Source organism: Anopheles nili, chromosome 3 (genome assembly GCF_943737925.1).
Source record: "Anopheles nili chromosome 3, idAnoNiliSN_F5_01, whole genome shotgun sequence".
Taxonomy (NCBI): domain Eukaryota; kingdom Metazoa; phylum Arthropoda; class Insecta; order Diptera; family Culicidae; genus Anopheles; species Anopheles nili.
Window position 1 is genome coordinate 15,968,102 of NC_071292.1, and position 72,089 is coordinate 16,040,190.

At 50.3% G+C, this 72,089-nt stretch overlaps 1 protein-coding gene across 1 annotated transcript; it reads right to left on the reverse strand.

The window, feature by feature from the left end:
* Positions 1–1,782: 1,782 nt before the first annotated feature.
* LOC128725786 (netrin receptor unc-5-like) lies at positions 1,783–49,173 on the reverse strand. The gene is made up of 11 exons (XM_053819556.1): positions 48,514–49,173; positions 48,059–48,275; positions 41,632–41,828; positions 40,525–40,603; positions 38,247–38,417; positions 38,017–38,058; positions 37,250–37,504; positions 17,517–17,642; positions 8,696–9,026; positions 3,576–3,682; positions 1,783–3,182 (listed from the first exon to the last, which is right to left on the reverse strand). The coding sequence occupies exons 1-11, from the start codon at positions 49,171–49,173 to the stop codon at positions 1,783–1,785; spliced, it is 3,585 nt and encodes a 1,194-aa protein (XP_053675531.1).
* Positions 49,174–72,089: the final 22,916 nt, after the last annotated feature.

Genomic DNA, 72,089 nt, shown 5'->3' on the forward strand with positions numbered 1-72,089 from the left:
GAACAATCGTAGAAACTAGGGAAAAAGGCAATTTCATTAAGTTCGGTCGTCGTTTCGATCGTCATACCCCGATCCACTACAAATTAGACAACTAATAATTGTTCCGGCGCATCCGTTAACGCTTCGTCCATCTTCAGGACGCCAGGGGAAAACAAACACACACACGCACGCGTGCAGGAAACGTAAAAGGTGGGAGCATATTTTGAATATTTTATCACGTTCCCGCGTTACGATAGACTTCTAATCCTAGCACGACGGCGATGGGAACACTTTCACGCATATGATGCGCTTCTTTTTGCGAACAATTCAATCCTTCCGTGCGGATGGGACGATGCAGATGGAAAGGACACCATTTTGGTCGTTCGCAGTGCTGTGCTCGTTTCGGTGTCACTCCGTGACACGCTTTTCCTGCACCTACACACTCACGCATACGCATATATCCACATTCAAGGTACTGAAACTCAAACGGAAGGAAAAGGAGACGTTAATGCGCTAATGTCTCCTGACAGCCCACCAGACAGGATTAAATTACACCTTACACACACGCGCGTGATGATACGCCACCGTATCGCTGAGGCGCTCACTCACGCGAGTCGGGATCGATCATCGATTTGGTATTCGTTTAGGACGCACCTGCACGGCGTCACCTGGAAAAGCGTCGATTTCGGGCGACGCTTCGTTTTTCTCGCCATCGCACGGTTTAAACTAAGCGTAATTTTCCTACCTCGCTACACAAATTCGATCAGTCTTACGTATTAATTCTATTGGTTTGTTTCGCTCCCGTTCGCTTCGCACTGTCTCGTTTCTCGTTTCCAGCATGCAAAAGGACACGCGGCCGGAAGAATGAGTGGCGTTTAGGGCGAGGGTGCGGTTTTCCACGCCGAGAGAAAGTGGTCTTCCACCGAGAGATGGATGAGATGTCTTCGTAGAAGAAGGAGCAAGAAGTGGGTTCGAAAACATCGAGTTAATATTGTGTTGCGTGATATGGTGGCGTGGTTGCGTTGCGTTTGGTTGATTGGCCACGTGGCGTACGCGGCGGTTACAGTGCTTGGGGTTTTGGGAGGTTTTGCGACTACTTCTCGAGACTGATTGTGTGGTGTGTATGTGCAATAAAACGTCTTACACAGCACAGGAGTAAGGTAGGTTAGTGTGAGAAACACGACCGACAGGAGCCTCGCGTCTGTAGCTCGTCTACGTCCACGTATCCCGGTCTGCTTCCGGTTCCGAAACACCATCAACCCCGGAACGAACGCTCGCTGACCTTTTGCTGACCGTTCGTGGCCTTTGAACCGGCATCTTCACCGTGCTGCACCGGAATGCATGCTGGCACATCGCAATGCAACTGCAATCAGTGATCAGGCTCGCATCCGAGCCGTGTCAGCGTCAGTAAATGACATCCAACAGACCCATCCAATCGTCGAGCGCTCTGGTGATGGTGGTCGTACGATGGAAGGGTAAGATTGCCTGATTGCCTGAAACCCGGAGACCATTGGAACGACGAAGAAGCGCATCGAAGTGTGACCAGTTCCAGAGCGAAGGAACCTCGCCTGTCAGTCATGCGCAAAAAAAACAGCACAACAAAAAAAAAGCGTCCCGGTGGCTGACGGCGCGGTGTGTCCGTTTGAGAGATAATGAATTATAAATATTTATAAAGAGTGACTTGACCTATATCGCAGCCATCGCTTGGTACTCGGTTACGACCGCGGGCGGTGACTTCCCCCAGGGTACGCGTGTAACCATCCGTCGCCCTAATGAGCCCTGAAAAGGGTAGCCACGCGCAACCTACAACCACGGGGCCGGTGGTTGAATCTGTTCGAGAATCGCGACCGCATCCGGACGCTCCATCGTTCGGCAGATTTCGATCAGCTGCTGTACGGCGTTCAGCTCCCGGTTGCGGCATTCCCACAGGTCCAGGATCTGATCAGTGGGTGATGGTCGTGTCGCGAAGTACGTCAGGTAGCGATCGACGTTCAGATGTGCCGCCAACATGCGCCAGTCGTTGCGCTTCTGTGTGGGTGGATCGAGACACCGGCACAACTTCCGCTTTACGTCCTTCGACAGCCGGAAGTGATCGGTCGATACGACGCTGGTACGATCACCCGATCCAGAACCCACACTGCACACGGTCATGGTTTCGAACGAGCTGGATGAATGCTGACATTGGCCATCTTTCGGTAAAGGCGTGAATTCCGTGATGCTAAGCGTGGCTGGTTCTCCACCACACCCGAACCCATCCAGTGGGCCGAGGTCCTGTGAAGCTTGCACCTCAATTTTAAAGTCACACTTATCGTGCTCCGTTCGGCAAAGCCGGAAACTGCAGTGTAGTGGCGTATTGCTACCATGCCACATGTGCGCGAATGGGATCGTCTGCCGTTCGCTGCCACTTTTCGTACGCCAACCACCGACACATCGCATATCGATGCTAAGACCATGTCCAACGTCGGCGAAGTTTAGTACTGAGCTGCGCCCTAACAGGACACCACCGATCTCCTGCTCACAGTGCCGACAGCGCTCCTCCGCACCAGGGTTATCCTCGACGACGTAAATCCGCAGGTTAACGTCGGAAAACTCGGGCACTGTTGAAGGTCCACAGATGAACAGGCGCAGCTTTTTACAGGCCACACGTTCCTGCAGATCGTTGGCGGACTCACCCACCAGCACGTACTTGCCAAAGGTTTCGGTCAGGACATACGCGTACCGCCGATCGATCTGCACCAATGCCGGCGTGTTGATCGTCTCCTCACCGATCGTCACGACCTTACTCCAGGAGGTAAAGTTATCGGGTGCACTGTATAGGGAAAACACCCAGTTCGAGAGGTTCTCGGCGCAATGGGGCAACTTCATGACGAACGGTTTGTGTACCTTCGTGTCGACGGGACCACAGAACACGACCGGGCTCAGATACGTCGACCGGGGTCCTGTCGGTAACGGTACGTGATGTTTGTCGTCACGCACGATCGACAGGACGACGTTGTGGCGCTGATGCTTCGGGATGGCTCCTTCCGGGATGAGTAGTGCCGTCGAGTAGGTGTTGAGCCGGAGTAGCGCACCTGCAGGAGTTAGTGTCACCTGCGTGACTTCGGAGCTGCGGAAAGCGCCTGAATCCTCGACAAGTGTCGTCGGTCGGATGGCCGGTGAGCTGTTCGGGAGCATCGGTGCCTGATCGTACGTGGAGTCACCCGCTATCGAGTGGAGTGGAGAAAAAAAAAGGACGAAAAGGAAGCAAAACATTAGTATCACCTGTAACTGTCACTGTCATACCTGACAGTTCGCACACGTGAACACCGCCTACTATGTACTGCTAGTACAATCAGTGAGACGGTGAAAAAAACAAATTCAACCACTCTCCTGCTGTGCACCGAGACCTCCTCACCCAGGTCCACACACGTCAATCAAAGCGGACGTCAAATTGAAACACAACCATTTTGCGTTGGCAAATTGATCACGATTAATCGGTTTGGCTGGGGTGGCGAGACCTCAGGGCAGCTGTGGCAGGGTGGTGGGTTCGATTCCTCCCCCATCCCAAGAGGGCTCTAACCCTTTGGCATTGGTGGCGCCAATCCGCGGCTACTCACATGTGTTGGTCGATGTTTCGAGCGATTCCACGCTGCACACGCGCTTCGAGTACGTGGACGAGGAGTATGATTCATTGATGCTGACTTTGTCCAGCGGGTAGATGTAGCTGCGAACAGGAAACGGGCAAAAGAGATGCGAACATGAATGAAATGGCGGGCACGTGGTCACGACGGTGTGGCACGGGGCGCATGAAAAAACCCCATTTATGGTTTGACAGGTTTCGGGGTGGTGAGTACGCGCACGATCTGGCCGTCCGGGAGCAAAACTTGCACATCGGGAACGTGCCTGCGGTCGACCTTTTTTGTGTGTGTGTATCGAGCTCTAGTGTCCGCGACTCCGATCCAGACTCCGACCGATGGGTCAATTTCGGGCAGGCAGTGCGCTTTGGAGCCCATAAATTACGCTCCACCACGCGGACTCTCGAGCGCGCGCGCGCGCGCCAAAAGGGACAGAAAAAAAGACGAGTGTCGCGGTCAAATCGGCGCTGGACGCCTATTTTAGGGCTGGCTGTTTTTTTTTTACGGTTCCCTTCCTCGTGAGTACGAACCACAGGGCCACAGACCACCGTTCGCGGGTCAGGAGACCGAGATGTCGGACACGGCGGTAAACAAACGAGTTAATGGTAATGAGGTGTCAGTATAGTTGAATTATGTGACATAGATTAGTTCTCGTGAGCCCCCAGCGCCCGGTTGGCCAGTCAAATGATACGCTAACCTCACGGTGTCCGTTGGCGCAATCACATGCTCGAGTTTCGGAGGGTGGTTTCGGGTTTTAGGGGACAAAATCACGGGCACGTGTGCGCGGAGAGTCACCAATCGTTCGTTCAGCGGTCAGTTTGGCGCGTGGGAGGTGTCGGTAAAAAGTGAATTTGCATAAATCCGACGCGTGACCATCTAACGAACTAACTGGCTTCCCCCGTTTCCCCGAGAGAGTGAGAACGAGAGAAGGATCGGATGGGATCCGGTTTCGGAGGTTCCGAAATCGAAATCTGAACCTCGTCCAGCCGTCACTTTTCTGAGCTATGGGTGATTTAGTGTGGGGTTGATTTTGTTTCATCGGATTTCCAGCCAAAGATCGATGGGAACACTTCACACAGCCACACAACGGGCAAAACAAAAAAGGCAAGAAAGATGTTTTCCTACGCCACTCCGTCCGTGGAGACGTCCGTGTGATAATCAATAATTTTAATCGCCACTTTAAAGCGTGTTTCGCGTGCTAACGAGCCTCCGAAGCGAAAACCGCACGCAACATCGATCACCTGTGCCGAAGGATGTGAAATTAAGACACCCAAAAAACATCCGAGACTAGCGCTTTCCGGGAGGCTACCTGCCAAAAAAAAACATACACAGAAGAGTTGACGGGGACATTTCAGTCACGTTTTGCTTTAACGACCGGAGCTAGCTATATGGCAGTTACGCCATCGCGAGAGCGCCTCCAAAATCGGGTGGATGGCGCGAAATTCACCGACATTAATCACCGTAGCGGATCGTATTCGGAACCGCCGGAATGTGGCTTTTCTTGGGCGTACGAATTTGCACGTCCCCAACCGTACGAGGAGCAATATTGTTTGATTAAGACCTGAGCTCCTCCATGGCGAGCTGGTCCAGCTGGTCCACTAGCTGGCACACTTGACACCTCGTTGATGGCGCATTAGTCCCCATATGGGGGGGGGCTGAACGATCGCGGGTTGGGCGTTGAATTCGGGTCACGCTGCCTACACACGGACGGTTGGTTCGCAGGTTCAAAAAATGACCATTTCAGTGGACCCTCTCGTTTCGGTGGAATTAATTAGCTTTCGCGGGGACGATCACCGGACTCGCGACTTCCGCCAGTAATCAAATCGACGTGTCCACGTCCACGGACGAGCCCGGGCGAGGGCGTGATTAAAATGAATGAACCATAAAAAGTGCCGACCGCATCTTCACGGCTGGCTTTGGGAGGGGTGTTTCCGTTTCCATTCAGCTGCCCCGTTTCCATTCCCGAGCACACCGATGACGGATGGCCGTGATTACTCTATTAGGCGGGTCCGGTCTCGAGGTCCGATCGAGCAGGTTGGCGCGCTACGTAATTACGCGCGACGTGCGCACTTTATCACCTTCCGGCAGATCTTCAGGACCTCGGTGGCTTGTTGATGTCCAGCTGGTCACCAGGATGGCGAACCGTGGAACTAGCACGCATGAAAGCAACGCAAGTGCATCGATCTTACGCCGGTTGCGTCGGAGCGTATCTATCTCGCGGGTTTACCCGTGGGTGGGATGTGCCTTTTTTTGTGTGTGTGTGTGTGTCTTACGGCCCACCCCGGGAGGATCATAAGGCGTAATTGAGAGTGATAGACAACGCGCAGGAGTACGCAGGCACGCAAACACGACGCGGGGGGGACGTTCGCGCGTGATCGCACGCGTGGTAATTGGCCGCGGTTATTTACAGACGCATCCGTCATCGGGCGGCTTTTATGGCGGCTGTTTAGGTTCTGTAAATTTCTGCGAACGCGCCTCGCCCCGCCCGAGTTCGTTAGTGCTGATAATAAGCCGGGGGAAGGCGAGCGGGAGTGTTCTTGGGGGGGATGAACGGGACGGGGGGGATGCACTTTCAAACGCCATCGACGGTGTTGGCGATGATGGAGCGTAATTTAATTTATTACATGTTTAGAGCACGTCTTTTGTGGTGGAGAATCAGCCGGTGCGCCGGTCAGCAGTCCGTTGGTAATTGAGACGTCGTTTACTGACCGCCTTCCAGTTCTTTTTATGATGTGCACTGGAAAAGGACACAAGGGTCAATACCGGTCTGACCGGATGTGGTTCATTCAATGGCCATTCCAAGATACTCGCTCACTGGGGCTGTGAGTGATTAATCTATTAGAGACGGTGTTATTGTCTTTAAACGTCAAAGTAAGAAAAAGCCAAAAAAAAAAGGGTAAAACCTCCGGCAAGGTGTCAAATGTCAAACGTCTAACGTCTTAAAGTGTGTTTCGCTTTAACTGGAACACGTCCACGACGCGGCTGGGTGAAATTACAACGTTACTCACGCCCGACGCTTCCACAAACCGGCCAATTGCAGAAAAAGGCAATTACATTTCCTTGCGTCTGGAACCTCTTGGAACTCTTTCCCCAGCCAACCACGTGACCACCCACCACCGAAAGGGTCGATCCGGTCGATAGACCAGACCAATTCCACAGCCTACGTCGACTCGCGGGCCGGTACGATCGAGGCAGGCGAGGTGATTTTAATTTAAATTCAAATCGACTCCAAACTCCAAACCGAATGCTTACGACTCATTTATTTCTGTCACAGGGAGGGCTGGCGTTCCGGTGACGGGTGGGTGCGTTAAAGGGTGGGGGGGTGGGCGAAGAAAAGGATAGAAATCAAACACGTCTCGGTTTGGAAAGGCCGCCGGTCACGGAATTTCCCAGCCAGTGGCCCGTTACGCCCGGTGCATCGGAGCATTCGTTTCGCGCCAACGCCCGGGCCGGTGTATATCTAATTAAAGTATCTATTTGTTCGCGCTAACATGCGATCCTTCGGTCGGCGGGATTAAGGCCAACACAGGGTGACTCGCGGGCAAGGGAGTCAGCAAGGAGGTGGGTAGAAAAAGGTACAAGCTTGACCGTTACTAAAACACGGCTAATTTGTTTTTATTTCTCGCCGCTTTATTTTGCGCCACCCGTGTCCTGGTTCTGGCCGGGACCGCCATGGGTCAGGTTTGTGCAGCTGCGTTGTTCAATCCCTCGTGGCCGAGGCCCGACTTCGGGACAGATTAATGCACTGCATCCGCATGACAAATGTCGCAATTACGCCCGTAAATTATTATTAATTGAATCAGTTCACCGAGCGCGCAAGATTAGCGAACGGTGGGCGGTTGGGTGAATTTCTCACGGTTACAACCGTCCCGGGTGTCCCAAAAGGATCGGCCGACATGAGAAGTAGCTCAAAAACAACGAGACAGAACGCAGCAGAACTGTTCCCTAGGTCAGACCGTGTCCCCAATAAAGCGAAGGGAAACCGGGAGCACGTTCGCTACCGTTTATTGTAACTCCTGTCGCGGGGGACTCAGCCGGGCGCATTATTGCCAGTGTCTTGAGCCGATGAATTACGACAGCGCAGGCAATTGAATGCCGTTTATCAAACCGCTAAATGGCGCCAATGTTGACCGACAGGAATTGTGCAACGGGTCGGCTCGAAGGCAGCCAATTGAATAATAATCTCCAACCGGCCGGAATGACGGGCCGGTTTGATGCAAAGCGAGGTTTCGCGAACCTTTGGCGATCCCTTTTAAGCGCGACCGTGGAAGGGTAATTAGAGAACCGTGGGCCGTGGGTTGGGAGCGTTGGCGCCTTCCTGGTTTGGATCTTCCGGCACACGGGATGGGAACTGTCGCCAGTGGCCAGTCATAATTCACATCCACCCTTCAGGCTGAAGGCGTTTTGGTGGGCCATTTTCAAGGCCTTCGCGTGAGTCGGTTTGCGTCAGAATGGGGGATGCACTTGAGTTGGCACTCGTCCGTTTGGCCCGGTTTGGTTTAATGTCATACTTTTGTCGATGTTTTCACCGACGGGTACATCATGACGAATGGCCTCGTCCTTTGGAGCTGGCAATAAATCAAACCGCGACGCGTAATGGCTGCCAACCGGCACGCCGAAAGGCGCCCATAAATTGATCCAAATTCCTTCCGGGGCCGGACATTTCTCGGTCGGCAGATTTTGGTTGCTAGGGTGGATCCTTACTGTGGGGCGTGAACGAGATTTTGCCCAGCTTCTTTCAATGCTCTATTTATTTTTTGTTGCATCCCCTTTCCGTTGATGCTCGCCCGTGGGTGGGAAATGAACGAAAAAGACCATACCCGGGTAATTAGTACGTATTTGTCGTGTCGGAAGCGAAAAACGGAATCTCACGCAACGTAATTGATGTGCAAGGGTCGGAAGTGGTTGGAGTTTCGCAAAAATTGAAACCCACCCTCACCCGGCCGATGGGCGGCCGTTTATCGTTGATGGTGGAAATTAATCACACGTCCTTTTTGGCGAACTTCGTTCAGAGTTCGTTCGATTTTTTGGCCCCTTACCGCCCGCAAGATCGATCGAAGCCACAAGCGCAGAAAGCCTGCAGGGTGTGAGCGCTTACTTACTTATTGCATAAATGGGGCACGTCGTAATGGTGCTCGGAATTGGACCGTGGCAAAGGCAGTGACGATTTGAGGCCCCCAATCGGAAGGGTTGGCGCTTGCTGCGATTGGTTTGGTGGGTGATGTGGCCCAACCGTCGGCCCTAGCAGGCTGCTGCCGTGCTGATGATGCAGCGAAGACTGATGATGATGATGGAGCTGGCCACCCGCCAGATGGGGCTGGTGGGGCGCTGTCAGCGGGTACTCGTAATTGATGGCTCCCGTGTTCTGCGTCAGGTCCGGCTGGAAATGGGTCAGCTTCTTGCTCTCGTTGGCGAAATACTCGGTTGGCATTTCTGTGGATGAGAAAAGTGGAGAAATGAGCTCTCGTTAAAGCAAATGTGCGACTATTGGGTTTTATTTTACAGCCATTTGACCGGAAGTTGAAAGCTCCAGATGTGACGCATCCTGCGTTTAAGGGCGTTAAGTAATCGAAGGCTCATTTATAGGACGAAGAAGCCACGGCAGCCCGACTCGATTGATGCTAATGAAAGCGAAAATTTTCCACCATTTTCCAGCGCAGTAAAACATCGCGGTTAAAGATGGATCAAAATCCGCCTTCTTGCTGAAAACTGCCGCTGAGAAAGTTTTCGATGAGTTCCGAAAGTGTGGGCGATCGTTGGTAGCGGCCAGTCAACATTAAAGCGCAAATGAATCGATCGTTCGCCTCGTGAGCCATCTGCCGCTGATGGGGTTTGAACGGGTGCGAACAGGTTAATTGCCCGGGCGAAAGATGAAAGCAAACTCAAATTACCCCAAATGAAGGCAATTTGAGGCGATTATTTCAAGCTTTTCGTGATGGTTTTGGTAGCTGTTTGCAAGCCTATCGAGCTGTTTTTCGGGTTTACATCGGTTTGTGATTGTGGTTGGTTAGAAATGACGGAAGTATCGCGAAAACTGCATTAGTCCCGCTAATGGTTGATTACTAAATCAACTTGCTAACATTTGTTTGTTTGACTAACAAACATGTGTGATTATAGCTCAGAGAAATGCATAAGGACAGTGTAGAGTTGATAAAATCGCCGATTGGAGGAAATTTCCATTTAAAAACCCGCAGAGCGAATGTTTGTCCGGCTCAGTTCACACCAACGAATGTGATGCTAATCTTAATGACATCACAAATCATGATTCGGCCACTAATCAGCGAGCAGAATATGTGACCATTAGTGAAATTTGCGGGTCTGATTCGTAACATTGATTAAGTGGTTTATATCGAAGATAATGAGTTGTTCATGTTTTATTTTCGCTGAAAAAGTGTTTCAATGTTGAATAAATAAATCCCAACGAAACTCATTTAAAATGCAGTGTTAATTGATTAATAATTTTCTTTATCGAGATTGGAACAATAAAGGAAGGCAGATGAAGAGGTTTTAAGGAGATGAAAAAGAGACCGATAGAGTGGCGATAATTTTTCATCCCGTTTGGATTAAATCTTCGATTCCAAGCAACTATTTCAAGCCTTTCTAACGAAATGGAAGATATTATGCATCAAGTTAACGCTTAATTTGCATACTACACGTGCTCTTATTCATATTTCACCCTTATCAGATAGTCATATTTCAAATACGAAGAACTCCAAAGCACATGTGGTCGGTTCATATACAACTCGAAGCTCATCCATCATGCCTTTGCGATTGTCAAAGCGAACATGTTGAAGCATGAAAATTTACAATATTTGCACAGCCAATACCTCGGTCAAAGGTTTGTTCATTCTTACCACAACGTTTCACCGACTCTGTGATGGAATTTATGGCCAAAATACGGAGATAGTAATTCATCACTCTTATCACTCGACTCAATAAAACGTCATCAAACACGCCGGCACCTGGAACGGATTCATGCCCAACTTTAAGCAGGTCAGTTGGTCCCTTTGAAGGGCGCTACTCCACGTGCTTCTTTTCCCACTTGCAAACCACTATGCAAAACGAGATAATTAGCAGATCTCATTGGCACCAAGCACTCATTCGCTTCAGGCGGCTTGATTTGTGCGCCATCGTTCCCCAAGTGCGGTCGCTGCCGACGATGGGAAAGTTGTTGGCAAACTCTTAATTAAAGCGATACGTACCGGTGCTCGGGAAATGTTTCATTTCTGCGCGGCACCAGATGATGGCAAGTGGTTCATTAACCGCCGCAGGAAGATACTAAAGATGATATCAACCGCTTCATGCACCGACACTGGAGCTCGGTATCGTAGATCGCTTGTTTCCAGCGACTGTCAGGAGGCGGAACAAGCGGATTGCAAATGTCGTTTGCTCGTTGCTTGGGTTTGATATTTCGCTTTAGTGCTGCAGATTGTGCATCGAAATCATTTCCTCTCCACGACTCTATTGCAATCCGGAAGCCTCGTCAGGAAGTAATTGTTTTTGTGACGACATTTAATTTAACTTTTATCCGTGGGAAAAAGGCTTCTGGGAGCAAGAAACATTCCCTCATAGCAAGAGAACTCTTCGTGGATGATCGTGGATAAACCGCATCCCAAACATGATGAATATTGTACTCCAATCATTGCACTTTGTGTGTGACATTCCGTAAACCCACTAGAAAGAGCCCGGGTTTGTGAAAGTGGATCAGATTTAAGTCTTCAACAACCGATCATCCAGCGCTCCAAAAGGAACGTGGTTAAAGTTATCAAAGCGCTCTGTTTGTCTTAGCCCAAGCGTGTCTGCTCCTGTTTTCCTTTGTGGCCAAACTTTCCACTTAGCATCGGCAACAGCTCAGCACAATGACAGTTTGCTCGAGCGCGGTTTAAAGAGCACACGAACGGAGGCATCGCAGCGTAGAATTTAATTTTGGCTTCCATGGCGTCAAAACATTCCATCATCGCGCAAGACGACGCCGTCTCCAGTTGGCGGGATCAGTTTCGGTAAAGGAGTTGCCGATTCAACCACCGAAAGCAATCTCCCGGCGATTCCCGGGTGCGGAAACGTGCCATGGTCGATGCCGTAAGTAAACAGTATTCTCTCCCTGGAGCTGGAATCTATTTCACATCCACAGCCAACAACCATACTGGGGAGCCAGAATCGTGTTATTTTCGTTTATAAAACATGTTTGCTCTACACTTATCAGTTCAGCTTGCCATCGTGCGGATGAAATGGTGGAGTTTAAGAGGCCGGCGGCGATGTGACGAGAAAGTGTGAGGGCATTTTTTGTGCAACTAGTAGAAACCGTGCTCCATTCAGATCATTTTCAATTTAAGCCCCACAAGACATGCGACAGCTTGGGTGTTCTGATTTGTGTACATTTCTAATCGAAATGGATTAATACGCATGGCTTTAGTACCAAAAACGACCTCATCGGCAGCTGCATTTCGAGCGTTTTGAACTTATTTGAGCCCTACTCCTTCTTTGAAGTTTCACAATTTCTAAGGGGGATACTTGTTTGGAACACCTTCGAATCGATGAGCCTCACGAATCCAGCAGAACATACGAGTTTGGTGCGAAAAGTGTCTCGCACGTCACCCGCAGACACTCATTTGCGTTTTCGCCATTTTGTATGGAGCGTTTCGAAGCCATCATAAATCATCTGCAGCTCGGTTTTTCAAGTACTCAGTGCCAGACGTCTGAGCGGTTTGAGGAAGACGAAGTTCTCTTTCGAAGGAAGGGATGGAAGAACACGATCACGAATAGTCGTAGTTTGTGATCTGGTGGTTTGTCAGAATTAAACCATCATTAATCATTCGACTGTGAGGCAGTTCGGTCGGAGGTCGTCAAAGGCATTAAAATGACTGCCAATTTACAGCGAAAATACGCAACGAAAGCGGCATATCGACCACATCTCGATGGAAAATCATAACACAGGGTTTAAATAAATGTAGTTTCCAATGTCCTAGTAACTTATCGGAACCGACATAAAATACACTCCACGTGATACTGGACGGTGAGGTCGACCCTCAAATAAAAAGATACGCTCTTGATAATCCTTTCAATTAATATGCAATTTGTATTCAGGGTCTTCCGAATGGTAATCCCCTGCGAGAGATTGCCTAATCGGATTCTCACCCTCGGTCACGGCCAATCGTTAATTTCCCCAGCGAGATGACGAGTATTTTTGTGGGAGATTTCCAACGAACCGCAATCGGAGAGGACGTACGGTCCGGAACGATGGGTGGGAATGCCCCTGATTCTTTTTGGGACGATTCTTCGTTGATTGAAACCCTCGTTCGATAGACATGTTACGTGAAATTTCAATTACTCGGTCAAGGAGTACAAGCGGCTTAAAAATGTCCTTGCTAAGGGCGAGCATTCATATGACTAATAGACTTTACTAGTTGCAATAGCTCAGAAATATATGCACATTTTGCTACAGGAAAACGAAGAGTACAAGCAGCAGGAGTCTGATTTATGTCATCAGGAGTCTCGCTCAACATTTGCTGCATCAGTCAACTAAAACCATACGAGCTAAATGGCCGTCCAGCAACCAGCGGTTGTTCTGCTTTCCATAATAGCGCCGTTGGATGTCTCGGTCTCAAATGCAGAATAACTCGCGACGGTACAATGCGATTGCCCTTTACGAAACCTCCCTCTGGTTGCATCAAACGTAATCGCGATGGTCAGCGTGGCTTCTCGCTTGTGTTCTCGTCTGTCGCTGATTTACGGACGTTACTCTCGACCGGCATGTCGAACAGTAGGGAGCAGCACTTAGACCCTTTAGAGCCGTTCTATTTCGCGCTATTTACCCCGAACGCGATGCATTCTGTCCCTGGCACCAAGCAGAGGTCGTACGATGGAAGGGTCAAGGGCAAGGACAAGTGGCATTGCGGGATCTCGAACCGGAAACCTTCCTACATTCGGATCGTACTGGACGTGAGTTACGGAGGTGAATTTATTTTGCTACATGCGTCCACCTTCGAACAACTCGTGGAACAACTCACATGCATGCTGTGAAACCCCATCAAAGTAGAGACATTCGAGACGGGTAAATAATTATGAACATGCGCCGAGTCCACCGTCAAACGCTTCAGCAACCCGTTCGGTGGCTCTCTGAGCAACCTGTTCATGGCGTGGGATTATTATTAGATTGACTGTTAGTTAACACATGTGTCAGGATTTGGGAGAGTTTGACAACTTTCAAACCATCATCAATCACAAAACCTCACTGGTTCCGAACCGTAGTCGTAGGTGTTAAAGTTTTCGACCCGAGGCAAGCATCGATGCCGGATGTCGTCGTGTTCGAACAAAACGCCCAACTGGCCTTGTTATCCAACAAGCGATGAGAACAGGCATGCACAAGAGTTGCATATGTCGAGAGAAAAACAGAAAGAGCTGCCCGAACTGAAGAAATGACATTTTGTTCTTTTGCGGCTCACGATCAGGAGAAGTGTGGCCGAGGTTAATTTCTTAATTTTATGCTCACTTTTCACCGATCGGTAGACGATCTCTCGAACGAAGAAAACGACGTCTGACAGGCGTGAAATGACTAATGAGCTCCTGGGGGAAAAAGTGGTCACGATTTCATGCCCCACGGGACACACCATTTGCGGAAGTGGTCCCGAAGTTTGACCCTCAACACCTGGCAGAAGCGTTCAAAGAAGCTTGCCAATTCGATCGACGAGTGACGATGCCAATAAAACCTTGAAAACCGAACCGAACAGACCAATTCGAGATATGCAAAAGACGTCATAAATTGTACGTTACTTCCAAATTCGAAAACAAAAGCGTAAACTTGGCTAATGGATCCACGAGTGATTTCGTAGCGAGCTCTGGAATGTTAGTTGAATTATCATAACTTACGTCAGATTTATAAAGCTCTACTTTTGCTGCCTTTTCTTATCAGTATGGCGTCTCAGAAGCCAAATGGGAATCCATCGTTACGTTGTTAGCCCGTTTGGTTTATGTGTTTTGAGAGCAGACAAACAAGATCGAATGAGCTGCGTGGCAGTTTTCTTTCCAAAATCGACACGCTCATAAGGAGTGGAGGTTCAAAAGTGAACGTTAAAACGGCACTTTCTACGTCACGTGATGCTCGTCCTGGAAGCGTGAGCGGCTATGGAATTAAATTACGTCGATCGGTCGGGAGATGGAGACTGAGGTTCGATTTATGGTAATTTGTTCCGACGCCAGCTGGATCCGTCGGCGGGTTCTCCGAGCATGAGTCCTTCGAGCAGCAAGGCTGACGAAAGCGTGACGTATTCCGTTCAGATCGTAGTTCTTATTTGACTCGATTCTTATCCAATGCGTATCTCAGCGAACGCTGAACGATTGATACTTTATGAACAGCCGACCCTTGAACGTGCGTTGTAATGAAATGCAAACATGTAAATTCAGTTAGTACGAAATGGGCGCCACTTGGGCGACTTATTAACTTCTAGACGCTGATCCAGTGCGGAATACTAAGCGCGTTTAATTGATGTATGTGTCGGCTTCGAATTCATTTGTGAACTAGTCGCAGATATAAATGGGTTGAGTAACTCGCCGTCGATATGAAATATTCATATCCGTGCAATCTATTAAAGTTGCACACTGGAACTCGGTATTGGCGATTTGCAAACTGTCTGGCGCTGTTGGCCTTGCAAACAGGGGATTAAAAACAACTCCATTCCACCGGCCAAGATCATGATCGACGTTAGTGGTACTTTACAAAATCATTAATAACTGTTATTAAAACGAGGCATATTGCTTCAATCAGCTTCTAAGCAGCCGGATCCGTCATCGGCAGAAGCTATCCTTCCCTTGGGAATCAATTGAAAAGTTGCATATTGAACAGGTTTATCGCTCGTGGGCTTGTTCAGCTGTTTGAAAAAATGACAAGTTTAAGCTCACCCAGTGTGTCGGCGGAGCAGAGCAATGAGCGATTTGCGTGCGACACGGAATGATGTCGGTTTATTAGACTCACGAGCTTATTAAGTTGTGCGAACCGGTGTGATGTACACACTACTGGCGCCAAACAATCACGGCATTTATTTTAATAAAAAAACCCGGAAAAACACCACGAAAACTCACCCCCGACAGGTCGTGTTGAGAAATTCGAACTGGACGAGGTGTGAAAACCCATGCTGCTACATTATGTTGGCTCGCATGCTCATGCCAGCGTGATCGCTCGGGAGCAATGGAGTGGGTCGTAACGCTTCGAGGGAAAAGCGTTGTTAAGCGAATAGCTTCGGTGTCAAAGGGTCACAACGGAACGGTTCGGTTCCCTTCGAATGCCGCTCGATTGATCGGTGCAAATACTCTGGGCCGTGGGGAGTGATTTCCCTGGACTAAGACCTGGTACCTGCCCGTTGGAAGCCCCCGAGAGAACGGTGTTGTGCTGTTGGGCAATCGTTCAGAAAAATCACTCGCTGGACCCCGAGAGGTCTCGCCTTCAACGTGCTGTCGAGCACACGAACGGTCGCATAGTTTGTGCAGGGAAACCCCAGTCCATGCGATGGCTAAAAAAAGAACCATTTAGCGTTCTTTGGCCGCGACTTGGGCACTGCTAGGGCACGGGCGCTGAAGGAATTATGTTTACAAACGAGTTTATGAGCGTTAGCTTTTCACGTCTGTTGGTGGAAAATGGGGCCCAGTCGAAGGAGTGGCCACGAGGAGAGCGCATGATGGAGTGCCCAGAGCCGCATTCGAACCGGGACAGATTCGTATTCAACTTGCACATCGGATATTTTGACTGCAAACGTGCGCCTATGGGCTCTATCGGATGCCACGTGGAAAGGTCATCGACGGAGACGGAGTCGTCTTCTGAAGGGTCAAACACTGGCAGGGAATGCGACCAGAGAACGCTCCCCACACGGCGTTGCGGTGTGATTTGTCGAGACCGTGGGGATGAAATTTATTGGATGACAAACCTCCCCACAGCAAAGAATGTCTTATATTCTGGCTTCTAATCCTCTTTTGCTAACATCGTCGCGACGTCGCTGGCTGGGAGGAACGTGGGATTTATTTGTACGGTATGTTGAAGGTGGCAATGAATTTATGAACATCAACAAGCATAAAGTCGGTGGAATTGGACCAACGGTACAGGTGCATCGAGCGGAAACCCAACCAGCTTGGGACAAAAGTGCAATAAAGTGTGCTGTGGGAAACAAACGAGGCGCTTCCGATGGTGCAAGAAGTGATTTAATTGTATGAAAAGGGCCTTATTCCAGGAGGAAACACAAGGTATGGCCTCCAGATTTTCCCGGGCTTGCGTTTCGCAGGTCGCAATTCACGCACAAACCTTCGCGTAACGTAAACAAACCGTTTAGGCCGTTTTTTCTCCATCAGCAAGTGCACGTGTGTGTAATGATGCGATTTGGGTGAGTATTTTACCCAGCCGGCGATTTGCTGACGGATGGAAATCCTTCGGCTTTGATGAGTGGTTTTATGGGTCTCTGGCTCGAATGAGAACATGTATCGGGTTTTCCACACAAACGCAAGCCAGTCAAATCAACTCCCATTAATTGAACTTCTCCATCATCCTGCAATCGGAGAGGAAGTTAATATTTTGCAGACCTTTCACTCGCCATTCCCATCAATTGCTGAGCTGGCGGTTGAGCAATGTTCAGCCTTTAGTGCATGTACTCAGCAGCAACAGCAGCAGCAGTTGGTTTGGATCTGCTTTTTGCCAACGTCACCGGGCTGGGTGTTTGTAATTTTCCCATCCGAAGCCGACCGATTCCAACCGTCGTTTGGGGCAGCAATTCGAAGCTTCGATTAGGAGCAGAATGGCCATCCGAAAGAGTACACTTTCTCCGATTGATTGGCATCCAGGCCCATGGTCATTTCGAACATAGCCCAACGAGGTCATAAGGTCTTACGCGATCGGATGAATAATACGTTTGCAGACGCAATGGGCGTCTGAGTTCCTCAACTTACCTGAACGAGCCAGATTATAGGCCGGAATTGTTTTCTTCCGTCGGATGACCTTCGATATCCCGGCGCCGATTCCGAGACAGAGGCCAGCGATCAAAACCACCCACAAGTACACGTGCCAGTTGGAATCTAGAATGGACAAAAGAGAAGAGGTGCCTATTAGCTGTCGGTAAATTATATCGAAACTAACTCGAAAGAGGCTGCTTTGCATCTCATGAATGGCGGCTACTTCCCATCAATCCGCAACAGCATTTGATCACCGCTTGACGTTCTGAAAAGAGGATGATGAATAATGATGTGCCACACGACGATACCGACACACTGAAATAGTAGCAGCGTCTGCATGAGGCTCAGACCGGTGCTCAACACCCATTTAACATATTTTACCATATTCATCAAATGCACACAAAAGAGTGAGGAAGCCAACTCGTTCACTTATTCTCTGGTGCAAATGGGTTGCAGTTATATTAGCGCATGGAAATCAAGGCGCTGCTTTCACACTGCTCTCACGTATGCAAAATGCACCCATTCTGAGGACCAACAACTATCGCTAAGCGAATTTTGATGAACGAAAAGTCATTGCCATAGGGTCGGGTGGGAAAAAATCGACACCATCCTGTGGCGTTTCGAATGTTTGTGATGTGTGGGTGTGCAATGCGACTATGAATTATGACTGGGGTGAATGAGGAAAAACAGGGTGCATTGACGATCGTCAGATGTTAGATGAAATTTCGTAGATTGGTTCGACTGTTGTTAGATAATAAACGCCTTTTCCACCTCGATACCATCATAGCCATGGTGTTGTTGATTAAATGTTAACATCAAATTATACCACGGTGTCATGGACGCGAAGAGAAAATTAATTAATTTCTATTCAAATATGTCTATCTGGTGAGCCGATCGATCCCACAAATGTTGCGTCCTTGCGATGAAGCGATCATTTTTCTATGATAAAAAGTAACATCAAATTACAACTGGCATGATGCTCTCTCCACCCTTGAGTCATTGTCAATTACACGAACGATAGTTATGGCGGAAGGATCACAATTTATGCACACACATGGAAGAGGAGTGCGTTTGTTTTTTCACAATGACACATTTCTGTCAAAGGCAGCCCTTAACGTCTCGGACGACACTTGATAAAGCACTCCTTCCAAAGACCCATTGACGGCATTAGAGTGTAATAAATTCATGGAACGCTACTCTGGCGGGACATTTATCGGACGTAGAGCACCTCAAAGCGAGCCCGACCGCACTCCGTCGTTTGCTTAGGGCACATCTGTGGCTCTCAGAAATGGATCTTCAACACCTCCGATGCAACGGAACTGCATTCGTGCACTCGTTGCACTTTACCAGCGAGTTGTCGTCTTGTTTTTTTGCTTCTCCTTTTGCCCTGTAATGTGTGTTTATTGGCTTTCGGTCGGATGTCACAACGCGAGCAAAGGCGACTTGTTTTGTACCGAATTCCTTTCGACACGGGCCAAAGTGAGCATGTGGAAAGCGAGCATCGGGAGATTGTCATTCGAAGCATGACGCCCGGGCGGACGACCTATGAGCTGCAGCTCGAGTATGGTTTCTGCTGTCACCATCACTTTGCGCCCGGCAGTTCCGTTTCTTTACTGAATTACTGCATCGCGGGATGGAGGCTGTTGCTTCGAAGGCGCGCTTCCTTCAATAAAAGTGTTTCGTTGTCATAAAAAACTGACAACTGCTGTGAAGGAAACGAGTCGCACAACCTGGTCGAGCACGCGAGTAAGACATGCTGTTGGTTCGTTGCGTTCACTTTCCACCAATGTACGATGCAGACAATTAAAACGGAGCCTTAGGAAAATGGGGAAAATTTCTGGATGCAATAACCGCCGGCGGCAGCGTTATATGACAGCGTTATTGTGCCTCGGCTAGGTTCTTCGTCTCATCGACCGGATATGAACCACGACAGAGACTTTGAAGCGTGACCCCTCTTTCGAGCAGGGTCGATTGAAGCTATTTTTACGGCCAAAGTTCACAAGATATAGGCGATATAAACGTGTCATTATGGGTTGTGGTGGCTTGCACCAGTTCCAGAGAAAGAAAGAGAGAGACTATTTGACCTTAATTGGGTGCATGTTTGGAGGGAATCGATAGCTGCCATAAAGGTTCGCCTTAATTAAACGATGATTTAACTCCAAACAGATGTTGTTCTATCCAGTGGAATGTTGGCTTAAACTGGTTGTTTTGCGTTTACTTACCACAAATTGATTAAAACAAACGTTTACTTTCCTATCCCAATAGCGCTTTAGCAGCTCAAAAGTAAGCGTGTTGCTTATCAACGGGCTTGCGGAAGTTCTTGCCAACTCGTTTTTTGATTGCAAAATTGAAACAAAACTGCTTGCAAACGTTTCTAATCACCATCTGGGGTGTAAGCCTTCAAAGGGCTATTTGCGCTGCCGGAACTCTTTCGTCATGGCAAGTGGAAGCCGACAAATGCCGATACGTTTGCAACTACGCGTGGAAATGTGCGTCATTTTTGCAACATTACACCATTGATCAGCATTTATTCAGGCCCCATTCCAACACTTTAACACACCAATGTAAGTACGTTGTTTCGAAAGGGCTCTCCTCGGGAAATGGCAAATAGAAAGCGGAACAAGCAACACCAACTAACGGTGTGAAATGGAAAGAAACAACACCGCCATGGGGCACTGTTTCGATTCCCGATCGATGCCGGATCATGTCAGACGGAAGAGAGCATTGCAAAAAAAAGGGTCTCACTCGCGAACCTGTGAACCTACAATAAAATGCCCATGGCTCGTGGATGCTGGACTTCCACGGAACTTTAGCACAAAGTAAAAACTGCTGACGAGCGCGAATGTGAGACAATACCGCCGCGCGATGCACACAAACAAACGCCAAATGGCCCTCTGGCCCTCGGCGAAGGGAAAGCCCGCGTAATGATATTTGCTGGAATATGTCACGAGCGCCTCACCGAGGGCTTTTTACTGGCTCGCATCGACCCATCGCCCAGCGTCCGGTGCGCTTTCACGTTGCGACGCAGCGGATGATAAATTTTATGGATTTATGAGGCGAAATTGAATTATGGGGGGATTATTTGCGTGCCCTGGACAAGGGCGCCGGGATTTGGAGCCATTCTGCGCCATTGCGTGCAATTCTTCTCTCATTCGTGGGGATGAAACTTGCCCTGGTGGTGGATCCCTTGCATCCCTTGGTAAATGAAGAGGGCTTTATTGGGGGCTCTAACGTTGGCATCTTTACGCATTATCACTCGGTATGAGGCCAGACACGATTCAGGAAGTAAGCCATCACTTCAACACGTAGCGTAGATGTACTTCAAATGGCATATGGTTGAGAAATTCCGGACCTATCTCACATGCGGAAGTATTCTCCCGTAGCACATCATTTCATCTTCTTCAGCAGAGACTGAACACGCTTATTTCATCAGCACCTGCGCCTAATAACGGTCACAGAGTCACAATCTTTCTTCGCCAAGTGCCAAATCCCCAACAGAGAAACCCCAGGAGATCAAAAGCCCACAAGCCAACGAGCCTTCGAGAGGATTGAGCGGCACCCTGGAAGCTAAAACTCCATACCAGACGGAACGACTCGTTGGATAGGCTTTATCTATTGCCTAAATCATCGCCGTAGGGTCGCGATCCGCGAGCGAGTGTGCGCAACTCTTCAAAGGTCGCCTACGGTGCGGCCTTCTCGGCATTCGAAGCCATTCCGGGGGCGTCAGAGCCTCGCGTCTTCACCTGGTCTACAGGACTCCGTGCCATTCTCAATCTCGTCGCAGTTCCCTCACAACTCGCAGACAGCTTTCCACGGTAATAAACAATAATAGACTGTTACCTGTCTCGTTAATACCTGTGTCGATTGATTAAACGGTGGAGATTAAATTATTTCGCTGAAGGTTGGCTCCGGGATCGACCAACGTACGTTCTCGTCGTTCGCCGAGCCTCGTAAATCAGCTGTTTTAGCGGTGTGTCTCTCTCGCGAGGTCTATGTTTGTGTTTTGTGTTGACCGCCTCCATGGGGTTAATTTGGACACTCGAAACGCTAGACCCAGTGAAGGGAACTGGAACGTGGTACGGTTTTGGAGCCCGTTGGGTCCGACTCCCCGGGCTTTAATCGATTCGAACCGGTCAATGATGGATTTCGGCTAATAATAGACCCCAGGCGACAGGCTTGGACACAGTCACGGTGTTTGCTCCGCTGGTCAATGATGATTTGGAGGCTTTTCTTCATCCCAGCGGGGCATTTTGGGCAACTGCGAACAATGTGACCATCTCGTGGGGCATTTTACGATCATTAGCCTGTGATCAGTCGTGTCAAACAACGCATCGAATGCATCATTGCTCCATGTGCCGATGAACTTTCGAGCGTTAGTCACAAGCAGATCGACGTTTCAGAGGGGAAAAAAAAACACCAAAACTCCATGACGAAATGTCCGGAGGGTAGCGTTTTTGCTGCGTGCATTAAATTGCACAACAAATAAACACCAAAATAAAAATCATCGTGGTTGCGAAATTTGGAACTGATTGAATGAAACTCGGTACTATAAACACCAAACATTTGGTCGTTGATTGAACATTTGCTGAACGTCGTGGTCGCGCCTACTTCGATTGGTTGGTTGAACAAACTCGCTCTATTTGTACATGGCAATGAAATGGAATAAAAACAAAACCCGCAACCCACCGAAATGGCCGTTGCAAAGCGTTTGATTGTTTGCTCGGCTTTGGCGTGATTCCGAAAACACGCTTGTGGTGGCTTGAATTTGTTTCTGCCCAAAATCAAATCAACCAGCTCACGAGTGTTTGGAGTGGGCTCATTTCCGCGGGCGTGCATCGTGACCAAGCGATACTGCCACTTTAGGACACACTTCATTTCCTGCACAACGAGCTCTCAAATCGGCGCCACTCGAAATGTGTCATAATCGGCTCTCGATCCGTCAAATCCTGCGAAACCGTAGGTTAATCACTATTGATCGGAAGCCGAGGCTCGCATTGTGACGAAGATAAATCGTCCCTATCGTTGGTGGCGCCTTCAAGCTGGTGTTGTTGTTGGGACAAAATGGCAGATGATAGGAAATGCAAACACATCGCCGGTGCTGGTAACGCAATTAACGTCGATCGAGCGAGGACTAATAGGACGTGGACGAGTAGGCGCAGCGATTTTCACAATGTATGGCCCGTCGCGTTTGGTGTGGGCTGGTTTTACATCCAATTCAATTACGATTTGCCGATATTGGTATCATCCTGGCCGCTCACTCGGTCCAGTGGGCTTTTTATCGATTGAACAACCCGGCAGGACGATGAACCCACACTGTCAGCTTCAACATCAGGACAACAAATTAGGACAAGAGGAGCTTCACTTCATCAAAACCACGCAAGGATACCACTCGAAACGACGAGTGCATTCGGTAGCCGGAAAATTCGGCCATACAGCCATCGACCCGGGGGGACCGCAGGAAAATGAGGCACTATCCCGGGTGGAGCTGTTTTCCGATGGCAGCGAGTGCAAGCGAATGCAATCATCATACACTCGACCGAACATAATAACATTATTGATATTGATGAGCCTCTCGATAAGCGACGGTGACAGGTGCAGGTCTGCTTACGAGCCGCAGTGAAGTCACTGCAAACGACGTCATCATTTAAAGTTAATTATAATTGACCGGGAAATTTATTACATTGACCGAATAGCGGCGTAGGATGCGTTGTACGAGCTGGGATGCATTTTGCACTCGCTGCAACCACTGCACCAGTCGTCGACTGTTTGTCGGACAGCCTATTAAAGCAATTCAGGTTGGGTTTAAGCATTCAATGAATCTAGTGAGTGCGCTGGTCAGGATAGAACAAGCCAAATACAAGCGAAAGTGTGTACAAACACGAGTTAAACGAGCGAAAATCAACAGCGAAACAGCTTCGAAACGATGCTCGCCCCTGTTGAGGCGCATTCGTGTGTATACACTCGAAATAAGAACCGAAATAGAACGAAATTTACATTTTTCCATAACCATAAAATGTGCATAAATCAACAGTGTTTCCCCTTGTGCCGGAAAGGGGCTTTCTAGGCTAGGATGCGGTGGAAGAACGCATCCGAAAAACCCGCAGACGGATACAAATGGGAGTGGGCCCGGAATAAAAGCATTGCAGTATAAATCTCACCTAGAAGGCATAGGCTTTTTGGAGCTCGGAGGCTTGTGGTAGGAATTTGTCAACCGTTGCAGGCATCTTGCTCAAGATAAAGCAAAACACAGCAGTGGCGTGAATTATTTTGCTATTCAAATTGCTGAAAAGTGGTCATTGCAATGTGAGAATTGCAGCCCATTTGGTTGTTGCAGGAAACCGGTACTTCTCTCCAGTAGCAGATAGCCGTTTTCGTAAAGCACTTGTCCGCGTGTGCCTTGTGATAGCTAAGCTGTTTTGTAAATGGTCCCCAAAAATGGTGGAAAATACCCTGATTTAAAATGGCAACCGACAACGCTGATGAGACCACCGGCAAATCAAAGGAACGCCGACCCAGTGTCGTGACATCGAGGCGACACGTGCGCAGCGCAAGTCAAGCGTGGCAAGCGCGCGTATAATTACTTCACAAGCCAACGGAGCTGGTGTTTGATGTTAGGGCAGAAGACCTCCACCCTTCATCAACCAGGATACAGCAGGTTCCTCGGAATCAGCCAGAGAACGGTCTCGAATACATCACACAAACGCACACACGCTGACGTTTCCGTGAATGCAATCCGAGTGACAGGATGATAATTAGTGCGGTCGCTTGAATTGAACGTCCATTTCCCGCTGCTCATTGGGGTCACGAGCTGATGATGAACTGTCATCCTCGCTGAAACGCCAGCAGGTGACATCGGAATCGAGCCTCGATTAAGATGGACTGCTTAAAAAGCGACATCTCTCAACAAACACTAGCTACTTAAACGACTTTAAAAAAAACTCATTCAAGATGCAGACAAATGCTTCGAATGCTTTCTGGCCTATCTATTTTCGACGTCTGTCAACACGGCGTCAATTTCCGTACTGGTGTCATCAATCCTGCTAATCTGCGAGTAATCTCGATCAGCCTCAAAATGGGAACGGTAGAATTCTAACGACTTTCTCCGATTGGTCGCTGGGCATTCCGAGAATTCGTCAACAAATCTCAGCACCATCTCGTTCACGTCGGAGTAGGAATTGTCCCTCAAGATACCACGGACGTGAAGAAGTTGTTAGAATCGCCTGATAGCTACCAACGAGCATGAGCGAATGCGCATGAATGTCAATAAATCAAAGAGGTTTTTCCTCGTTTAATGTTTCAGAATGCCGTCGGATGGTACCTTCCCTTGAAGGGCTCGGCCGTGGCTCAAAACAGCACGGGGATGGATTGGGGATGCATCTTTCGCAACGTCGTAAAAACACGCTTCACGCGACTGCAAGCGAGAGAGCATTTGCTACTGCTGCTGCACATGAGCATTGCATCGTCAGCTCAATCAACACCAACGACCAACGGGTTCTAGACCTCCAGTGTGAGATGCTTATACGCAGCCAACACCGGCGATTCACCACAAATCAGCGGAATGTCACGTGTGCAAACCTGCAACCATAATTCCAGCTCGTGGCACGTCGATGTTAAGGGCGTGTCGCTTACCTGTTTAATTTATTTTTCAAGAGATTAGCTTGTTTAACGCTCACCAAACGGAAGCACCACTTGGAATGCGTCGGAAAGCCACAAAACAACGAGGTGATGGCAACATAAAGGCTACTGTTACTGACGATGAGTGCAGGTCCGATGATTACCAATGATGATGGAGGAAGCTCTCAAAATGGGGGACGTTTTTCAATCACACGTGCACATGGGCGCAAAAGTACGGACTATTTTAACGACTCTCGATGCTACTTCCGTCCTCACGAAAGGTTCCTTTCGCTGACTGTTTCGACTGGCGATGGCATTAAAACCGATTTATTCACGATTTGTAATGACCAAGCGGAGAATGTGAGCACACTTTCGTCGCGATGCGTTTTATTGCCATCCATCAAATGGCGTTGTTTGGACCCTTGTTAGTCCCTTTTGTTCGACTGACATTTATCGCTCGAACGAGTCGTTGATACTCGATCGGATGTTAGCTTTCGCTTGTGGCGCGTGTTTTACATCCACCGGTTTAGTCGCACACAGTCATGTTTTATGTTTTCTCTGCCGACCCACGATGCAAAGTTTTTCCAAATTGGCTCCACGCGCCATCCGGTGGAGGTGTCCATTCGCGTGAACGCCTTATCAGTGGGGGCTAATCCTCGGCAACGTTTAGAGCCTCATCGGATAATCGTAATTTTTATGGAGTGTTACATGAGCTGTGTGTTTTCGAACTGAACATTGAAACACCCGAAAGTGAAAGAAACTATGGCGTGGAATAGTAACACACCCACCATTGTTCCGTCGCGTTGCGGGTTATGTACTGGTCCTAAAATTCGATACCTCGACACGGTGACAAAAGCGTGAGCATAAACATAAATAAAGCTGCCTAGTTTTATGCGCCCGTGTGGGTTTTGGGACCCTGCTGGCCAGCTGGAGATTCACATTCCACGCGCAACATGAATGAAATCCACCGGGCAGCCATTCAAAAAGCCATGGGCACGGTGCGGCTTACAGGTCGACCGGGTCAGCGTAAAATAGCTAAGCCGAGCCAAAACGGATAATTAATCACACGCTCAAGTGCACCACAAGCCGCTCGCGGTCGGTCCTATCGCAGAACATATCGCATTACACGGCCCAGTGAGGTGAGGATTTTTCGGGCTTCCCTGATTCAGGCTAAATGCCACCCGGTGGAGCGCACCAACTCCTTTCGAAAGGAGGCTTGGCGCAGATAATCTGCTAAAACGGGGGTGCAAGTGTGTTTCTCGCGCGAGGCCACGTCGAAACTCGGCCACGAATGCAATGAAATGTTGTTTTAGATTCTTTCTCGGCGATAATCCAGACACAAAACGCGCACCCACCGTTCGAATGGCTGGGGCAACAGAAACTGATCCAAACGACCGTCGGTACGTTCTCGACGATGTACTCCGATTAATCGACCTCATTTCGCAATGCCGTTTGTGAACCTAACTCCACAAATTCGCGCTCGGTGGGTGCAGTTGCGTCAAATAATCTGGGGTGAAAAAAAAAACGCACACGCAAGTGCGCCAATTTGAGCCCAAGCTTTGTGAGGGATGTCTTTTTTCTTTGTGTGTGTTACTTCTCCCAAAGCCACTGAGTCCATTAATTTACAGGGGCTTAAAGTACGCTCTTCAATCTGCCCAACTTCACCGGGTAATGCTAAGTCGCTGATTAGAGGTTTTGCCTGTTAATAGGCTTAACGGTGGAATCCCGATTACGTTCCACCAGCGTGACAGTGGTTCACATTCCGAGCTGCCCGTGAGGCCCAGCTCGCATTCTTTTGGCCGTGTAAGAAGAGCACGAAGCGCCGGAAGGATTGTAATCCCTACCTTGAAGTCATCGGCTTACCAGACAATGGCGGTGCTGAAAAAGTATTTAGTGTTTCGCTGGCAGGCGGAATTTATTTAAATTTGTCTCGAGCGGCCTGACGAGATGCCGAAGAAGGTGTAATTATTAATTATGTGGTTTAGAACCATCCCCTGCGTCGGGAATAAAAGCTACGCGAAAACAAAAGGAACTGGATGAAAAGCGCTTCTTAAGCGAACGCAATGATGTTCATAAAAATGAACGGGGCGCAAAAACCAATGCATAATAAACAGCGTCATGTCAACGCTCGTTTCAGGTTTGCCTGGAGGTGAACTCAGCGTGCAGAATGGGGCACTTTTCACGGCAAAGATTGCCCTTGGCGATGCCATTCCAATCTATCAGCACTCGACCGAACGAACACGAGACTCGGGCACAGGACGCCAGTGAAAGTGCACTTCTCGCTGCTTGGGTTTTCCACCGGGAGATGCATTTCGGGAGGCTCCACACACGCACACGGTTCGTTGTTTGTAGCACCATAAAAGAAGCGCCGTAAAGCGTTTAACGTGCTACCTCGGGGGTGAACAAATAATCACACCATGACGACGTGGACGGTTAACGGTACCGGGCATTGCCGCTGGCTGCACCGAATGCACTGCGGTGCATTTCCGAGAGCGGGCGTTTGCTAAAAAGGGCCGTTTTGGGGGCGCAGGCGTTATATCAACACGCCATAAAAATGATGCTTTATTGATTTATTTTTTCTACCGAAAAAAGTTCAAATAAACGCATCCTTTCACAGCGGGATGCGATAGAGGAGGATTAACGATAACGAGATGAGTGGAGTCAATCGCATCAGCATAAATGCTTCGCGCGGGTCGATTCTAATGCACTTTCACCGATTGCACACGACACTAGAAAAGACTGCAGTTTGCGCCCCAGCGTGTGGAACGTTCGAGTGGGTGTTATTATGAGAAATAAAACACAAAATACTGCCTCCTCTTTTTTTTTCTCCTACCAATGGTGGATCTCCTAATTGGAGGGTCTCGAACTAGCTTTGCCCACGTGCCAACCGATCCATTCGACGGTCAATCCGAACCCGGAAAACCGTCCCCCGCCGGTAATGGCCGAAGAGGCGCTGGTGGGCGATTCTACTATCCAGGCGGATTAGGTTAATTAAAATTATGGAAATGTCGTTCGTTGCCTGCGGGCCCTGGTGGGATCGCGGGCCCTTGATTGCGTTCCCTGGGCGCGCGATCGTTCCACCGACGCGTGGTTGCCCTTCCCGTGGGCACGGTAGCGTGTTTTCGTGATCGTGTCAATTGGCCGGTGGTCGCAGGCCAACCGTCCGGATCCTCGGAACGCCGGATCTCGGAACGAGGGTGGCATAATTAACGGGACCACGAACGATCGCGCCCGCGTATTGTGTCGAAATGAAATGCCATCTCACACGGCGGGAGAGCTATGCTAATTTATGGCCACCTGATTGGAACCTGCTCGTGTGCCCTGCTGACGATGAATGCATCGTAGGCTTGCTGCAAGCGAACGAGAACGCTGCCGTTAAATGCACCCCGAAAAGGCTCGCGACGTTGGAGCTTTTGTAGGTGAGAAAATCAGCTCGAGAAAGCGGAATGGGCTGGGTAATAAGAAGAAAAAAAAAAACGCCCCAAAGCGAAGCCAAAATGCGCACGTGGCTCGTTGGCCGATGCATCCCCATCGTTTTTAGTGGCCGTGCACTTTTCGAGGGCCGCACGCAATCCACAAGATGGGGGCGCTTGTCAGTCGTAAGGGTAGCGCGACACTAATGGGAATTCGTTGTATCAATTTGGCTTCCAAATCGTCGCACATTTTCGACGGCCCATGTTTGCTGTCAGTCGCGGGCTCGTTGATAGGTCCGGTGATAAGATAACGCACCATCAGGGGCACCATCTCTGCGAAACGCTTGACAGTGCTTCCCTTTCATTCGGTAATGGCCATTCTCGGAGAGGAAGGCTCGTTCGTACGACGGCACGTTATCGGAGGCGCACACGACCCCGGCTGGAGGGTGTTTTTTTGGGTGGTTGGGTTTAATGAAAACTCTATCACTTTATGATAATCATTGGCCCTCATTGTGCACGTTTTGCGCTTGGTTTGGTGCTCTCGCTCTCTCGCGCACCTCTTCGCACATCTGGTTGGATCTTATCGAATGGTGTCAACGCCGATAGCACACCGAGAAAGGGTCATCGTGGTCGAAGATGGCAGCGGTTGGAGTGTCAATTCTGGCGCTGCTTTATTTCTCCGTGCTTTGTTCCGCAAACTCACGGGAACACGCGTGAGTAATGCGCTCGAGAGACGCTACATAAAACGTGTGCTTCTTCCTTTTATTTTTGCATTTTGAAGTCTCAGGACCATCCAGGAGCAGCGTGATTACGACAGGAACGAGAAGTACAATTAGTTGCGTGATGATAATTAAAGCTGTCACTGTAAACATGCTGTTGGCGGATGCGCGCTTGCGTTCGGATCGCGGAACACGAGTTCTGGGTATTTTCCGAGAAGCAATAAAGCGCTTCACACAGCATGCCCTTAGGTCGCGGTCAATGGAGCAATCTTCTTTATTATATTTTTTTGTGGTTGCTCCTTCCGCCAGTAACACGATACCCGAATGTACTCGCAACTCGACAAGACGCTTCCAAGCCGGCGACGTCGTCGTCGAGTGGAATAGTTTCGTCAATTAATTACGACAAAACACGGGCGCTTTTCATCTCGCTGGTCGTGGTCGCATTTTCCGCGCTCCCGACAGTGACGGATGCTTGCCTTCCGCGTGGCGAACGCGTCATCATCGATTTCCTTACCCGAAAATTGATGATGCGACGTCTAGCGTGACGAGGCCGTCGACGACGTTGCCGCAACGATGATGATGAAGTGGAAAACAAATTCTAAACTTAGGCCACGGCTCTCGCAACGAGCTGGCACCCCTCCGATTGGTTGCCGGTTGGCGTAAATCATTTGCGGCAATTAATGTTTGTTTAAGATTTGCCCGGTTTGTCCTCGGCAAGGGCCCCGCGGGAGCGACTGGATGTTTTAATTCGTTTTCGAACCATCGTCTCGCTGGGACACCAGACGGGAACTCACTGTCAAGATGCCTTCAGCAGCGAGGCTGCTGTTATTCGAGTCAGTCTTCCCGCGAGCTGAAGATGCAGCCACACTTCCGATGAAGCGATGCGGCGAGTTCGAGTTTCTTGTGTGATGATTTGTGGGGTTTCCATCGCTTCGCGGTCCGTCATCGTTCTCGGGACTCGCACCACGTGTCAGTCTCGTTTCACGTCTCATGCAACCTCATGGCTTTTTTATGTGCGTGTGCGTTCGTACGTGTGTGTGCTCAACCCCCAGGACAAGACAGCGTGTCTTTTGGGTTGGACGTGTTTGTTTATTATCGCCACTTTGTATATGTTGCCAGTGTGACTGCTGCACTTCATCCGTCAGTCGCGCGGTTGCAGCAGAAGTTATCAAACCCGGAGATTGATTGGTCCAAACTTAGTGTGCTGGCACGCGAGACGGCACGGCAGGCCAGGGAAAGGAAAACCTCAAAGCCGTTAATTGACGAACTCGCCGGAGAAGCAGAAGGGAGCCCATTTTCACGAACGATCGGAACCGTCGGGAAAATCGACCGTTTTGGGAAGGAGCGCCCTTTCTTGGGGCACTGCTGGAAAGTGGAACTAGCGTCTAAGTTCGTTACGAAAACCTGGCGGGCAGACAGGGTAATTTGGGCCAAAATGAATTTCCCATTAAACGCGCAAACTAAGCAAATTAGCTACGGGCTAGCCCCGACTGTTTAATGATGATTGTGCCATTTCGGCTCGGTCGTTTCGGAACCAACGCCAAGGTAAACCTGTTTGCACAATCACAAGTAATTAGGGAAAACACACACACACGCACACACGTACGAGTTTTCCTGGGTCCTTGGGATCCGGCAAAAGGATCCGATTCAGCTGCTTCACCAACTTTTCCGGCGCCTGGTGTGGAAAACTAGATCCCCTCCGAATGCTTTCCACACATGCCAGCCTGCGGGTATGGTAGAATAAAATTCGGAATTTTATCGCAAGCCAGGCGCCCTGCTTGCCACCCGCTAGGAGGGTGCACACTCCTCCCGGTGCCTAGGAAAAGCACCGGTTTTGTGAAGCTTCGAGTGGGAAGCACCGAGTGCTGGCCAGCGAGTTCATCCCGATGCAGGGCTTGAAGCTGCGTGTGTTTGCGCAAATTATTTACGGTAAATTAATACCAACCAGTTTGTCTCTGGTGCTCTGGTGCCCCTCGGTTAGTTCCCCAGTTTCCCACTTCCTAACTGAGTTGATTATTTTTTGTCCACCGGTGAGTGGATTCCCTGGCAAAAGGGCAAGCGTGCGCGCGCGCTATCTCTCTCTCTCTCGCGCTGGGAAAATTCGTTCGGAAATGGTACGAATTTGAAACCAAAATTGATAAAGTACACGTCCCGTTCCGTCTCGTTGGCCGACTCGCTCTCGGAAGGGTTCTGTGTGCTTGTGTGATATTTTTTTTGTGTCCACCAACCGACCAAAAACACCCTCCTCCCCCAGCTCGCGGTACGGGTTTCCGGTGGCTCGTTAACCTGCCGGAGGCGGAAACTTTCCCTCCACGAACGGAAACAAGAGCCCGTGTCGACGGCCTTCGGACGAGGATCGGGGTTTGAAGAGGACATCCGGGGAAGCGTGGCCCCGGTGGTCACGGGATGGAAAATGGTGCCGATGCCGGCGTGTGTGTGTGTATGTGTTTTTTTCTTGTTCCATTCCTTCGAACGCCCAGTGGGCGGCGCCAACGGTGCTACGAGAGCCTGGCTACTTTGCGGTTTCGTTTGCCATTTGCACCGAAAATTTATCCCCCCGAACGTAGAAGTAGCTTCCGCTTCCTGTCCCGGGGGGTTGGGAAATTTCCAGGGGCGGATAACCTGCTCCAAAGGAGGGGCTGGGCCCGATTCGTACACCACCTGATAAGGGAAAGTGTCCCGAAACGGTTTCGTACTGGCGCGGTTGCTTTTTGCGCGTCACGAGAGCGACCTGTGACTGGCAATTGGACCCCGGTCAGAGCCGTTCCGGTGCCCTCCGGATGGCACAAGTGGGGCCCTCTCGCGGACGGAAGTGGACTAGGCTAGGTTATCTAGTATCGTGAAACGAAACTGCTCCCGGGCACGTTCTCACGAACGATTTGACGCTATCCAGCAGGCCAACGGGAGCGATGGCTTATTCGGATTTAAAACCCCCCTTTCTTGGGGTGCTTAAGAAAAACCAACCCGCTTTGAGTGCGTTTCGGCAACTCTTTAAACTAAAATTTACATCCCTCGTTGGCGTGTGTGAGGGCAGTCGGCGATCGAGCCCTGTCAAAGCGCTGCACTTACGGTGCGAGCATCTGGCATTCGGTGCAATTGGCCCAAGCGTTCCGAAGCAACATCATGCGGCAACATCAAAGTGTGTGAGGCGAATGAAGTGCCCATTTTGGTGGGGGTTCGTTTGCAGACGCAACAATGCAACGGGCGCCACCGGATGGATGCGTGAAGCCACGAGCCAAGGCTAAACATCATCTCTCGATGGAGATAGACAGCTTCACCACGTCGGTCGGCCGGCGCCTGGGGTGGAAAATGCTCGCCATACTCGGCCATAAATGGACTCATTTGCACCTCGTTCGGAGGCGTCTATCGCTCTCATGGCGGACAGACAACTCACTAGACACCGTGCAGGTTCAGTTTGAAAGGACGAGCCAGGATCGCCTGTGGCCTTTATTTTTCTGCACTGCTACCGCGCTCTCGTCAAACGAGGGTTGCGTCTCGAAATGAATGAATTGAAAATCAATTTGCACCCTCTTTGCTGGCGGTTCGACCCCACGCGTTCGTTGACGATTGTTCCGAAAAGTCAGAAAAGCGTTGACGCTTTTTCGGCACGGTTCGTTAGCGACCGGTGATCGAGATGGGTTGGGTAAAAAAAAAGTGACAACCCTCCGTTACCATGGAGACACGCTCCGGGGTTTGGGCGATGTGAAAAAAAGAAATGGGAAGCCAGGGATTCTGCCAAACCGGCGCCATTTCTTCGGTGATGACGAAAGGAACATTTGGCTGGGCTCCAACCCCAATACGGGAACCTCGATAGATGATGGACCGGGTTCGTATTTTCAGCAGCTCGTTAAAATCAGGTGCCAACCCGGGACCCGGTGGTGCATGTGAGCGTGTTTTCCCTTTTATTCGAGGGGGAGTTTTGTGCCAAAGCCCAACATGAAAATAAGAAAGGGAAAGCAATTCATGGAAACATGACACAAAAAAAACACTCCCCATCCAGGGTGGGGAGAAATTTCCCGAGTGTTCCGTTGAATAGTCCCGGAGACGTCGAACAACCGATTTAGATAAGCACGGTTCTTTGTTATTAAAACGAACCCAAAAACACCGTGGGGGTGGGAGAAAAAAGCCGTCACAAGAGGGGCATTTTACATTTCCCAACCACCCGTGCCGAGGGTGATGGGAAACGTCGTCACAAATTGCATGTTTCGTGGATGTTTTTCATCGACTTCGGTTCTTACTCCGACCTCATCCGGCCTGATATTTAGTGCAATCGCTGGAAATCGCGTCCATCAACCGCAAAAGGGTTGTGGCTTCGAGTGGAAGGCTCGTGGAGAAAATCGATTCCATTCCGTTTGTAATTTGCAAACATCGCCAAGGAAGCGAAGAGAAATCGAAAGTTCGCTCCTTCACCGCTGGGTTTAAAGTAAACGCCACCTGGGGGAGGTATCCTTGCATTGTGCTTCAACAGGACCTCACCACGAACGGGTGTCTCACGGCTGTCGGCAGGAGTGGAAAAAAGGACCAAATTTATGAGACTCACTCCCCACAGGTTCGGGATTTTCCTGCGGGCTCGTGGGTGATGATTTATTAGCGACTTCCCACCGGTGGTGAGGTTTTATCGATCCCGCCCGACGCCCACCGGGCGTTTGGATCGCATCGGCAACAGGTTTAAAGTGCATGCGAGAGTGTAGGCGGCCGGGTGCTTTTTTGGTTTCGTTTGCTTCGTTCGTACAATTACGCCCTGCCTAAAACAGGTGGGGCAGGACCTTCCTGGAAACAGTACGAATCGCTGGCAGTGAGTGTACGTGTGTGAGTGTGACGGGTGGTTTTTATTTTCGAGAAAAATTACAACCCCAAACCCAAGGGATCCGAGTGTGCCATGTAATGGCAGGAATGTTTGCCGCCCGAGGGGGCGAATTTCCATTGAATGATAAACAATTTGAATAACAGTCAATTTGTCATCCCCGATGGCTATTACCGAGTGGGGGGGTTCGAAACGGTTGCCTAGAAGCTCCCCATTTTGTGTGCCATGTTTAGTTGTGTTTTTCCTTCGTGAATGCTCCAGAAAACGGCACCGAAGAAGCAGCGATCCGTGGTAGCGTCAGCCGCTAGGCACCGTGAAATGTCACCGTGCCTTTGCGCAGAAGCAGTTTGCGTTGCTTTGCGAAACAGCGTTAAGGTCGGGGGTTTCCATTTTTCTCCTTTTCCCACAAAGCATGAATCATGCGTCCACGACTACCGTACCTCTGCATTTGCTCGTACGCCATCGAACGTTGGGGCTGAGAATGTGGGAATCTGCTCAACTGTCCTCTGCGTAAGTGCCGCGTTGAAACGCTGTCAATATGGGGAAAACAAAGCACCATGGATCTGTCATCTGCGACCACTCACGAGACGCGCGACAGGCGTAGATAAATCTGCCACCTTTCGGGCCACGTGCAACCACCGGCAAGACAAAACGCCGCGTTGCGCGAGAGTCCTGAGAGCAAATAATTTAACCAAATTTATGATTCCATTACGGAAAAATTCCACCCATCCCGTTCCAGCTCGCCACAGGGATGATATCTGACAGGTCGGTGCCGGAAATGGCGTAACGAAGCTGCTTCTTTTCGCATCATTAATTACGTTTCACCCTCTGTCGGGCCGGCTGAAGATGATGGGCTGTTAATTCGGCATAATGAATCACGACCGAGGCGTCCGGAAAGCGGTATTTCCGGCGTGTAGCTCGCGGCCAAGATTCGATTGTGTGCCAGGTTGTGTTGGTGGATCCTGCGGTCGATCGGGAGATAAACGCGCACTCACGGAAATAGAACGTCAAGGGGGGAAAACTCCCACTCGAGTGCGGATATCTTTTATCTGCTCATCAGGTACCATAACGCGGCGGTTTGTCGAGGTTCGCTCTCGTAGTTCAACTCCTAAGCAGGCGTAATGGCGCCCGGAACCGAATAAAGACGTTGCGAAACCGGCTGCATCCGACGCTGGCCCCAGGGCGCATTTAGTCGGCCTTCAGTGGCCGTGAATTGGCGTTTCTTTGCTCGGTTTTGCACCACCGGACCACCGACCGGGCAGGGAAAATTGAATTATAATAGACCTCGGATAATATGATTTATTTCGTACCGTGCTTCAAAAGCTTCCGTACCACCGACGTCATCGTCATCGAGGCGTCGGAGCGGCGAAAAGCCATGGGTCAACGTGTCCCGCTGTGTCCCTTAAGTGCAATTGGGTGCGCCCAAGCCGAGCTACTTGTGATGTGATTGTTTTTCTCCCTATCTCTCGTTCGCTCTCTCGGTATCTTTTTTATTTGCCCACGTCACACACTCGGCTGGGAAAGGTGTGCAGGAATGGTTTCTTCCCATGCATGCCTTCGGCTTTACGGTTTCCGGAGCGGCCCTTTTTCCGCCAAAGCGAACCTTTCCCTGGGCAAAAAACAACCTGCCAGACCAACGAAGGGACCAAAAAAATGGGCATTTCGAAGATAAAGAAGTGCTTCAGGGGTTTAAAGTGTTTTTCGGTACGATCTTTAGTATCTCATCTGGGATAAGGCAAGGCGTTTTCTTTTTTTTTCACAGTTAGAAAAAAAAACTTTAAATATCAATAGATTTATAGCTCACTTGCTTCCTTCACGGGCACGTTGCAAATCCCACTCATCCCCTCGTAAGTCACATTCCAGGGGTGTACCATCGTGACATCTCTCAGATGTCTTATTATCCCGAATCTAATGGCACGAAACGTAGCGCGACCCATCGGTCCTTCCGTTCTGCCCACGGCCACAAATCATTTTCGCCCAATGACAATGTACTTGATAATCTCATTAGTTAGCTGAGCAGGCAACGAAAAAATAAAGGCGCCAATGGAGGATGTCCTTAAGGTCATGTTCGCATGGGGGTGGAACAAAACGAAACGGAAGGACACCGAGGGAAAGAGAGAGAGAGAGAGAAAAAAAAAACCAAACCCCCGTAAGAACGTTCCACTTTCGGTGCTGGCCGAAGAAGGTCCTGGGGGTCCTTGGGCCTTCACCGCGTCCAACGGCTAACGATGAGCACGCGCAAATTTGAATAATGGAAGTGCGAAGACTACCACTTGAGCGTACCGGCGGTGCCGTTTTATTGAAATATTTTTTACTTTTTCCTTCCCGCAGTGCTGCGCCACCGAAAATGCGGTCCGCATCGGTCCACCCCGGTTTCGAGTGGCGTCGGAATGATCCCGGGGAAAATCTCCTCATTTAATTATTCATGAAGATTAAAATACAATTTAGGCGCCCAAGTGTTTCGCTATCTCGCCCGCGTCCTTCGCATTTTTTGTTATTGCGTCCGTTTCGTTGTTTCCATTCCACTGTTGTGGAGCGAGAGCTCGCCCGGTTGGTGTGGGTGCAAATTTCGCGGTACCTTTAAATTGTTTTACTTGGTTATCGGCACGTCGGGAAGGGCTTTTGGCGGGAATGGTTTTAAATACCCCTCGGTGCGACGCGGCACGAGAATTCGAAAAAAACCCACAATTGGAGAACGGAAATTTTCATTACACCGCCCGGTAAGCGGTAAGTTTTTAATTTCGTATCATAAACTTTTCGTAGGAAATAAATGCAAAAAAAATTAATACATTTTCGAAATGTGCTCCGTTTTGTGGTGGCAAGCGTAGATTTAATAATTCAAGAATGAATGGCAAGAGCAGAGCTCCATTATGGAATCAAGTTTCCCCTAACAACACGCACGAGAGGAAAAACAAAAACAAATCTCTCCACGCTCGTGGATGGGCATCTGGGACACTTTTGGCCAGGGGAACAAGCAAACAATCCAACTAATGGGACGCTTCGCGTGAAGGGTTCGAGCCGTTGTAAAGTTTTCGGCTCTCCGACGCTCCGCAGCAGATGGAGTGTTTGCTAAAGTTATTATGCAAATGCGTGATGGACGCGAAGATAAATCATGGGCGCGCGCGGGAAGCGTATTTGCAGCTCAATTGAACCGTTCAGCCCCGGGACAGCGACACTTACCTTGCACGGTGTAGTTGCACATCCCGCCGGTGCATTTGAGCGACTGTTGGCTCTTCCCGAGGCAGCTCACGATGGCACCACCATCGATGGCGAATGCTTGCGCTGAGGATCCGTTGGCCACTAGGGCGGCCGTGGCCACCGGGACGCTGCCAGCCAGATGGGACGCCGGAGAACCACCGATGCAGGAGCGTTGACGCGTTTGGGTACAGTCCGGTCCGCACGAGCTCCACTCTGACCAGCCCGACCATCGTCCGGCTGCAATTGAATTATGCAAATGAGCGGTAACGTGAGACAGGCAGCGAAGGTTTGCCACCATCGCCGTTTCAGGAGGGTGGATTTTTCCACCAAACGACGACGGGCTTTTGCAGCATGCACATTGTAAGCTACGGACGCTGGGGGTTTTTCTCACTCTCGCGCGCTGAGATACATTTAGGAGGAAAACACCGGGAAAAACTACTGACTACGAGGGGTTGGGTTTTCTAAATGGGTAATGTGAAGTGGCCAGGACCCCAGATGGCCGGGTTTTAGTGGGGGGAAGGAACACACTTAGGATTGCGAAATCGTAGGTCTAAGCTGGGGCAATCTAGTGGTTCACTGCTGCATGCGGGAATGCTTATGTATGGCGCGATAATTACAAAACGTAGTCTAGTAGGCTGTGAATGGCTTTATTTCTGGCTTATCCTCTCAGGGTTGTCAGGGAAAAACACACGCACATACGCACACACACATAGACACATACACACGAGGATGGAGCGAGATGATCTTACCGTTGAGGTGATATCCGTTTGGATTCACGATTTGCACATCGTCTACGATTCGGTGCGTTTGGTTTTCGGTGTGTCGAAAGCATGAAATGTGTGAGTGTTCCGATGTTAGTGTGTGCCATTACGCAAGTTACTGTGACTAATGCTCAAGCGAAGGTTAAGACTTCAGACGGGGCCGACTACGAGGAAAAACCTCTCCCTAGCGGAGGGTTAGACCATCACACGATACTCACCAGAACACGGCAGACAGTCGAGGGTGGATTCGGTGCTGGCTCCAGAACACGCCGCACCGCTGTTCATCGGGACGGGGCTGTTGCAGACGCGCGTACGCTTTTGGCCCTGCTTCGGATGGCCAGGACACTTGCAGTCCGTCCAGGGACCCCACGAGCTCCAGCCTCCGTCAACTGTGAGAAAGCAAACGAGATTCCAGACATGTCATAAAAATGAAGCTATATTAAGAGCCGACGCGGACGCAGACCGCGTGGCTCGTAAAACATCGCGACTCAAATTATACGCCCAGCGATGGTGATCGTCGAACAGTAAGCCCTTAATTTATGTTCTCTCACTCCACGAGCCGCGGGATCCCGGTGGGGTGCGTAATTCTGTCACATGCACCACCCGTTGTGGGCCGTGGACGAGCAGCAATTAATAGATTACGGCACCATTATATTGATAATTTGGAGTGCATCTCGTGGAGTGGCGTTTTATTTCGATTCTCGTTCGTTCTCTCGCTGCTTCCAATGTTGAACAGGGCTTCAAGCACGTGTGTAGGCCAGTTTCTCGGGGTAGATATCGATTTCTCAACCCGTTCGCGGGGTTGGGAAGAAAATAAACTTAAAAAGACAACTCAAAACACACAGACACGGGCCGCGGGAAAACAAATCCTCAAATGGGGCGGAACGCATTACTTATCACGCGTTCGAGCGCCGCTCAACGGTTGCGCGATGTGACACATCGAGCCGATAAAGCTGGCCAACTGGTGATCGGAAAAACATCCACCATTTGCTCGAGAGAATGCCGACGGGGGAACACAGAATACTCCGCGTACGGTCATTAAAATCGCTTTAATGGTCGTCAAGTTTTGGCCCGAAACGGCTCGAGATGGAATGCATTTTTAGATTTTCGTTTTTATCTTGCCTTCCGTCGGGAGGCGAAGCAGCACTCGAGCTGTGCCTGGGAAGAGGGGTTTTAAGTTAAAATTATAATTTCCAACGCTGCCGCTGCCGGGGGACGATAAGAGCCATTCGCTTGGGCGGAGTCGGTGTTTTGGGTTTGGTTACGGAATATATTAATATTGCATCCATCAGGACATCGTCCTCTGCATTTTGTCAATCTTATCTCGGGTGTGGTCGTTGAGCGAGACCGCTTAATGGTTTCGCTTTTCCACCAGTCGACCGTTGGCCGCTTGGTCCAACAGGGCATTTTAAAAACAAAGTATCAATCGAACTCGTTCCGTGGTCGGCTTATCTTTTCGGTTAGCCGGCTCAATTCGACGGATGCACCCCGAACCTGCACTTGAGTGCCCGGAAGGGCGTCGTTTGGCTTCCGTTTTCTTTCCGTTCGATACCTTCCACCGAACAATGTAAGCAATTTGTTTCATCCCGCTTCAAGGGGTGCTTGCTGCCATGCTCCCATGGAAAACTCCCCGAGCACTCGGTTCGACCCTTGACGGAAATGTAAATGAAACTACACAATTTATTCCACTCCCGGGCCGTTCGGAAGGGCGCTCTGATGATGGAATAATGACACGTTTGATGTCACGCGTCCCTACTCCGGGGGGTGCACGCCACATTTCCCGCATTTTCCACTGTGGGAAAGGTTTTTCACACAATGCTTCGGTGCTCGGTGAGCGGCTTTTCCCGCACGGCTGGACGAAATTTATGCAGATCAATCATCGGCGCACAACAACCGGCCCACATTTCCGTGTCGGAATCGAACCCGAAGGGAGTAGGGTCCCTTTCGGGTGTCCTCGACACTGCGGGCTTTCTTCTGGTGGAATCTTGGAAGCGAGTGGTGGGTCGCGTTGCGTAATTTAGTCCCGGAATTTAAAGACTATTTCCACTAGGATTCTCGCCTGTCACGTTGGTCGGTGAAGATTCTCTTCTTCCATTAAAGTGAAGGCTGCCACCGATCGAGGGGTGAATGATTTTCAAAGGGAAACATTTTTCGGGGTGCATAATTTTAAACAACGAAATCAAATGAACTCAACATGAGTGGAAGAACACTTCAGTGAGGCACGGTAAAAAAAACAAAAAAGTGAAAACGAAGCAAAACGTGAAGTGCCAAAGCCATTGGTCCTGCCGTGGTCCTGGCGTACACCGAGCACGAACGAAAACGCTTGCTTCGAGACGTTTCAATCTCGAGCACCCTTCGTGCCCAAGGCGCCCCGGACGATGGCCACTTCATTCTGCCGGGGCGTGCCTTTTGTTGCACATAAATGACCAGATGACAGATAGGATAGGCTGGCGAGGATGTGAACAGAGCCTTCAGGAACGAAAGACGATCACTTACCGAACACGATGATTGGGACCGGCTCGGAGACGCGCTTGCCGGCGATGTTCTCCGCAACACATGTATAATTGGCCATGTCCTGTGGAGACGGAGAGCGAAAAAAGAAAGCGATGAAATAAATGAAGACCCAGCCAACGAAAGCTGCTCGTGGGGAAGAGATCTCGAGAACCGGAGCATCGCTTGCCATTGTGCTACTCCTCGGTGAGCAGGGATGTAAGCAGCGAAGTAAAAAAAAAAAGGAGGATAAAAACGAACGACCTAGAACACGTTTCTTACACCGGCACAAAGGGAATGGAAATTTGAACATCAAAAGAAGGATAATGCCAGCTGGACCGCCCGTTCGGCCTCTCTCGCTTTCGTCCACGGTGCCTAAATCGAAATACTTTTCCAAAGTAACGAACCACGCGATGGGCGGTGTAACAAGTTTCGGAGCCGATTCCTTTCTTTTCCGACTCCGATTCCGATTCCACTGCCGGCGGTGGTCCCGGGAAGCTTTCTACGCATACCCGCCACGTTGGGTCGAGAGCGGAAAATGATGATCACAGACCGGGCGGGTGGTGCGATAGAGAAACCCGACCTCCGGCTGGGCTGTTGAAGAGGATTTCCATTGTCCGCCCGCGCGCACGTAATCATGTCCTTTTGATACCGGGATGAGCGCGGGCGCGCGCGTCCACGATCCCATCACGCTGCGATGATAATAAAGAATGAAAACCGAGGCCCGGACGAATACAGAAGAGAATATCCTCGGAGTCTCGGAGAAGCCCCGGCTATCGATTTGATGGTTCCCACGTCAAAAAGTGGAAAAAAAGGGCCCCAGCAAACGGATGCGGGCAACAATGGATGCGGAAAAACGGACCGATCTGCGTCCCGGCGCATCAAACGGGCTCGATGATTCGATGCTTTCTATCTTGCGTAAGGGTTTTTTTTTTCTCCTTTGCCTTCGTTCAACCCTAAAGCATCCTCTCAATCAGGCACATCCGTAAAGGCCTCTCGGCGGAGGATTAGAACCGACCGTACGGCGTAATAACCGCGACGGGATTCGCGACGGGAAAATCCCGCTGCAGCAGGTGCGTTGCGTATGTTACGCAACAGCGCAGTTCCACTTACCTGTATTTCTACGCGCGCAATCAGGAGCGTGCTGTCGGTGAGCAGCACGAATGGTGGATTGGGTTGCACCGGTACGCCATTCTTCAGCCAGGCCACCTTGGCCACCGGTGTTGCAGGCGCAATGCAGCTCAGTTCAGCTCGGCCACCCGTACCGACGCGCACCGTCTTCGGTGAGATGCTAATTTGCTTCTTGATGGCTGCAACGAAACCAGGAACGGAAAAGAGCACAAAAGTGCTGTGTGTGAGTTAAGGACGCGAAACGCCGGTGTGAAAGGGAATGCGAAAACGCAACCGGGACCACACGCAGCCAGCAATTAGGGACCGGTGCGAAAGGAAATCGTGCAAATATTTGCAACGCTGCGCTTTCTACGCGTGGGGGCATTATTTTCCTAACAAAGTTTTCCCAAGCCTTTTGAGCTTTAGAAAGACTCAACATCAATAAAATGGTACCCCAGAGAGAGAGAGAGAGTGTCGCAAAACAAGCGAAGTGAACGGTTCGGCCTTGGCGGCATCTTCGAGATTAAATTGTCACCTTTTGGGGGCAAATATTATACTCACCCCCTCCTTTAAACATCAATTAAATGGGGTTCCACCTGATGGGGCTGCTATCGATCGAGGAGTCTATTTGAGCAGCTGAATCATGGCAGCAGGCCTCTCCACCTCAAAAAGGCGTGACCCAATGTTTGGCCACTTACCTCACCGAATCGAGCCTCACCCATAAAATGTTTGGGAGGTTAGGGTTTTTTTTATTTCAACCACCTCAAGAGCTCCTCAAGTACGTGTGTATGTTTTGGTCCCTCCCCCCCTCCCAACCACCCTTCGAAAGGCAGGAATGTTGTGTGCCCAATTGACCGTGAACGAGGGATCCGATCCAGCGATCCCCGAGGAGGTTCGCCTATCGATTTCAACGCACGGGACACGTCGCATCATTTTGACCGAGAGGTTGAGCTGCTGACAGCGGTCAAGATGAGCCACCCCTCGATGGGTGGTGGGGTGGAAAGTGTGGCCCTCAGGGGGGTGGAGTGCTGATTTCGGAGTTTGTTTGTGGTAGCAATTTCCATGGGAAACAACGCATGCACAAACATGCTGTCGAAGTAGGCGATGGCGGCGACTCGAGTCGCCAATGAGTGGGTAAATAATGGGCTGTGTCAAGCCGCGGTTCAACGAGCGCACCGTCGTCGAGTGAATTGTTTTTTAATTGTGCGAAAACTTCGTCCGCTTCCATTCGGAATGGTTAGGGAAGTTTGGGGCCCGTCAATAAAGCTCGTAAATACCCATCGAGCAGACACACGAGACACGGGTTATCTCAATCTTGTGAAACATATGCGCTTATGTGGCGACGAAACCCGAGTTCCAAGCGCACCGTGATGGAGGAATATTGATTTCCGTCCGTTTCATCCGCGTGTTCGTTTCGGGACAAAAGTTTTAATTTTCATGCTCGTTACGACGGTGTGTGGCTCGCTGGGCGCATAAATATTCAGCCGGGCGTTGACGGGAGTTAATTTGCATCGGAACCGAACCAAAGTCGGGTTTGGTTTGTTTTGTGGTCGGTCACCAAAACCATGGGTCGTCTTGGGTCACCCATAATGCCCTTTAAAAGAGGTGACGATTGCAGCAAAAGCCCATTTCCCGCTCATGGGGGATGCTCTCGTCGATCGAGCATTGCTACGACTGAAAAGCCATCCGTTTTTCTTTTGAATGGAATCGTGCCCATTCGCCTGCGTGCTCGAACGTTGATAAATGGCATTGTCCCTGCGAGGGTCTCCCGTGGATAACGGACCCATTCTTGAAGAGTGTGGTCTCGGCATAGAACATGACCAATAAGACATGTGACGACGTCGTTGTTGAGGGTGTTCGATGGAGGGCTTCCTTCAAATGCCATCGCGGTGCCATATGTTTCCAGGTTGGTTTCCAAAATTTATTACAAACCATTCGAACGTCACTGGCAGTCATCGTTCAACATCAGTTTCGTCCCTTTCTTGGTCGATTGTGGTAAGAACTTTTACACTTTGAATAATTACACTCACTGAAACTCTAATTCGACGACAAGAACCCCACCAAAGACGACGACGCCCTTTTCCCGTGGTTCACCGTTGATTGATGGTGGGTGTAAGATTCGTGTCTTAAACAACGGGTGTCCTTGGTGGACATTTTTCAGTCCTCATTCTCACGCCTGAGTCTGGTGGACTGGGACGTAAACGTTTGCCACATTTGTGCCCTCGAGTACGCTTCGAGTAAGTGAACATATTTTCCGAGTGGTTGCTTCCATCATCACGGCCCTGCAAGAGGACCCACTGGAAGAGTTGTTACATTGCGAGCATGTTTTTCAACCGGTGTGTGCTTATGAAGGAAACTTTCATCTTCACGCTAAAAACTAGACTCGACACAGGAGCAACAACGAGGTGGTAGCGTGAAAAAGCACGCGCAGATGAATGTCACCTGAATGAGGAAAGTTAGAAGAAAAGAGGGCGCTTTTCCAGTCCTTTACGCCGAAGTAGAAAGACACTGCCGGCTGCATTCGCGTGCTTTCACTCTTGAGTGGCCGCTTTCAACGGAACTTTCCACGAGGTTTTTCAAGTACGCAAGTACGGAAGGGATTGCATTTCGACGTATGAATGTGACTTCCTTACTAACACGTTTGGAAAAATACCGTCAATGCGTAGAGGAAAAGTACGAATTAAACATCGGGTTTTCCCACAAGGTCGTCAAACTAGATCATGATTAAAGTCAGCCTCCCAGCTGCCTCGAACGAACGACCGGAACCCGTACAAGACCCCACATTGTCATCGACCCGAGTCAACGGAACTAACACTCCGGACTCCTCAATGAGCTCGCCTTCACCTCGAGCGTCTCCATGAGGCCTCTATTCGAGTTCCTCAGGAATGATAAATGAACGCAAACACGTCCGCTGTCGTCGGGTTTATTTATTCGCCCAGCTACGTCTATGATTGTCAATTGTTTTATTCTCCCCACCGTTCGTCCTCGGCCAGGAGTCCCGGACCCAGCCAGTTGGAGGTTCATCAACATAAATAACCTTAAACCGTTGGCGCACATTTTTCATGTTTGTCATTCGGGGGCATGTCTCTTGGCTGGCGACTCAAACACAGCAAACAGTTGGTCGGTTGCGTTGTCACACGTCAGCGCGCGAGCGATCTTATCAGTGTGGCGTTCCACAACGAACTCGAAGACTGGCCGAGGGTTGCTTCAAAAGTAGCGACTCAGCGAAATAACTGTGGCCTTCCTTTCGCTAGGGAGCACAATTTCTTGGCCTCATAGCTTCACTGTCGGTTGTCCTAGTCCTCGCTAATCCGCTAGGTCCTCGTTCCTTGGCCACTTGCCAGTGGACTTTATTCGCTGCCTTATTCAACCTTTCATCGTGTCACCGGCAGATTGTCACCGGTGGTGCTGTCAGCTGCGTGCTCCTGCTGAGTCCCCGGTAATAGCCGGCCGGTTTCAATAGGAGATCCGTCACGAGGTCCAGCAACAAAATGTTCCGCTCATGCGCCTCGTTGATATGCAAATCAAGATATATCGAGATAATAGGATTATAGCCGTCATCATTAGGTCGACGACGATTGCCACACGATTGGTGATTCCGCCCATCAAGTCGTTGTTGGCTCGACCGTCGTGGTCAAGATCAAGAGAGGTACTCAGCCACACTTCAGCCACATCTGGTGGAGTCGTTTGCGAAGAGGCAGGTTTATGATCAGACCAACTCCTCAGTGCAATTGTGGGTAATTTTTTTTACATTCGCCTTGATGCGCGCTAATGAGAAAGCCATAAAATGGCCACGAGACGTATGAGACACCTTGCACAGACACGGCTTACGAACTAACTTTCCATAACACGCAGCAATTTATTACGCTGTCTGATACAGGAATCTCGTGCCTCATTCATTACCCGCCTATCAGTAGCTAATGAAGTTCCAAATGGGATGCGTCTGGGAAGGCGGACCGAAGAAAGTTCATCAATTTTCTCAAATTCACCCCACGAACCGTTGTTCGCGGCATGCATCGAATGCTTGGCAAGAATAGTAAAGCGCCACGGCAAGCCACCAGAACCCACAACCCATGGGGTTATTATTTATGTCATCAAGCTTATGGTCACTATCTGAGGGTAATTTGAATAACAAATGCTTTATTTGGATGTTTCGTCATTTCCTGTGGCCCAACACGCCCCGAGGAGTCGAACGGCGGAGAAACAATCAAACCGTTAGTCAAAACAGAGCTGGGCTGTTCAAACGCGACGTGAGGCCTCGGGAAATATTCATCGGACGCTGTAACAGGTAGCCGAGCATTAGCGGCGTCGGGAACAAGCGTGGCGACTGACGTTCTGAGTCTCCATCGTCCTCTTCATGCATAAACTTGTGGGTTTTTTTTCTCCATCGGCCAAGAAAATGGAGAAAGCCATGCTTACTCGGACTCACGTCAACACGATGGACTAAACTGGCGCCGTGTTTCCCGCGAGTAATGACCTCGAGGAATTCTCTTCTTAGCAACAGATGTTTCCTCTTGTGGGTCTGTTTGGTCTGCAGGGATCATGGATATTGTGTGTTTGGCTTCATGAGTATTTGCAACCAATAATAGAACAATTTTTCACTTTCACAATGCAAATGATATTCCTTTCAAATTGCACGTGGAATGTGTCCTTGAACTAATTTTATACTTTTTATGTCCTTTTATCTTCGACAAGATGTCAAGTGAACAATTCCACATGGCACGATAATTCGGTTGTCATAGTATCCGCTAGAAGTCTGTTTCTTTCTCAGGAACCCATTGGTCCCAGTAGGCTGAGTTTGCCTCACATTCCCATGCTATCGATCCCCATATTTCGGCGTCAGCTGAAGCATGATGCACTGGCACAACGAACCGACGATCTTCCGGCCAGCCAGTTTAATGCTAGGGTTCGCCAAGCCAAGAAAGACAGGGAAATAAACCCATTCCGATTGGAAACGGAGCCAGACATTTGTTTTTAATTTTCAGACCCACGGAGGAGGAGCTCATAAATCTCGTGACGTCGGTTCGGCCCTGGAGGAGGGCCGGGAACGATCCGAAATGCCCTAACCCAACATCACAAGCGGTAAATATGACTCAGGTTCGTAAATTTCTATCGGACCGACCAGCACGTGGTTCTTTTTTTCAACGCTCTGCGTCCTGAGAAAGGCGTTCCAAGCGAAGGCTCCGGCAGATGATGTATGAACCTCGCCAACGGAAAGGGTCCCAATTGTGAGAAATTCCGGAATTGGGGTTTGAATCGACGATATAATTCATAACTTCTATCCCAACAGAGGTATTCTATCCATTTCGAATTTGTCAAAGGCGTATTGGTCTGAGCTATTCTTCCACGGATTCTGAATCCAGACAAGTGAGGCTCATGGACTCTTACAGGTGTCCATAAAACGGTTGATTTGGGACCTCTATAAAAATCACCTTTCCCATCCGATTTACCCTATTCGTTCGTTGTGTTCAATTATCTCTGCGTTTCGTGTTTAATTCCCTTGGTTGAAATGCAACTGGAATGCAATTACAGCACGGTAATGGATGTTCTTCGCGTTTTCGACTTTCCCGGCAGTCAATTAATTTCGGCATCTCACGGTGCAAAAGCAAACAAGATTGAAACATAAATTTAAACCACATGCGCTGCGCTGCGCTCCGTTCTCCTTGCTTCATCGCGAATTGAGCCCGCCACAACGCATTCAATTAAAACGTGTTCCGCGCTCCCGAATGAATATGTAAAACGACTTTCGATCGCCGCCCGTTTCCGAAATCGCTAATGGAGTTTGCATTCCGTTCCGTCTGTCGGTGGATTTACCATCGTCCAAAGCCGCTTGAGAAGAAAATCGAAAGGAGTGGCTCGTAATGCTAAGTGCACCGGTTCAATCTACGTCTGCAATGAGCGTCATGCTGCACTCGCTCTGAATGCCACAGGTCGAAGAAAACTCCCAGGGACCCTTGATCGGTGGATTAAGGCGCATGGCGCACTTTGCGCAACCCCAAATGGGATGCCCGTTTAATCCCGCCGGATGATGGAGAAACCTGCCCCGGAAGCTGGGAATTGGGTGGCTTTCCAAAACTGGCATAGTCTCACAAAAATCCGCGATCGATTCCGACCCACTAGGGGAGCCTTTTCATGCAACTCCGAGCCCTGAGCCTTATTTACGGCACTATTCAATTTTATTAATATGCCCCACTGACGAGCGGTTGAAGTCATTGGACATTGAAACCCCTCTTTTGCGAGATCTACATCCTTAGCCCTGTCTGAGCAAACTGTCATGTGATTGCGTGGTCCAATAAACATTCCTTTCCGGAGGTTGGGACCTCGAAACAGGGCTTCAGAGACCCGAGATGGACCCAAGGTAAATAAATAACCCACCCGCGTGAGAATGGTCACGGGAGAAATGGTAACTAAGTCGGTAATTAGCACTTACTCGCCACCTGGATCATGACCGGTTGCGTCTTGACGTGGCCCCGGGATGAATACGCACGGCACTCGCATTTGAAAGGGCCTTCACCGAAGAACTCGTCGACCAGCTCACGCGTGATGGTGGCTGTAGCTTCCTGCAGCTGAATGCCGCTGTGCGGGTCCGTGTGGTGTTCTTTCACCGTCGGTGGTGGCTTCGTGGTTCCGCTGCACTTGAACGAGATCTAGGTACCGAAAGTGGTCGAAAGGAGAAAGGTCGAAAGAAAACATGAAAACACGCTGTAGTCGATCGTGTGCTCGATCTACTCAGGGTGGTCTGAGAACGCTCGGACACGATCTTGTCCCATGATAAGCAGCGTTATGATTCGGGTTCGTTTCCGAAGGACATTAAAGTAATTTTGTGTAATTAAACAATCATTAATGTGCCTCGCTGGGAAGTCCGATTACACTCTCGATTCTCACCTGGAGAGCGTGTGACGCTTTGCAGTACAACTCCACCGGTCGGTTCTTCATGACGAACGCACCCTTCGGTTCGACCAGAAACACCGGAAGTGGCGTTCCATCCGTGGGACCACCAAAGCTCTCGATCTGATCCATCTCAGGCGTATCGTAGTTGCCCGTGTAGTCGAGTGAGTCGTGTTTGTGAGCTTCCGAGCCCCGATCCTCGGTCGCCCGGCTGTCAACATCGAAAGGTCCCAGCAACTCGCCACCATCCTCGTAGTCATCCTCGTCATCATCGTCCTCATCCTCACCGGCATCATCGTGCGCCGGTTTCACGTTCGTCACCGTCCCGGAAAAGACCGGAAAGCTGGTCGAAAAGTCCGACCTTCCCGATGATGCTTTCGATGGCGCCGCACCGACCGATCCATGGGATCCGTCACCGTGCACATCCGGCAGCATCGCGTCGGAAATGTAGCCGAATTCGTCGGTTGGCAGCACATAACCGGCTCGATCCTGATTATGGCCACCAGCAGTCTGACCCCGGCCGGTTGGACCACCTGCAAGCTGTCGCTGCTGCTGCTGCTGGCGGTCCTTATTCACTTTCAGCCCAATTACATCCACCGTCAGACCGAACAAGCCGATAATAAATAATTGAAACAGTGTCGCCTTTCTTATCCTCATGGTGGCGGTCTCCGGCCGGTGAGGTCCGGTCCGTCCGTTGTGAGGTCGAGCGTCCGTTCCACCCGCAGCGGAACCAGTGTCCGTGTTGCGCTACTCGTGCAGGCCACCCAACCGAGTCGCCAGCGCCAGCGACATTGGGGGTTCGCGCTGTTTTCACCGAGCGCAACCTTCGACCGGCGGTGGCCGGTGAAGGGACCGTGTTTTCTTGATGAACTCCCGAGCTCCCGACCTGGCCGGTTGATGTAACCCGGGGTTTTTCCCTACACGTTCACGTTGCACTGCACAGTAAAAAGGACACCAAACGGGCGATAAACCAGCACCGCTATATCAATTGACACACGTGAATGGTCGCGTTTATGCTATCGAGAAACGGAGGAGACAAAAAAAAAGGTAATTTACGGAGAAGCTCAATATATTTATATATAAACGTGTGCACTTCTTTTTTTTTTGTTTTACATCCCACACGATGCACTTCGCTCGAGCGCCCAGGATTTTCGCCGACACATTGAGTGATATTTCCCGAGACACGGCGAGTTGCAATTTAATTTTCCACTGCACTTCCCAACGCGCGCGCTGCACCGTTCAACCTCGTTTTAATCAACGGGGCGAGGGAGTTGCAATGAATTTACTGCCACTGCCACCCATCTTGGCAAAGCACAAAGCACAAGTTCCACCGACAACCACCGAAGATAACCTCCGTGATGCCGTGCACTAATTTACTCCTTTCACGCTCTAAACCCGGCGGTTTATCGGCCGTGGCTTCTTGGCTTCGGGGTTTCAATACTTCGTTTTTTTTTCTTAATTCCTCCAAGCGTGTGTGTGTGTGATTTTCACTCCCGATGCTCACATGTGCCGGCAGGCAGCCAGCAGACACCACGTCGACGACGACGACGACGACAATGTGGCCGTAATCGTATAAATTCCGCTCACCGTACGCTGCAACTGGCGCGTCGTAGCCGTGGCGCTACTTTCACCGGCTCAAGCACTAGAACGGACATAGTACGGGACGCGGAACGTATCTGGAAAATCACCACACCAGGTTAGCGAACGTCGGGCTCGTTGCCGCCTAAGCGAAAGCTTCGATCGGAAGCGAAGCGTCCTCGGGCCTTCCCTCGCGTGGCACTCCGCTAAATGACATCTGGTTTTCCCTGGATTTCGGGGCGTTTTTTTCTTCTTCTTTCTGATCTCGGTTTTCAGCCCGGTCCGTGCGCTACGTTCGTCGGCCGAACGGTGTTTTATGTAGTGTAGGAAGGATCGTGGTTGAGTTTTTTGTTCTCTTTTCACCTTTTCGGGACCTCCTGGTGTGCTCGGGCCCGTAAGTCCTTGTCAGCTCAGGTGATACCTGTAATTGGAAAATTGAATTAAGTATTTGTTAGTGATTGGTTTCGGTGCTGGCTTTTGTGGTGCGCTAGTGCGCGCTGTAATCGAATCTGGGACGACCCGGTTTCCCGAGGGGCGCGTGACTTTCGTTTCGAATGGCGCTAGAATTGTGCTTCGGTTGATGTCAACTTGCTTCCGAAAAAAAAAAACACACTACGTCATGCGGTAGAAGCGACTTCGCGAATGGTCAACCGAGCGGAATAAAATAGAACGGGAAATAACGGGCAACCAAGCGCACATATAACGCTAATCGGGAGTGCTAAGGAGTGACATTTAATCCGCCAAATGGACGCTCATAAGCCAGGCGGTTTGATGCCGGCGCTTAACGTGGCCCGAAAGTGTGCGCTAAAATTTGCATCAACCACTAAAGCTCGTCCAATCAAGGAGCATGAATCGAAAGAGGAATGAAACAAACAAAGAAAAAAAGGCATACAGTCATGTAAACACGTCGTAGAGGTGGAATGAAATGGCATGCGATAAAATTAAATTCAATCTGCGATGATAACGGAGCTTGAGGAGTGAGAAAGCCCGAAAAAAAATTATACAAGCTCCGAAACAGGAGAATAAAAAAAAACACACACACAACCTTCCCGCTTGAACAATGCATAAAATATGCATCCAGCGTGAAACTGTGAGAAAAAATTCCAACCCCAGGCGCACACACGGGTTCGATCTTGATTGCGGTCTTAAGTTTCGTTCGATCCAGCGCGGATCGCGGTACGCCACGAAGGAACACGACCCTGGCGGCTGAAGCAGGAGAGTCGACGAGGTATAGGAGAAGACACAAAAAAAAACTGCTACAAGCCAAAATACCGTCCCGAGCATCACAATCAGAACGAATTAAATCCGAACATGTCGATGGAACGAGGCTGATAAAATCTTGCAGGATAATGAAGACATTTTTTTACCCGTTTCCCATCCGACCACGGGGCCAGTGTGCGAGTGGAAATGAAGAAGCAGCAGCAGCGGCAGTAGTTGAGAAAAAAAAGCAGCATAAAGCTCGCTTCCCCTACCCAGAGTTCCCGAGGTGGTTGCAAATTAGAAACCAGTTCCGGGTGCCAGGAAGAAACGATCGATAGAATAAAGGGGGCTTCCGGGTCGGAGTGAGTTACCACGCGGCCACTGACATATCTAGTTTCATCCATCTGGCATCTGCTACTTTGGAAGAATTTAAATTTCAGATTACCACTCCTAGGTCCTGGCGGGTGCAATGCAACCGGAGCGAACACGCAGGAGGCTGGTGATCCTCAAACCGTTTCGCTTCGTGACGGTTATAATCAAACCTGCCGTGGTCGTGGTTGGTCCGCCATTAGTATGCAAAATCTATTATTTGCGCGCCGAGAATCAAGATCAATTTGTTGCTGGTTTTAATTTCGCCATCGTTAAAAAGAAATAGCTGTGGTGTGGAGGAGAACAACAACAACGAAAAAGAAAATGCGTCGAACGCGAACTGGTAGAAGTGGCCGGTAATATATTGCTGGCGTCCTGCAACATATTCGCTGCGTTTCGCACACCCCACGGTAAGGATGTAGGGGACAATGGGACACGATGGCGACGTTCATGACGCCCATCATGATGATGATGATGATGATGATGATGAAAACAATATGCTGTCGTAAAAATTTATATGCAAAACCACCATCGCCGGCCGGGTCGTGATTGACTTGCACGTGGCGCTCCAGTCATTCAATGTTGATGAGCAGCCGCACGATCCACGTCTACCGGCTGTTCACAGGGGGTTGTTTCTGTTGGGACTCCCTAGTCGCAATAATGCCGCGCCTGCAAAGGCTCTGTCTCGACCGGGTTCGATCGATCGGCTAGGACAGACGTGCTGAAGAAGGAAGTGGTTTTTGCAAAAATAAAAACGCGTCCTGGCGCTACCCACCAGACCGCTACACCGATCGGGTTGCGATAGGAGCTACCCAATAAGTCCCGCAAACTCGCCAGCGCCATCTATTTCACCACCCCCAGGCAGGGGTTTGAGCTTCGCAGAAATCGAGGCTCGCGTTTTTATTCGTACCATGCGTCGGCCACGGATTGGCATATGTGTGGGGGTAGAAAATTGCACTTGCGGGTCGAAGCGGGAAAACCGAACACGCGGAAAAGCGTCCACCTCTCTGTGCGTGGGGAGACGTGCGATGGAAGCGAAAAAGAAATTTACCGCACACATTATTTAATGACAGCTATAAATAACTGTGGCTCCCGGACGGCGGAACCCCTGACGGACGGGTCCCAAAGCCCCCGTGTGTGTGTGTGTGTTTGTTCTGTCTTCGCCTTCTTTGCCCGTCGAGGAGTCACTGTCCCGTTTGGGTTGCATTCCCCGGGTTTTCTGCAGGCGGCAATGCATTATGCAAAATAAACTCGTCACCAACCGGGACGAAGTTCCTTGGGACGTTCCGTTTCTTCGTTAGTTTGATTTTTATTTGTTTTTTTTTTTCTTTTTGCATACCACCTCACCGTGGAACGGTGCCTATTCGTTCGTCTTTGTCGCGTCGCACAGAGAAGGGACAATCGAAAAGAACCTCCCCTCCGGTATGTGGCACAATTAAAGTCAGCCATCATGATTCATCCCCTGGGGGACGCACCAAGGGTTTCCGGGTGGTGGTACGCCGGTGAAAAATCCCGCGGAGTGTGAGAATCGTAAATCCGCAGGCGCCTTTTTGTCCGGCTCGACTCCTGGCACGCTGGGGGCTTTTCCCTCTCCGGAGTTGACACACACACACACACACAGCCACGTAAAAGGGGTTGCAAATTTTGCCCACCGGCCAAGCCACCGAACAAACCCAATTATACGGTATATGAGGCATAACGCGCTCCCGTTCGCACAAATCACCCTCGGAACACCCTTGACATCGGGGCGCAATACGAACTCGGGTTTTGGTGCGAATCCTGCCCTTGGGTGGTGAATTAGAACCCGATCGAAAAGGGGGAAAACAGCAGGAGTTACATCGGGACAAAAAAAAAGGAGCAAAAAAACACCGACAACGACGACGAGGTAATTTCAAGTGATTCAAAATGTAAGCCCGTTTGTCGGGGAAAAAAAAGAGAACCAGGATCACAGGCGAGTACACATGTCTAGCGCAAATAAAAAAAGCAGGAAAAAAGAAACGATGGAAGTGGTTTTATGATGTTACATCCGTCGTGTGGAATGAATTTCCGGTTAGAGCGGTGAGAAAAACCCCTTTTTCCCGGGTGCCTCGTCGAATGCAAATGTTTGCTTTTGTTCCGAAACCCAAAACCTCCCGGCCGCTGGGTTTACGAAGGCACCGGGTAGGATAATGATGTTTCTTTCGCCAGTGTGCCGCGTGTCGGGTTGAAACTTCGTGCCACCGGAACCTCCTTCTTTGGTGGCGACAAAAATCACACACCGAGTCAAAGTGAACCCGCTGCAGCACTAGTTGTGGCAATCGCGGGGCAATAATTATTGTATTAAAAAAAATATGCTCAATACGTCACTTTCCTGGAGTGTATAAACTATTAATGAACAATCGTAACAGCTGGTAAGTGCTCGAGCCTTCCGGCGGGTATTGATTACCTTGTTTTGTAACGATACGCTTCGCAAACCCGGGACCGGGACGGGCTTCAGTTCAGTTACCGCAAAACCCCTAATTTGTGATCGATTCTCCTTTTCATTGCGAGCGATAACAAAACCCCCGAAGGTAGGCTGTGTTTGATTGCGAGCCTTCGGGGTGAAAATGAGCCGATTGAATTGGAAAAATAACTACCCTCATTATGGGGATTTGCCAGTCGACATTTGACAAGTCCTTCGGTTGCGTACCTTTGTCCGAGGTAATTTCGCGCAACACCGCTGATGAGGATGGACATTTTTTCCCTTTCATTCGCGAGCTGACGCAGGCACGCAAGAACCAAAAACGAGTATTTTTTCTGGCTTCTGGCGCCAACATAAAGGGCAGATAAGGAAGCTTCATCGACAAAACACACCGCTACAATCGCCACTGACAGGAAGCGATAACATTACGCCCAGGTAGCGGTGCCCCGAAAAGGGGTTTTGAAAAAAAAACACACACACAAGCGAAAAGGGAATGTACAGCTCGAAAACAACATACCAAACATTCCGAACGACGCCGCCACAAAAGGGCCTGTCCAGCACAACGCCAAGAAGTGTCACACACTGCCACACCGGGAGGCGCGATGAGCGATGGCCATCGGGGAGGACAGCGAAAGGCATAATTTATGGGACCCCATCCTGGCCGTCGTGACAGCTGGCCATCGTACCGTCGACGCGGAATCTATATTGGCATGACGGTGCCGCATTTATTACGGCAGGAGGGCCAAAGAAATGCTAATCACCTTCGAGCACGCGGTCAACACGGCGATGCGGCAGCGCATTTGTATTTTCTTCTCACTCCCCCCGACGTGGGGGTTAACCGGAACTAACCCTTCGCAAGCCGGGGCTAACGGAGAGGGTTGATCAATCGTTTGATTGACGGACTGGGCGTTCGGGCTGCCGTACGATGCGAATTATGGGGATGGTCGCAGTAGGCGCAGGTTATCCTCATTGGATGGCCTTCGAGAGAACGAAAGCGAGAGAGAGAGAGAGAGAGACTGCTTAAGGCACTGTCATGGGGGATTGACAGGCGCACGGTGAGATGTCGATCAAGGTTTATTTAAGGACATGAGCGAGTCCTTAGGGGATTATGGGTTTCGGGGGCGTCAGTAACCACGATTGCGGACTCATTAGAGCCTAAGCAGGCCGTCAGTGGGCTAGTTTCGTTTCACTTTCAAACGAATGCGGAACGATGGGAAACCGAGAAGAAAAAAAAAACCTTCCGCCCATCCTTGGCAGAAGAATTATGAAATATTATTCCACACGCAAGACGCCGTTTCGGTCGCTTGTTACCATCCACGGAACAAGGATGCGCATCTTCCAGTTCGGAATCAAATTTCGTCATCTGGAGGATGGCCCGAAAAACAAGCCCACGGAACGCCTAACGCAGCGGGACACCGAAAACGACACATTCCGACACACACACACAAACTCTAGGTCACGGGACGGAGTGCGAGAACCTCGAGGGCCTTTGGGTTCCCGGGCCGTCCCGGATTCTGGGAAAAATCGGCCCAGCCCTGGCGCCAGTGCCAACGGATTTGTTGTGAGGGTTCTCCGATTTCCATTCCACCCCGAGGCCGGTGACGGTGCAAGAGATTGAAGAGAGGCCCACAAGTCGAAGGTCAAAACACTCCGACCTCCAGGATCCTTGCGTGTCCTGTAATGCGGATAAAGTGCCTATCGAAGCCTCTCGAGCCTGTGGCCGGCCGTTCGTTTTCCACAAAGCACGGCAGGAAAGCACAAACGTTCGCATCCGATGACTAGCTTAGGGGTGCGTTCGGTTGACAAATCCCGTTCGAATATCGGGAGCAAAATATTATCGAATAGCGCAATCGATGCGGAAGCATTTTTTTTCCAGCCACCGGGTCGATTCCATCGGTGCCGATTCCTTTGGGAAGGACTGCGCGCCGGGCCTTCTCATCAATCATTGCATCGGAATGGATGAGATTTATGTGTGCCGGCAGCAGCAGCAGCAGCAGCAGCAGCAACAGAACCAGGCCGCATTGGGTACGGCGACTCGGAAATGTGTCCTCGAGTGCCGATGCTTGTATTCCCGGAGGGATGACGACACATCCGCAAATGAAATAAATACTCCAGCCCCCCTTTTGGTGCTGCTCGGAAAATGTGCCTCAAGCGCTGGGAGTTGCTCGAACCCGGGGGTGTGTTGTAAAACAGTTCGACATCTAAAAGTCCTTAAGCTTATTGCTCGTTTCGATTACGGTGCAAAATAAATCTCGGTTGGCTCAGGGGGAGAGGATGCCCTTTAGTTCCTGGGCGCTCTTCCGGCACACGGCACCGTGGGTTTTGGACAGGGATTGATCGATCCGTTTTTTATCAATTTAAACCTGCACGGAACCGATGTGTATCGGTTGTCAGGCGAGCAATCTAGGATGGCTTCTCGATCGGCAGGCTGGAGCCACCCCACGACGGCAACTCATCACGTTCGGGAAATGTCCCTGAACTGGGACACATTTTACATCCCGATCCTGGCAGCCCAGCTCGAGCTACCAATAGAAATCCCCCAATGCCGGCAAACTAAAAGCTAAAAAAACGATTTATACTTTCGAGAGCACGCCGACGCGAGTGAAAATAAGATAGGCTAAAAGACAAGAGCGAAACTAAATAAACGCTCCGTAAATAAACCGCAGATTGATGGTGTTAAATTTCGGCTGTTCGTTTCATCGTGCCTGCGGCCTAGTCGGTGCAGGACTTTTTTTCTGGCAGCGTCCTTCGCAAACAAGCGCGGCACTCGCTTTGGCGGAGCATCATTTTTGTAGAAGCGATCAAACAAACAAACAAACTGAAGGATTCTCGGTGGGTAAAAGCGTGCCGCCTGCAGGAGGTTTTTCTTTATCGCAGCGTGGTTTTTTTTTTATGCAGCAGACGTGAGGATGCATCAGAGGAGCTCGTAGCAAGAAATTATGATACAAAAAAAAACAAACCTTATGTTGGTATAATTTAGCAAAAATTGGGAAATAAATATCAGCCCCGTGTAACTCATTTCGTTGATTTATTCGCCTTGTCTTTTCGCATCCAATGGTCAATCGCTATTGTAAATCAATCCAGCGCTAGCACGATCGTCCACAGGATGACGCCGGCAAATCCACGAGTAGACATAATGGGCATTAAACGCAATTAACTTGCATTACCAAGATCGATTGCACGGCTGGCGTGCGTTCATCGGCCCCAGGGCATCGGCCTTATCGATGGCGATCGCACCATTAATTTACCCGAAAACAAGCCAACCCCGACCGACATGCGCGGAAGGATCGCTCGAACCGAAGGACCAGACGGATCGACCGGTGCACCGGTGACAAATTAACATGAAAATGTAGTTACGTTTTCAGCTTGTTTTTAATGAATGAACGATTCGTTCGCTCTCGAGCGCATATCGCGATCGTCGCTGGTTGGAGGTTTTCTTGCGATCTTTTCGGCGTTCGTTTCCCTCGTCATCCACAGCATCCAACTGGCCACTCTCAAGCCCAACCGGTAGTAGTAGCTCACCGAAACCCGACGTTAACTGCATGTAATAAATAATAAAACACCATCCTTTCTCGCTGTCCCCAACCGACCGTTCGAGCGCTCAATACGCGCCGAAGCGGAAAGTGTGAGAAAAAATGACAAAAAAGGAAAGGAATGGAACTGAAACCGATCCCTTGGCATCGGCACCCGGAGGCACGATTATTTGCTTGGGGCGAATCGCGCGTTCGAAATCGAATCCCAGCAGGGCATTCGCAAAACCAGCGGCCCAGGTTCATGAGCCGAGAACTTGCAATGGAACGGCGACGAAAACAAAAACGAGAAAAAAAAATATGAGCTCGAAACATGAAACCGCCCGGCTGGTCTGAAGGAAAAATGACCACCGGGTGCTTGAGAGGAAACTGGTTTTAAGGTGTCCGTTTCGGCCTGGGATCGAAACGCAGGACGCACGATGATCGATGCCTTAGCGCATGGCAAAATTGGGAGCCCCATCCGTAACGTACCTGGAATGATAATTAAGCAACGATACGAAACACGTCAATACGATGTTTGGGAACTAGCAGGCCGAAGGATTCAATAAAACGCAATGAATGGAATGCCCAAAAGGTGCCCCGCGCGTGCATACAGTGTTGGTCGGCACCTTTGCTGATGATGAGACCAAAGAAGAGCCAACCACGAGCCGGACCGTTAAAAGATGAGCGATATTTTATGGTGGATGGAAATAAGCGCTCATAAATGGAAACACTCGAGGACGAGGATGCGATTAATTCCTGCCGCAGCCTCTCCGGGATTGAACCGCTGCCCAAAAGGGTAATTATGCTCCCGAGCACGACTGATCGTGGACCGCTTTCTCTCTGGGCCGCTCGTTTAGGACAGCCACATTAAGATGGGTTTTTATGTTCCCTCCGATTCCACCGACGCTAATGATGGGCCTGTTGCCGGGACCGGACCGGTGGCCTAGACTGTGGCCTCGAAGGGCACCTAACTAACGTGCTCGAGCCGATTGCATGCTCAAGATGCAAATAGAGTGAATTTGAGGAGCGACTTGCCGTACTCACGTGGCAGCGAGTCCCTCATAAAAGCTGTCAGAAGTTCCACCGCGCTGGGTTCTGGAATGAAGGAAGAAAAAAACGCATCTTTTCACGCGTTTCCAGCCAACCCAACCTGGTGGCCATAAACGAGCCATAAATTAGGATTTACTACGTAGCAGTCGCGGTGCGGTGGCTCAGGTATTTAAGCGCTTATATGGTCACCTTTGCAATGGAATCTTTGGGCGGCGAGAAGAAAAAAAAGCACCAGCAGGTTGAAGCGGCAGGTTGTCCCTTGCCAAGGTTTCCACTTCTTGAGGTGAACGAAAAAAAGGCGGATTACACTGCAGCTGCTCGTTCCGACGCCGGTTCTCGGTCCCGCTCAAGCGACGCGTTTGAAAGAGAAAGGAAAAAGAAATGCGCCACAAAAAGGTCCTCCTCCGCGCGGAAGGAAAACGGTTTTTACAGATTTATTTCCCTACTGCCCAAAGGTGGGGGTTGTCTTTGGTTGGTTGGAAAATGGAAGAAAAAAAAGTAGAAGGCGACGAACATTCCGCTCGACCGGTCCTCCTCGACCACCGAGCCAGGTTCCAGCTGGCTGCAGGTTCTAAGCGCCTGGCAAGCTTTCAATACACCAACCAACCGACCGAGTCCGCGTGCCGAATGCCAACCGGTGGCATTTACATTCCGTCCCGCAGGACGCCTGGGCGCGTTCAGATCCTTCGAGCAAGCGGGCATCAGATGGTTCGACAGCGCCACCGAACACACAACAGCTGTTGGGGATTGCCGCCTCCACTTGTATGTTTTCTTCCCATGCTTTGGCGCTTTTGTCGGTTGTTGGGCGCGTTTATAAACCCGCACCGTGCCATTTTCTGGTGGCACAAAATGGGCCCTTCTCTGACGGGAGAATCCTCCCATGGGGAAGCGTGGGTGCTTTCGGCATATGGGACTCCCACCCATCCGTGCGATCGGGAGTTGGTTGCTCACTTCTTCTTCTTTTTCTTCTTTCTCCCACACCTTGCGAGTCCCGAGCTCACCACAAAAAAAAGGACCGCCGCTTTCGGTTCCCTGGGCACCCAGGGCCAGGATCTACATGTAGATTTTTACTTTATTTCGCGTGCTTTCCTTGTCATCCACCGTGGTTGGCATTTCTACATTGTAGAAGAGAAATGTTAGCGTCCGGTGGGGGTGGGTGAGGAGAAAAAAAATTTGTTTCGGCCGCATTCTTCCGAGCCCCGGATGGGAATACTTTGAACTTGCTTGCCGATGCTCATCGTTCCGCGAAGCACCGAAAAGGGGCGTCTTACCGCAGGGATACTTTTTTTTCCCTGCGCTTTTCGCCGACGAAAACCCGAAATATTTCCCGTATTTTTCTTTCCGTTGCTCTTCGCGGCTAAGGAATGATTTTTTTCTTTTTTCGCTTTTTCGCTATTCATTCTGAAGGAATTGGGCCACAATCGAGGCTGGAGAAGTGCCTGGGTACATTGTGCCGAAATACTTGCGGGATGCTAATGGATTAAATTTTAGCGAATGGGAAGAATTTCCAACCTCGCTTTTCGTTTGGAGTTCTTTTTTTTGTTGTTTAAATGCCCTCGTACCGGGCTGAGATGGTTGCCAAAGGCGAGCCTCACTCCGTCTAAAAGCGGTTCGGGGTTTTTTTTTATCCATCGCAGGAAAAGCAGCAACGTTTTCAATTTATCGCGCTCCATTTTCCATTGCGCCCCGCTTTTAATGGCTAACCAATATGCGCGTATGCTTTACGAACCGGCTTCCAGTTGGCATATGAGCCGGCGCAGGACAAGGAAACATGTCTCTGTTCAGAATGCCCTCCCGTAAAACCTTCGTCAGCTGTCGCCGTGCTGACTAAACCGAGTGCGTCGTACCTCACCGGAACAAAGGTGAGAGTTTATGACTTCCCTAGACCTCGCCGCACATAATTCCTCATCGTACCGGAAGTGTTGGTTTTCAATTCGTTTTTTTTTATTATTTCTCTTTGTCCACCCCGTTAACCCACTCTCGCCCGACCGATCCGTCGCCGATCGATCGCCAAACATATGCGGCGCCGGTGCGTGTATAATTCTATTTCAATTTCCATTCGCCTCCGCGGGTGACATTGAAGTGTGGTCTCGTGACCGCGGCTGGGGGAAGGTTGTTGTGGCGTTTTTTTTTCTGTCCGGAATTTCCTTCTTCTTTGGCTGGATGGATATAAATAAATAAAAAAACGTGCATACACATACTCGACGGGGGGACGTTGATCACGCGACCGACGTCGTTCGTGTAACGTGAAACCGTCATCCTGAGCGTTTTCAGTTTTCCTCCGTTCAACGCTGCCCGGAAGTGGTCGGGTAAGGCTGCTGCCGTGGCTAATGGAGATCCAGATGACCTGCCGGTGCAAGCGCAACCACATTGCGTTCCGGACTTCCAGTGACGTCCCGCTGGCAGGGTGTCCAACTTTTCCATTTCGAGGGGTGGACGAAAATTCGGAAGCCATGCGCGTTATGACAAATCGAAACCGGTTCCCCATTTTTCCCCGAAACGTAGCGGAAAAAAGGGCATTTCGGAGGGAGCGAGAAAGAGTACAAAAAAAAGCGGCACCAAGAATGACATATGCATTTGTGCAGCAAGCGCCTGAGTTGCATCGGGTGCACATGCCGCTTGGGTCGAGCGAAATGGAAAGGAATCAGAAGATCGGATGGAAGCTGAACTAGATTAATTAACTGCGCCTCGAACGAGCATTGATGCTGACCATCACCATCAGATGAGGCTTCATGATGGTGCTGTTTGCTTGATGGAGTCCTTCAGCCGGCACAAGCACCACAAATGATCAAAAAACTTGCCAGACAGCGAGTGTGTAACACGATTCTCGACCCGACCCCGTCCAAGCCTCTGGTGGTGGTCATTTTTGTGGGGTTTCTCGCCTCGAACTCGAGGCGATCCCTTGGCCCTTTTGGTCGAGCATTCTGCCCTGTGGTGCAAGTGCGGAACGAACCACATCAGAACGCGGATGAAAGCGAAAGGTAGCAATTCACATTCGAGCGGGCAATGACGAACGATTGCCGTACGCGAAAGGGCGATCGCTCTGGAGGCGCACGTAGTGAAACCCGTGAAGGGCTACGCGAAGGGACTGGAAACAAATTATCATCGTTCCAGGGATACTTCTTTTTTTTTCTCTCTCTCTTCATTTCAAGAGCCGTAAGAATTCATCATGCGAGCGAATTGGGGGAATCGAAGCTCGGTGTTTAATGAGGCCATACAATTCCAAACAACCACAACCCAAATGGAGTTGCGTTTCGAGGAAAAACCTACAACATCAAGCGCTCGTGTGGGGATTTGAAATTAAAAGCTAACTCCAATCGGCAGCTTTCTTTCGTGCCCCGATAAGGAAGCCGTTCAGCTGGAAGCAATCACGCCAATCGACCCAATCGGCAAATGAGATCTTTATCGGTTAATCGGCTGGCGTGCCAAGGAACCTCGATCGAACTCGGCGTTGAGCCTCATCGATCATGCTTTGATTTTTCGCCGACAGGCACTCGGACAGGCACGGGCGTTGACGTACGCCAGCCGCTGCGTCCTCGAGGCTCGTGATCGGTAATCGGGTCGCAAAACGTGTCGACAACGGTCCAACTCAGCCCAACTCAGAAGCCGCGATCGCGCGACCGGTCTATGATTAATAGTTTATGCTTCCGTCTCGGCCGCTGGCATGGCTCGGTTCGGCCCGTCTGGCAATTCCGACGTGTAATGCATTCGCTGCGCCTATTACGAAGGCTAACTGGGGGAGGAAAGCTAAAACCACACGGTCTCGGCTTATGATTGAGCAAATTAATTTGCATTTCTGCGTGCCCGTAAGGAGGGTGGCTTTCGGTGGCCTGTGGCGTGTGATCGGTGACGGTCCGCGAGATTGCGATAAGTATCGGCACGATAGAAAACGACCATCTTCAAGGTGCGTCATTATTTCCATTAAACTACCTCCCGCTCAACGATCTGGACAGCTAACGAGGTAGGGCAATGGCTGTGCAATTGCCCGTCGGTGCCTTCGATTGCCATTTCCCGAGAGCGAGCTGCCATTTTACGGTTCCACGCATCGCTACCAAGGCTTCAGGCGTGTGGGTATACGCGAGTTATCCCTCGATCGTTAATAACAGGATGGAACACGCGCGGCACAACAGCTGGCAACAATGCAACTGAGCGGAGGAAACATATTTTTGTTTGAGCGAAAAAATGAAGCGAATGAAAAAATCTTAACCCATTTAATTAATGTCAGCCACGAGCAGCTATTGTGAGGGAAATTAATAAACACAGCGAATGGTAGAAAAAAAAAATATTTGTCATTCAAAAACGTGCCCCCTTTTAAAACCGCTTTTCAAAGAAGCGCAATGCTTCATTAGGGATTAATTAAAACTCGCAGTGAGAGAGCAAGTGAACTTGCGGCCTTATCGCACCGACCAGAACGTTCGGACGTGTCGAGCTCGATGGCCGCTACTGATGGTGCAAAATGAAAAACAAAAGAATGAAATGTACAAAAAAAAATATATAGAAGAAAGGAACTAACTGCCAAAACACATGTCACCCGGGGGTTAACCAATCTCGGAAGATGGATCCCACCATCGGCTACCGGAACGTGGAGTTGGCGCACCAAACACCAACGAATTCGTGCCGATTCGTGCTCGATGGTGGTCCTGCCGGAGGTGAGCCTTACCAAGCCCGATGGTGACCTTTTAATGCGCCTAATGAGCGCTCGCTCGATTCACCATATCAGTGCGTTGAAAGCGCGAGAAGTTGATTCCTGGCGAGAAGAAAACCCACCCAAAAGTCTCGCCCTAGGTCACGTCTCGTTCTCGTCTTCCAGACCATTCCCAGGGTGAAGGAAACTGATAGTGGCCCCGGCAATGGGTGCAATCGTGCGTCGCCACCGGGTGGCTGATACCACGGCACGTACCGCGTATTCGCGTTCGTGTAACGCAACTCAATCGACCGCCTGTACGCGGTGGTAATCGGTTCGCATACATCATTACTATTCTAATCAATGCCGTTTCTCTCCACGCGCGGTTTGGTTGCGGATTCATGACCGTAACGGGGGAGCCCCCGGCATGGGTGGAAGGTGGTGCGCGCGCGCGTCTAATTTATTGCATGATAAGAAGATTTATTGCACATGCACGCCAAGGGCCGGACGAACGAGCCGTTTTCTACTGGACCGATTACAGCCGCGAGCCAAGTGCGTGCCTCGCGGCTAGACTGGATTAGATGAATATGTGATGTTTTTTTTTTCCCGCTTTCCCCATCGGCGATCCTTCTCTGACCGGTCGGTAGGACATATGTTCCACCCCCCCCCCCTCCCCCCCCACCCACCCACCAACACTTCATCACGTTCCCATCGGTGGTTGGGAAAATAATAATAAGCGTCGTGGTCGAAATGTCGCTCGAAGTGCTTCTGTTCCACGTGGTGCTGACAGCCGTAGCCGTTGGGTTAGCTGACAGGGTGCTTTTGTGGAATGGTTAGAAGGGCGACAGCAAAAACTGCCACTTCTATTACAAATCTGCTCATGAATATTGAAAACTAGTGGCCGGTTTGAGCCGCGTGACTAGCTGGGGGGGGAAAAAAAGGGCGCACTAAATTGAATTGACAATCGGCGTTGATTTGCGCTCGGTTGATAATGGACTTTTCGGGGTGGGTTTTAATAACCGCCCCAACTGGCCCGGGGTATTTGTGGTGATTGTCTCTTTTTTTTTCTTTCGCCCTGCTTCGTGTTTCGTACTTCTCCCAAAACAATAACCAAACACAATCAATCAACCTGACGGCGGTGATTTTTGTGTGAAGTTTTTTTCTGAACAGTTCAAACGCAGGTTTTGGCAGGACGCATTCTAATGAGCACCCGCGGTACTGTACTATTAGGAAAGCTTGTCCCCAAGTCGGTGGGAACGAACTGGTTCGCTTTTCCGACCTTTCCCAAGCTCGAGTCCGCGTGTGATTGATAATGAGAAAATGCGACGCTCGAAAGTCACGTCACGTGGTGGGTTGATCCGTTCGATCGATAAGATAACGCCAGCAGCTTCCTCGAGATGAGTTATGACCCTTTGGAATCGGGGTATTCTATTTGCTCGAGTGCCCAGCGTTCCAGTAAAATGGCGTTCAGACGGTACAAAGGACGCTTTCAACAGCTCGTGCTTTGGCCAACCCATTCCGTCAATCCGAAAGCCCCGAAGGCGACGCGCTACGGCGAAGATTGATAACCTCCTCATGCACGAGCATGAGTTTGAGGAACCTGTTCCCGAAGCGTTTAACTCTTCGATAATAAGCGGCTGGCTTTCGTGGCTTTCGGCGGTTCGACGTGCCGAAGCTTGCAGCTGGCCACGCAACTGCTAATTACATTGACATATTTATGCTGCCTCTCTTCTTCGTGCGCCAGCCGTATGATTATGACTTCCCGGCCAGTCGGAATCCATCCCGCCGTCAGACGTGAACCATTGTCAATCGTACCCCATCACATCGCATGCCTGGAACGGGATTTACACCGGACAAATGGCACCCTCCTGTCCGTTCGGCACGTGGGAAGGGCCTGAGCCGAAAATTAAACTGGCATGTAATTACTTAAGCCCTAAAACGTGTCCTTGATTATGTTATTTATAGTGAAACGGCACGGGTACGAGACCGTGCCACTGGTGTCCTTTTTTGAGCTCCGATTAACACCTACCCCCGGGTACGAGACTGACCTTTTCTTCCCACCGTTCTGAGGAGTGTGTTTGTTCTTCGACATGGCAACAAATTTAAATCCTTCCCCGAAGCGCAATCCTTTTCGCGTAGTGCGTATCCCGTAATTAGGGTCAAAACTTTACGGACGCCCCCCCCTTTAAGAAGGCGAGCGTGGGCTGCGATAAGGAAACGCCGGAAGAGGATGCGCATCGTCGGCCCTCGCCAAGAGGGCAAACATTATCCATCAAGGACCCCCTTGGGGACGGGTGGGGCTCGGGAATGGGAAAAGTTTTGATTGAACTCCAGCGCCCAGGCCCAGGGCGAGCCGGGTCTGAGTAAATGATGCTCCATAAAACAATTCCGCATGGCTCCGGGGCAAGTGCCAGCCTTAATGTGACACAGTGAGACACGCGGGAAACGATGCTCGAACACGAGCCCCAACACACACACACACCCGCACCCCACGGCCTCCCACGATACGCCCAGTGACAATGATAAATCACTTTCCGTTGTCTTAGCGAAGCAACTCGTTTTTGGGGAGGTCCGTCGTACGATCGATAGCAGCGCCTTTTCCAAGATGCGAGCGGAGCTACCCTTTTTTTCTCGCTTTTCACGCGAAATCCTCGCATAAGCAGCTTCCGACGGCAACATGGAAGCGCAAATGTCGTTCCCGAGCGCGACTGCGTGCCGTTGTCACACGGAACACGATATTTCAATTTGAAGGCACCCGCTTTGGTGCGCGGGTGAAAGGATGCTGGCGCCGAGTCCCGTTGGTCGTCTCTGTCCCTAAAGGAGCGAGAATAAAAAAAACAGGCAGCCAACGGGCGGATCAAACAAAAAAAAACGGAGCGCAAAAATCACTAATGGAGCATTCCACGAGCGCCTTAATGACTTCATATAAAACCGCTCGGTTCGGTTGTGTCTGGTTCTTGGTTTAAGGGTAGAATCTGCTGGCCTCGCGGCTGTCCGGACCCTATTCTTTCGCCCACCGATGGCACTGGTGGTGGTGATGGTTCCACTTATGGAGCAACCGTCGATTTACATACGCACCCGGCCAGGGTTTCGCCAGACACGACGGCCTGTCAGAGCTACTGCTGGCTTCTGCTCGTTGCTAAACCACGGTTGGGTTTATTGCTGCCTTTTCCACATCGCCCCGAGACCGGAACGAGATCGAGCCCGGGCCGTGATATTAATTCGCCCGGCCCAGCCCTGGGTGGGCCTGGGGAAAAGTTGCACGCAGCAAAGCATGGAGAAAACACGCGCAAACAACCAACCACCAACCAGTTGCAGCGAAAGACTCGGCTCTTTCGGAGGGTCCTCAACGCGGGTCTAGGGGTCTTCTTTTCCGGGAAGAACCACCCTCCAGGGATCCGGGCCGCTTGGCAGTGGGGTGGCTCTCGCTAATGCTCCAAAATGGAGCAGCTACCAAAAACGGTCCAGCGTGCAAGCGGAGGAGGGATAATTTATTCATTTATTTAAATTAACCAAATTAAGCATAATTATAATCGTTATGCCAATATAAACCCCCCCGACGACGAGTGATCGACGATGGAGGGCCGCGCGACCGGCGTCGAACAATCGACAGTCGCCGTTCGTCGGCGTTGTCGAATGAACTGGCAGGTGGATGGGGTCTTTTAAGGGAATGCTGAGAAGCAGCAACATTTTGACGGCGAGTCGACGGAACCGACGGAAAGGTCCCGGATGCGCACCAGGCAGGACTCCCGCCTCACATATCAAAACTCATCACAAACTCCACGAGCGTGACGACGACTTCATTTGCGAAGTCTCTTTGAGTTCTTCTTTCGATTTATGTTTTGATTGAGCGCTCGGCCGACCATTTCACAAGGTGGTGTTTTTCTTTGCCCGGTCGAGGGGTGCCTTTTTTAAAGGTGACAGCTTCGTACGGTTCGGTGTGCGCTTACAAGTGCTCTGATTGGGATCTACTTTGATGCGATTGGAGCAAAAAGGGAGCGAATTCGGGGTGATGGGGGAGTTAATCGAATGCAGCCACCCCCGAGGGACCGAAGTTCGAAAAACACTCGACGAATGAAACGAGTTCTTTGCCGACGTTTGGCCAACACATCGTTGCACCGCAATAAACCTCCATTAAGAAGCCATTTTAATTGCGCTCGCACTCTCGTTCCATGGGAGTACGCAGGGGGTGGGTTTTTCACGCCCGCGCACCTCTCTCTCTATTGATCTACGGAGGTAAATAAACCTAATGAACTGTTGAACTGGCGCGTAAGTGTGTTTATTATGGCCGCGTGGCCGAGCTGTTTACATACACGGGTGGACGGATCTTTTGGACGGATCCCTTTGCTCAAAATGGCCACTTCGAATTGCCGCCACTTGAATCTCTTGCGATCTGGGTCAACCTGGGAGGACTGGGTGGGCTTAGGGATTTTGGGTTTTTTTGTGTGTAAGTTTTCCCGCCGCGCGTTTTATCATAAATAGTGCAAATGGAGCGCGCGTATCTCCGCGAGCTCACACTCGACTCGTGCGCGAGCACGTTAATGTCTGTTTTTATCTCGCGCGCGGAAGAAGCTAGAAATAGCCACCACCAGACGTTGCTCCATTGAAGGATGGCATGAAGGACACACAACCCCTCCGGCTAATGATCGATCGTTACGCGTGTCTCGAAAGCGCGTCATTACGCCGGCTCGTCGGTTCCGCCGCATAAGAACGCTCGCACCGGATGTGGCGAATTAACGGAGCAGCAGCAGCAGCAGCAGCAGCAGCAGCAGCAAACGCGAACAATGGAGCAGCAGCGGCAGCAAACTTGTTAAGTGATTAGTAACGATTTTCGAGCCCCCGTGCAAGACAAAAAGGAAGCTCTCGCTAACCACGCTCTTGGCTCGCAGCTGAACGTTTTCCCGGCAATTAAAGAGCGGCCGAGTCGCAAAAGTGCCCGTAAAAGCGAATCCCCGAAGCTCGCCGGACGGCAGCGGTCGAACCTAATGAACATCGTTCTCATCGACAGCCGCCTCCATCGATCGCCCGGTGGGTGGGGTTGTTTTACGAGAACCGTGAGCGGGGCGAAGAAAGCCCACAAGAAAACCGTCCGGGTAAATCTTGAACCGAACGGCCAAGCGGCTCAGACGCTCGCACGAAAACGTTAAATATTTCAGGTTTGATTGCAGCATGAATAATAAATCAGTCTGGGTAGCTTTTTATCCGTGCTTCAATTTTCCACCCTCAACCACCCTTTTGGGCAGGCGGGAGGGAAAGTTTCTTGAACCATGACATTGCTGACGGTTGGTTCGACATGTGGCACTATGTTGGCTGGCCGGGGGTCTGGTCTCGGTGCTTGCGAAAAAGGCGTCCGTGTCACTTCCTTCTAGCGTACGGGAGCGTGTACAAATGGCTGTATTACACGAGGTAGAAAATAGCGCACCGTTTAATTATGCAAAAGATGTGTCGGTATACCCTTTTTGGGAGGGTGGGCGCGAGACATCCTTACAGTGGGGGTGGGTGAGAGAAAATGAAGGATCATCGACGCGGATGGAAGGCGAATTAGGGCGTCGTTAAGTGAGAGTGAGAGTTGTTCCAAATCGAGGAGGAGGAAAATTGTCACACAAAAGGAACACACGCGCGTGTGATAATGGGTTGTCGAACAAGCGAACAGTAGTGCCCGTGAATATAAAAAAAACCACACACAGAAATACAATACATCGTAAAACGACACAAGCGACCCGGTGGTCGTCATTTCGCGCATCGAACACGATCGAAACATTAGTTTCACCGTGACCGGCGAATCAATCGAACCGCTCGAGAAATAAACCACACACACGCGCGCGTCGGAGAGGAAGAAAAGCCCAAACGCCACACAAATTAATACCGCTGTCGGCTGATAAAAAGTAGCAAAACGTTTTGCTTTATCTCATTCAGGCTGGTCTCTGCCGCTTGCCGACACCGCCACCGACCGATGACGGTGTGGAGCGAATAAATGAATAACATTTACGCTTAAATCGTATGCGAGAACCGTTTGCAAACAAGCTATAAAACAAATAGTTTGAGCGTTTTCTTCGTCAGACCACAGCACGCGCCTTTCTGCCGCCGGTGATTAGAAATCCATCCATTTCAACCGCGCATGCACACACACACATAACTTGCCTGGCGGGTTGTGCCGAATTTAACGTGCCATTTTCCCCCTGAACTCACCCCACGTTTATGGGTCGACCGTTTGATCTCGAGCGCCTCCAGCCGTCGGCTTAATTTTCCAAATTAAAACATTCCACCTTTCGTCGTGGTACCGATCGGAACCGGGTTTGGGGCGAAAAGCCTGCCAGCCAGCCAGGTCGAACGGGTTGTGGGCATAATTTGGCAAATATTTGACGGAACGCGATTTTATTACTCGCGGTTGATGTAATGCCCTGGAGCAAATAAACTAGCATTTGTGGTTTTATTTGTGTGTATGTTTTCCTTGTCGGCGTGGAAAGGATGCTGCCAAGACGGTTCGCTTGAGCACCTCAGATGGGTGAGCGTGTTTTCGAGTCCTCGAGATGGTTTTGTAAAAATACAAAGGAAAAAGATTATCACTTCTGCGGGTGGGGCGATATGTTTGGCTGACGATCGGATCGATTTTAGAAGCATGTTTGCGTACATTCCCTACTGCATCGCGGTTTATTATGGTAACCATGCTAAATGATCAACCGCTAGTGATGAGAAAGAAAGAGAAAGAGAGAGTGCGCGAGTGAATGAAAATAAACTCCAAACCCTGGATGGATCGAGCGCAAAAATTTCCGCCCATAACTTTTTCCATTAGTGGTCGGTTGGATTCGTTTTTTTCGCCCGATGGGAAAACACCAGCACCATTCTTCAGCACGCCTTCCGTCTCGGTTCTCAGAGCGAAGGTGCACCCGAGCGTGGCCGTGTGTTTGCACACAACACCACCTGCGGCCTCGTGGAAGCGAGAAAAACGCCCTTCGGCAGCACCATTTATTAATCCCAACCCTTACACACACACGCCGCGGTTGATGGGTTCGCGTTTCAAATCGATCGATCGTTTGAGCAGGTTTTTCCACGGCGCGTTTTCGAACAAAAGTGTCCTCTCGCCATCGTTCCCTTCGGCCGTTCCCGGGGTTGGTAAAGGGCGAACAAAGTTTTACGACAAACACGTCATAAACGATCCACCGTGAACGGAAGCGCACGAGAACCCACAGGAAAGAAATGCCCGGTGGTTTTCGATGTGGACGCAAGCCATAATAAAACTCCGGTGTCGCAGACAGAAAAAAAAGGCCCACACACGCACGCAGGTGGCCATGTGCGTTCGTGCTCAGTGAACCGAATTCGTCGTCGATCGACGTCCGGGATCGGTGCTGGTTGAGCGGCGGTTTGGCAAAAGTTTCCGAACGGTCACGGCTCGCTGACGGGTTCACCGTAACACAACAAATCCAGACGCGCCAGTAATAACGCACGGGTGACGCACGGCTGCAGCATCTGCGGTCAGTCGAGGTCCTTTCGGGAAGGACGCAGGAAGCGAACGCACCGAGGCACACACACACACACACATGGGCTCCCGCGTTGCGAATCCTTTCTGACGAACCCCGGGAACCTCGGGGAATGAGAGAGTGTGAGAGAGCAAATATGCAAAACATGTTTAGGAGTTCGTCCGCTTTGGGGATGCTGGTTGGTCGGGGAGGTCCTTCAGAGGGTGGTGGGAAAATCCCCCCCCCCCCCGCCAAACAGGCCCTTGGACAACTTTATCCTGCTCGCGGTACGAAATGGCGCGCTTGGGAATACGACGCAGCACGGTTGCCCGGGGGTTTCGGAGACTTTTGGTCCGGAAAAGCGGTTGCGTCATTTCGCAAGGCAACATGGCCAGAGAGAACACACAAAAAAGGCACACAGTCAACTCGAAAACACACAGCCACACGCACGCGGGAGCTTGAAATTAAACCGATGAACCGCGTTCGACAAACGGGTCCGATTGTTCGCGTCGCTTGAGAGTGCAATGCCGTCCCCGAACTCGTGGGGGTCTTTTTTTGAGCACCGGAACCAGACCCATGGACCGCCTGCTGTGTGTGTGTGTGTTTGTGTACGGGCGATAGGGAAAAAGCCGCGCGCAAGCCGACCGGCATTAAGATGTAACACAAATTTCGATTATTAGTCACGAGCGCGGAACTGACTGATCTGACGGCCTCCTAGTGCGTGGAACGTTTTCCGGGCTGCATTTGACGCGCGTCCCGAGAACGATGCCGTTGCTTCCATTTTTTTTTATTTACTTTCTGTTTTTTTCTTTATCTTCCAAATCATGCCCCCATGTACTGACTGGAATTAGTTTTCCCAGCAGCATCTGGATGTACGCAGCATGTACGTTTGTGTTTGCGTTGCGCCTTATCGAACGCCGTTGCGTCGTTTCGAAATAAGGGGCGCAGGCGGTCCACATCTTTTGCATAAAATGAAGGCGCCCTTTCACCGTGGGCTGTCCGAACACACCTTTTCCAGCCGGGTTTCAGCCGGAAAATTACATGTTGCATCGTGGGATTCACCCGCCGTGTGGTGCTGATGACTCGTTAAAAGCGAGTACCTTCCGCGTTTCGATTCGAGAATCGATTTTTTTTTCCCCTACCACACCATGACTCGACCGGCCCCGCGAGTTTTCATGGGACGTGAGCCACTCCTTAACAGCGGGCGGTTTTTCATTCTATGCACCATAAAAAAAACCCAAACAGGATCGATGTTTGATGTATCATCCGTACATTCAACACCAATCGCGGTTTGCCCTCCCATCGAACGAAGCACATTTTCCATCGCTTGTGTAGGCGAGGAT

Coding starts and splice junctions, on each gene's coding strand:
- LOC128725786 (XM_053819556.1), bottom strand. CDS start 49,173: ATGAGGATAAGAAAGGCGACACTGTTTCAATTATTTATTATCGGCTTG. Junction 38,059..38,246: donor CGACTGTCTGCCGTGTTCTG/GTGAGTATCGTG, acceptor ACCGAATCGTAG/ACGATGTGCAAATCGTGAAT. Junction 9,027..17,516: donor CTATAATCTGGCTCGTTCAG/GTAAGTTGAGGA, acceptor TCTCATCCACAG/AAATGCCAACCGAGTATTTC.